This window comes from Silene latifolia, chromosome Y, assembly GCF_048544455.1.
Source record: "Silene latifolia isolate original U9 population chromosome Y, ASM4854445v1, whole genome shotgun sequence".
Lineage (NCBI taxonomy): Eukaryota > Viridiplantae > Streptophyta > Magnoliopsida > Caryophyllales > Caryophyllaceae > Silene > Silene latifolia.
Window position 1 is genome coordinate 178,918,411 of NC_133538.1, and position 72,089 is coordinate 178,990,499.

Here is a 72,089-nt window from a genome sequence, read left to right on the forward strand (position 1 = left end):
ATATATATATAAATATATATGAATGTTGTATTTGATTTACATGTTTGACGAGTATAGAGTTTTTTTTAATTGCCTTGTTGTTGTTTAAGTCGTTTGGAAGGAAAATTGAGTGGTTATGTTGTCCGATTATAGATGAGTCCTCTTTAAACTATTATAACTAGAGATTTATAGATGATATTGATGTGAATCCACTTGTAGGTGATATCTTGTTCTCTTAGGATTCTAACGATAGGTCACACGCCCAAAACGAGCAAGAAACAAGTGAGATATGACTGTTTTACAAAAATTGCTATCTTTCTTATCTATCATCACCCTCCTATACAAGATCAACCTCTTTAGAATTGCTATCTTTCTTATCTATCATCACCCTCCTATACAAGATCAACCTCTTTAGAATTGCTATCTTTCTTATCTATCATCACCCTTAACCACTAGTGACAACACCATAATTCCACCACTGTTCGTACAGCAAATATCTTCCACTCACCTCTAAATATAACAGTTCACTTCCTATCTTCGGCTAGCATTCCAAATAACGACATCAATTCCACCAACAAAATTTACCTCAACCTTCTTCCCAATACTATCCTTAATTGTATCGTCACCCAACCCACCACCAAGATCTCCTATCGTGCAAATTATTCACCAAGCTTTTTACTTTCCTTAATTCCTCGAAACTCATGATTAACATGTCGTCCTGGAACCCCTACATAACCGTTACCTCAAATCCTCATGATAATATCAGACATCTCGACGATTCATTACTTCTATATCACATAACTCCGGTCAACATTTTTCTCAGCTTACTTTTTATCCTTCTTTTCTCTTTACACTCAAAAATACCAATTAATAGTTCAACTCCTTATTACTTCTATCTAATTCTTTAGTGCTCCGGTTACCTTCTCATTGCTCCAAAACTCGAATCCCATTATTTCATATCAGTATCATCTCACTCTTTCTTACCAAGGATCTTCTCTTATCATGGTATCACTTACACTTATCACCAATTTTTTTTTTCTAGAATCCCAAAACTCATTTCATACCGTTAATTGCCCAGGGAAATCACACACTAGTTTTACCTCTTGATAATACAAATTCCCAAACTCACTCACTATCTGCAAATCCACGTCGCGGCATGTCTCCACTAAGTTCAATATATACCACTCTTCTCCATCCCTGTACAATGATCTTTCATTACGTATATTCTTAACCATAACAATCTAACCATCTCCCTCCATAATTCTGTACACATCTCAAGTTGCTACTACCCACATCCTTCCTTTCAACCTTTTCATTCTCACGTTCCTTACACTAACAGCACACTTTACTCATATACACTTACCTTTACATCACTCAAATTCGTAATTATATCACTCACCACGTCTCACAAAACTTGCACCATGCCTCAACCAGCCCAGCAATGTTCCTTTTCTTTTTCCACTATCCATCATATCTACATATAACTCATGTCCTCCCCACTGAACGCATACCCACCATAGGTGCCACTCCTTACATCATAAGATTCAGTAACATACGCATTAGGACCAACACATAGGTAAAACAATGCATAAAGAAGCCAAAGAACACCTTTGAATTAAACATAATATCAACGAAATCAAAAGATAAGCATATGACCCAAAATAAGGGTCACTAGATCGAGTACAGGCCACTCGATCGAGTAAGTGACGTACTCGATCGAGTAGGTGAAGGTCAGAAGCACGTATAACAAATTACCATGGCTACTCAATCGAGTAACAAGGGGTGCACTCGATCGAGTGGCCCTCACTCGGGCCACTCGATCGAGTACCCTACGCATTTCTCAACACTGTCCAATTTTCATAAAACAGTCATATCTCACTCGTTTCTTGGTCATTTTGGGCATGTGACCTATCATTAGAATCGTAAAAAGATAAGCTATCACCTCCAATTAGAGTCACATCAAAATCATATATACATCTCAAGTTAATAGTTTAAAGATAACCTTTCTATAATTGAACAACATAACTATTTGATTTTTACTTCCGAACAACTTAAACAACAACCAAGCAAACCAAACCAATCCAAAACTCATAAAACTGTTGGGAAATGTGTCCTCAACAATAGTGCGATCACATGATTTAAATATCATTATTAAATCTCATTTTAAGAATACATATGGGATGTAATATTTTACAGTCAACTGGTCCACACATATCGGTAATGGTTGGCTGACTAGAGTTTGACATTACTGTCGTGCGACGGTGGTGATCAGTTGATCCCCTTAGGTCATACCTATAGGGAAATACTCTTAATTGATTATTTAATTAATCGTATACCGATACGAGTTAATTAAATTGCTTAAAATTGACGAGTGATTTTGTGAGTATAATTTACGTATCTTATTATAAATATGATTAAATGAGACACGGTCTAAGTAATCGAATTATTTTATTACTTAGATGAAATTATTGTTTAAAGAAACAATTGAAATGGAATGAATAAATTATTGTAAATACAGAATGTTGTAGTTTATAATTTGGAAACATTTTTGGTACAAGTAATTACGAATTACTAGTCGATTTTGTAAATGACATATTTTATGAGTATGTTGATTTTTAATATGTTAAAAATACATTACATTGTGACATGTCATGTAACATGTTACATGTGACAAATTTGACAAATTACAAAATAAAATGGATTCTCCATTTTATGCTTAAAAACCGAAAATGAGGAGGTAGTGTAAGATATGTATTGTGTTTTTATCTTGAGTGGAAAACACAATCATGATATCTAAGTACTAGCCTTGCAAGCCTAAGCTTTTGAGAAGAGCAAAAACAAAAGGCATTGGGCATACTACCCAATGCTCTCTTTTTCGGCCTCCCACAAGAAAGAGAGGAGAGCTCTTCTCTTTATCATCATTATTCATTCTTCCCATCTTTTTCTAGTGTAAGAAAATCCTCCAAAAACTCTCTACAATTTATGATAATTCTAGAGAAATAAAATCTCACAAAACATTACCTCTTGACCGAAATTTTCAAGAGCCAAAATACAATTTATTTTTGGTCATTTTTATGGTAAAACTAATATTATTACTAGATCTAAATAGTATTGGTTTATTAAGATGTATTCCTTGGGTATATGCTTTTGGGAGGGATTCTACCTTTGAGTCCTTGTTCTTCCATTTGGAGAGCTCAAGAACAAGTGAGTAGGTGAACTCACTTGTGCCCATAAATCCGATTTTTATGGTGAGAAAATTATTTTTCTTCCTTATATTGTTTATTTGTTTGCATGCATAAAATCCGTATTTAATTTTATGACAAATTAATTTAAACATATATGAGTATGTTAGTATGTATAAAGATCTACATTTCCTTCAATCGGTATCAAGAGCCAAGGTTGTTTGCATGCAAATCGGTTAAAAGTTTTTCCGAGTTATAAGAATAACAAATAAAACTTGTAAAATTTGTGTTATTATGATATATCACGAAATTAATTCATGCATGTTAATATTTCTGGTCCTAAAATGTTTTAGGATATTTTGGTTAATTTTACGGATTTTTATTGTTCATATTTTACAATAATGGCATTTAAATATGATTTTATGAGTAAGAATGTCATTTTTGGTCTAAAATTAGCTATACTTCGAATTTTCAGTTGGTTTTTGGATATGTTGTTACATATATTATTTTGAGATAACCTGTAAATTTTCATAATTTTTGGACTTGTTATGCTCGAAAAATTAATTTTTCATTATTAAATTCGGATTTAGGTGAAAAATAGGTTAATATGAGTTAAATTTTGAATCTGGTCATAGAAAATTAATATGTTGTCACATGCAATTTTACAAGATGTGTGTAAAATAATTGGCTATAAAGAAGTCTTTTTGCATGATTTATGGATTTTTGAAGAAAAATAGCATAAATAGTGACATTATTAGTGGAAAATTAATAAAACATAATCTATGACTTAGGAAAAACGTCTAATGTTGCATTTTATTATCTTTTTCAGATATAAAATTGAAAAGTTAGTGAAAGTAATTTTTCCATGTTTTTATGATTATTTTATTAAAAATCGATAAACCGCAACATTGTTTTTCCGGTAAATTTTCGAAATTTTTTAACCTAAGATTTTGAACATTATGAGTGTCATGGAAATTTTCCAGAATGTTCATGAGTTTAAATTTCAAATTTTGAATTTATTTGAAATTTTGTGATTTATTTGAAGTTTAATAGCTTATTTTTGTAATTTTTGGTCCATTTATGAACAATTTTATAAAATATTGGTTAATTATGGTCAAATTATTATTGAAGACTAAATTTTGAGTCCTAAGAGGTTAGGGTAATTAATTTATGCATAAATATGAGTTTATGTATTTTTGTGATTATAAAATGTTGAAATCACGCAAATCCGTAAAAACCAAGTAATGTACGATATTGGCTAATTAAAGGCGATTTAGCATAAAATTGAGCATGTTCATACATATTATAATGCTGCATTTTCTTTATGATTGTCATAATTTTAATTTATGTAATTTTGAATTATGTAATTTTACTTAGTATGACCTTAGTTTTTAATTGGTATTTCCCGAAATGTATGGGAATATCGATTCGGTTGTAATTTTTATTGTGATCTCGTATCACCGTTTTGTAATTTAATAGATTTATTTTATTTTAAGTTACAAATGTATAATAGGAAATTATGTAATTTATTATGTAATTTTATTCATTCCGGAGTTCCCAAAGACGGATTTCTTCAAGAATGGCGATACATAAAGACGGTGTTACCTCGAGATGCGTGCCACAACCGAAGTTCAAGGGACCAATGGAGTTGGTTTCCGAATATGTAATAGATAAATAGTTTTTCTATTTTAGGAAAGGCCATACTAGGATTTATTTATCTTTATGCTTGCATTTTATTTTATGTCACATGCATCGCTAAATCGCCATAACTAAAACATGCATCCTTATTTTATCGAGTTTATCGACCGTGTCAATTAAAATTATCGTAGTTCACCGCTTTAGTTCATTTAAAACGTGATAGATAATAAATTGACATGACCTCTCGCTAAAACAATCAATTGAGACATAGCCTTACCAAATAGTAGAAACCATGAAAACCTATTTTGCGAGGGAGTGCGCTCGGCTACCCCGGGGTACAAACCTTGTTACGTAGGGGAAGTGGGTGATAAATGTCTATCCACCGAATTCATGTTGATAAGGGATGTATCGGCCACCCCGTGCCCAAGTTAATGTGGGTTTGGATAATGGACACATTTATTCGAAATTTGGATTGAACTCAACAAAAGTTTTTTGATAAGGGATGTATCGGCTACCCCGTGCCCTTGTCGGATGTGTTTTGGGCTAAAGATAAATGTTAATGTAATTTTATCGACCGAGAGTTCTAAAAGTAGAATCGATTAAAGAGTTAATCCACCGAGTTATATTGATAAGGGTTGCATCGGCTACCCCGTGCCCAAGTTGATATGAATTTGGATCTCGGAATCATTTTTATAGTTGGGTAGAGGTCACTATATAAATGCTCATATCTTGTTAATTTATTTACAAGTATGATTTAAAACGATAAATGTTAAGTCTTTCCACTATTCCGTTATTATATTGTTCTATTTCTTTACCACAATTCATATACGATATCATTTCGATTTTTCAAAATCTCCATTAAAACATCGTAACTAGAGACAAATTTGAATTTTGCTTCTAAAAACCTCAAATGAACCATTGCTAAGGATCTCTTGTAAAGAGTATAGATTAAAGTTATTCATTATCAAACAGGTTTTTGATTCTTGACTAACACATCTACTTAGAATGGATTGTTATTCATATACTTAATTGAATTAAGTACCTTCAAGCGATAAATTATTTTGGTAATTAGTTTTGTCAAGAATTCGTAATTGACCAAAATAACGCAACCACCTCAATGAAAGTTTTTAAGACTAAAACGAACAAATGAAGAGTGTTCTTCATGAATTCAATTTTGCTACTCAAAGCAAAGACTCATTGAAATGAGTGGGAGCATTCTCTTAAACCGTTAAGATGAGGACGAGGTTCAAGAAGTAAAGATTATAATGGAATTGATACAAGGTAATGTTAAAAGTAAAGTTGTTGAGAATGACGATACTAAACCTATCAATCCCGACCGATAAAGTTTCCATTGTCTCAAATGTTGGACACGAGAAAGGAAACTACCCCAAATTATTGAAGAATCAACAAGTTAGTTGTAGGACATCTAATGGGACCTTCTTCTTTAAATGTTTATTTGATTAAACATAAATTTTGCTAGTACCACTTCGTCAATATTAGAAACCAATGAAGATTTTCATCATTGTACTTGATACATAGGATGATTAGAATATGACGACTAGCAACAATCATATTGAGAGATAGAGTCATTGTGTAATCAATTTAGTTTTGGGTTTATAGTTGTACTTAATTGTGACTATTAAGTGCATAAACTCTAAATAAGAATATAAACTTGTTAAGTTACAAAAGAGGTTTCACTTTTGTGACCCTATACACCACGATTTGATATATGGCTAGCCCATTATCAAGGTGATTATATTCTAAACCAAACTAGAATGATAAATCATGAAGATGATGCAAGACTCAAAATTGGTAACCCAAGATTAAACCTTAAGTTTTGGAATAATGAACGCAAAGAGTTATCGAGTACTCTTGAAACCATTAGATTGTTAATGGTATATGCGTATCTTGTATTCAAAGCAAGATGTCTCGTGCCTTTTGGTTGAAAAGGAGATCGAGGTTGTAAATCATTGATCCAAAATAGGTTGATCATTTTCTTTTACCAACGATTTAAGTTGATGAGGTAAATAGAAAAATCTTTTGAAGAAATTCAAAGAGTTCAAGGAATCACGATTTAGTCGTGATGGGATTATCAAAGTGAAGACTTTGATATAAGCCAAAGGAAATGTGATATAGTATCACAAGTTAATCTCTCTTAGCACGCATTATGGAGTAATGTGTGGTTGGATAAGAAATCAAACGCTATTCGATATGGTTTGGACTTCAATCAAGTTACTTTGAGTTACTTGATACTTTTGGGGATTTTATCATTTTTGTCTAAATTATTTTTTCCACTAAATAGAATCATATGAGATATGAAATGGTAAGGGTACCATGTTTGTAAGTTTTCACAAGAAACAAATGCTCATTTTTCTTATTATAATCACGAGTACACCGGGTTTGTGGCTCGTGAAGCTGTCTTTCTGAAATACAAGTTTATTTCTAGAAGACAGAGTGAGAGAAAATTATACAAGAGCCACAAAGAATGTTATGTCGCAAGAAACTGGTCTTTCTTGGCTACATGAGACGTTTTGTGTAAGACGTTGTTTCTTTAAAACCTAGGAGGTTAAATTCGTCACTTGTTAAAGATGATGAATTCATGCTACTTTTAAGAAAGTAAAGAGCTTATAACTTACAAAAGAAATTGGTTGATTCAAGTTGATTACTTCTAGAAAGTAATGAACATATGACTTACATAAGAGTGTTTAAGTCACAACTCAATACAAGGCTTAGAGCCATGAAAATCCGAAACAAAAGGGCTTGATTAGTGACAAAGGGTTTTGCACTAATAAAGAGATATTTCAAAGCAAGATTGGTTGCAAAGGGTTTTGCACTAATTGAAATGATTAAGTCTATTTGGATCTTCTTAGGGATTGTGTTTCATCATGAGGTTATGAAATACATAGCGAGTGAATCTAAAACCCACTTCTTCAATAGAAGGAATGTATTCAATACATGTCTTGAGTTTAGTAGATTCTTGCAATCCTAAGATAATGTAAAACTTAAGAGAGGGTCTTAAGTAGGACATCAATGAGTTAGAATCAACATTTTGATCATGTGGTAAAACATTTCTCGATAAGTCGAGAAGTTGTGTTTACACATGGAGTTTAGTGGGAGTTACGGAAGTTTTAATTAGTCTTATATGTGGATGACATATTGATCATTGCGAATGATTTAAGACTTTTGGAGTATTATAATACATCTTTAATATACGGATTTATGAAGATAAATCCACGTGATATTAGCGTCAATAAGAAGTCTTATGTTGATAAGATTCATGACCAGTTCAATTAAATTGAACATATTTGATTGGTTTCATTTGCTTCCGCTGCCGAATCAATTAAAAGGAAATGATGTATAACACTTCATATGCTTTGAGCATGATGAGTTGTTTTCAAAAATCGAATTTAAGTAATCTTTACCAAGTAAGCTATAAAGATTACCCTTAAGTGCTTGCAGAAGCATTAAGGAAGTAAAGCAAAGTGTTTATGATGCAATTTTGTGTAAAGGGTGTTACACAAGTGACAATTGACAATTGAGATTGCGCATGGTTTCCGACAAAACCATAATCAAAACACATTAGGATGGTTAAGATACCATTGTGGCTATGATAATTAAGAAGTAGATTTTCTAGAATCGTTCTAGGCAATAAAGAACAATGAGAGATATTTATAACGGAAATTGAGTACACTTGCAATCATGAGATGTGCAAGAATGATGAGTCCCGCACACTTTGTGAAAACAAAGTGGGGAGCTATTCTAAGGCTAGAGGGCCTATGTCTTGATTAGATCTCGACACGTACTCCGAAAGTTTTGTAATGCAAATGTATACATTACAAAGGAAAACGAGTATGTAGTAAGGTTGAGTAAGGTACAAGAAGTTGATAAAACCTACTAACCAAAGCCTTCTCAAAGGCTAAACATGATGAGTCATGTCATTTCAATTGAGTTGAAATGAACAAACTACGTACAAGATCAAATTAGATTATAGAATATGAAATAGTAATCAGGCATTGACTATTCATATGTGATAATCGCATTTGTCGTTCGAGTTTTACTTTAAAACTCTTATATTATACTTTGTTACATCCAAACGGGTTGTAAAGACAATTGAACCCCGTTAAAGTGAACGCGGATTAGCATTGTATTCGCCCATAGTCACTTGTATGAGGTGACGTCTCGAAGTGACTAGAGTGTGATGCGATTGATGGCAAGTTCAAGTGACATACAACATGTGAGATGACTAGTCGATCACATAGGCAGATTGTTAGGAACACTTTGTCGGGCCTTATGACCGCTTATAGAGTTCTGGCAAATTTATATAGCCTGGTCGTGGCGAGAGCTGCTATAGTATTCAAATGAGTCGATTCTTTTGACTAAAGACTATTCACCTAAGATGGCTCGATTTCGATTAACTTTGATTTGTGTTACTACGACCTTCGTAAATGGGGTCAAATGGGCATATTTTGGGTTATGATGGTTATGGCTAGTCGAAGGGAATGAGTGCGATAAGAATTGTCCATCCCCTTGTCAGGGTTAAAACAATATCTCGGGGCCACTCGAGGAGTAATGAATCGAAATGCGTGGCCACGCTCGGAAGGTATCCAGAGTGGATAAATCCGGTCAATCAGTTATTCTCCAGATCGAGGAAACCACTCTCGATATGATCACTTGCAAGTACGACCTGAAAGACACCTTGCATTGAGTGGGAGATAGTAATAGGACAAGAGAATTGGTGACGCACACTTGTCGAGGACAAGTGGGAGATTGTTGGGAAATGTGTCCTCAACAATAGTGCGATCACATGATTTAAATATCATTATTAAATCTCATTTTAAGAATACATATGGGATGTGATATTTTACAGTCAACTGGTCCACACATATCGGTAATGGTTGGCTGACTAGAGTTTGACATTACTGTCGTGCGACGGTGGTGATAATTTGATCCCCTTAGGTCATACCTATAGGGAAATACTCTTAATTAATTATTTAATTAATCGTATACCGATACGAGTTAATTAAATTGCTTAAAATTGACGAGTGATTTTGTGAGTATAATTTACGTATCTTATTGTAAATATGATTAAATGAGACACGGTCTAAGTAATCGAATTATTTTATTACTTAGATGAAATTATTGTTTAAAGAAACAATTGAAATGGAATGAATAAATTATTATAAATACAGAATGTTGTAGTTTATAATTTGGAAACATTTTTGGTACAAGTAATTACGAATTACTAGTCGATTTTGTAAATGACATATTTTATGAGTATGTTGATTTTTAATATGTTAAAAATACATTACATTGTGACATGTCATGTAACATGTTACATGTGACAAATTTGACAAATTACAAAATAAAATGGATTCTCCATTTTATGCTTAAAAACCGAAAATGAGGAGGTAGTGTAAGATATGTATTGTGTTTTTATCTTGAGTGGAAAACACAATCATGATATCTAAGTACTAGCCTTGCAAGCCTAAGCTTTTGAGAAGAGCAAAAACAAAAGGCATTGGGCATACTACCCAATGCTCTCTTTTTCGGCCTCCCACAAGAAAGAGAGGAGAGCTCTTCTCTTTATCATCATTATTCATTCTTCCCATCTTTTTCTAGTGTAAGAAAATCCTCCAAAAACTCTCTACAATTTATGATAATTCTAGAGAAATAAAATCTCACAAAACATCACCTCTTGACCGAAATTTTCAAGAGCCAAAATACAATTTATTTTGTGTCATTTTTATGGTAAAACTAATATTATTACTAGATCTAAATAGTATTGGTTTATTAAGATGTATTCCTTGGGTATATGCTTTTGGGAGGGATTCTACCTTTGAGTCCTTGTTCTTCCATTTGGAGAGCTCAAGAACAAGTGAGTAGGTGAACTCACTTGTGCCCATAAATCGGATTTTTATGGTGAGAAAATTATTTTTCTTCCTTATATTGTTTATTTGTTTGCATGCATAAAATCCGTATTTAATTTTATGACAAATTAATTTAAACATATATGAGTATGTTAGTATGTATAAAGATCTACATTTCCTTCAAAAACCAGTACCCGAAACCACATCTTATTATCTACAAAATCCAAACAACAACATCCTTATACACATATATTATTCAAATTATCAATCATGTACTACCCACATACTCTTATTCTATAACTTTATGCAAAAAAAAATAGTATAACATACAACATCAAATTCCCCATTCATATGTTACTAACATAGCATCATTATAAAATCCACTACCCACATAAACATGTTCCACACATGAATTTCATATTCCTATACAATTACTTACTTAATCTTTTCCAACCAATTCATCCATTACTACGGCACATTTCATACAACATATACATATGAACAATAGTGGACAAGTACATAAACTTATTATACAACTTTACGCAAACAAAAATATACGTATACGACACAACACTCCTGTTCACATGTTACTATTATGCCACATTATAAATCATCCATCCTGCAACATCATTATTTATCACATATTCTCATATATGAACTACTCCCCTTTTTGCACCACATCATTCTCATATACCTTTCCAACAATTCCAAGCAACATTGTAAACCAACTATCATGCAACATGCGTATTCACAACACTTTATCATATAACCACTTCATCATTTTCCAACATTTCTATACAACACATCATCCAACATACGCAACAAAACATTAGTAAACACATAGAGATCCCATGACATCCCCTAGTGACCGGTTCGAAGTTTTAGGGCGAGTTCGCGACTTTAGGACGTCTCCCAAGCCTTTGCATTAGCTCCTACAAATTCTACCCCGGGTTCATTTTAGTTTGACTCTCTATGTTCATTAGGTTCATTGGTTACAGGTTTCAGGATCTTCGCTCTGATACCACTTTGTGACACCCCCATACTTCGAGTGCCTTACCAGGACCACTTAAGGTATGTGAACGTCACCATCTTGGTTATCCGAGGCAATGATACTCAAATAGACAATAACGAAACGTATTTAAATGATAAAAAAGTTTAAGTGATACAAGCCAAACTCCAAAAAGTGCTAAAAGGGAATACAAGGTTCTCAAAACTGTCAACTACTAAACAACTACAAAATGTTCGACACAGCGGAAGATTTCTAAAACTGCAATGTGATGACTCATCCTAGTTATCCCATGGGCATCGTCTCATACCTGCTCAATAACTGCTCACCATCCCCAAATGGATCATCACAGTTTTTAAAATAATTAACGGGGTCAGTACTGATTACATAAAACAAACACCATAAAGGAACAATATCATAAACAACTCAAACAAATCCCCAGTCTCCATTCTCAATCGCCACATATCTGACTACACACTAAAGTGTGTAGTCCTACCAGAGTACCCAACGCAACAAGTACTCCACACTGCCAGTGGGCAACCGCAGCCGTACCCACCAAATCCCCGCTCATCTCCATCGAGCGATAAACCCAAGTTTCCTTAATGTGCACATCCCCTCATGTGGCGGGTTCCACAGAGGGCGAACCAAGGGCGTAAAGCCACTCCCGCAAGTGACTCCACTCAGCCAGGGACGCTCCCCGAAGATCACAGACAGATACAACCAATCAACAATTATGAAATCAACAACCGTCAAGATCAACCAACAATATACTCAACCAATAACTACAACAACAATCACCACACAATATGTAACTAATACTGAGTAGGGAAACCCTACCTGGAACAACAATCACCAAGATCGTCACAATCAGCTAATCAATATCGCCCTTCACAGAAATTACTTCCTACCAAACATACAATCATACAATCACAATCTAACATCAACAATACTCCCTAAAACCCCCATATTACCCAATTAGTGTTTAACCAACATTAACAAAACAATATGAAAATGATATGTAGAGCTTACCCACGACGCAAGGATCACAAAGATGTAAAGAATAATAACATCCGACACTTCTAGCTCCGGGATTTGCTAATAATGCGGCGAGGATGATTCAACGTAACTCATAATCTTCTCTTAAAGGTTTTAGGTAATGAAAAGTGTTTTAATAAAAGTGACAAAAGCCTTATATACCATTCCCGTATTATTAACAAAACCCGTCAAATATCACCCGTTAATCGACTTACTCGATCGAGTAAGTCACTTACTCGATCGAGTGACCCTTACTCGATCGAGTGCCAAGCTTACTCGATCGAGTACCCATCAGACAGACTACTGTTTTGCGTAAAACCATACTTACTTGACAGAGTAAGCCCCACTCGATAGAGTACCCCAAGACACATAAAACCGTAGTATTACACAATACCTTCATTGACCATAAAATGACACTTTTCCCAATTCAAGACAAAGCTAACATCTTCACACTTTTGTAATACAAGAGAAAGGTTATGCAAACAAGAATCAAAATCTTCTCCCTAAACGCTAATTTCATCCATAAAAACTTCTATTATGGTTTCTAGATAATCAGAGTAGACACTCATCATGCATCGTTGGAAAGTAGCGGGGGCATTACATAGCCCGAAAGGCATTCTCCTATATGCAAAAGTACCGTAGGGACAAGTGAAAGTGGTCTTGTGTTGGTCATCCGGGTGTATCGGGATTTGGAAGAATCCCGAGTGCCCGTCAAGGTAGCAAAAGAATTTGTTAGGGGCTAACCTCTAAAGGATTTGGTCAATGAATGGTAGGGGAAATGATCCTTTCTTGTTGTGGAATTCAATTTATGATAATCGATACACCTACGCCAACCGGTGATATTCCTTGTGGGTATTAACTCCTTCTTATCATTTGTTACCACCGTGGTACCTCCTTTATTAGGTACCACTTGAACGGGGCTAACCCATAAAGAATCTGATATAGGATAAATGATTCCCGCATCAAGTAATTTCATAACCTCCGTTTTTACAACTTCTTGCATGTGGGGGTTTAGTCTCCTTTGGCCTTGGATGGTAGGCCTATGGTCTTCTTGTAGATGAATTCTATGCATGCAAAAATTGGGGCTTATCCCCTTAAGATCATCTAGACTATAACCTGTAGCCTTTTGATGTTGTTTTAACACATCAATCAAACTTTCCAATTGATTCTCATCAAGTTTTTCATTAACAATCACGGGTTTGGTTTTAGACTCATCAAGGTAAGCATACTTCAAATTTGGGGGAAGGGGTATTAGAGTTGGAGTTTGTACCTCACTTTCTACCGTTAAAGGTTCATTAGGGACATCTTCCACCTCCATTACACATTCCAACCTCATGACATATTCAACTTGTTCTTCGAACTCCTCATACCCAATGTAGTCAAATTCCTCGACATATTCATCTAGCTCTTTGACTTTCATGGTATGATCTTTAGATGCTTGTTCTTCTTTAGTGGATTGTGATGCTTCCTTTATAATGTTATTTATCAATATGGATTGCTCATAAGTGAGCTCTTTGTAAGCTAGAGCGGCTTCAAGGAGGTCTACTTCTAATGCTCAATGCTTATTTTTGGCCACACTTGTTTCTAAGGCTTCTAATGCTTGCAAAGGGTCTTTGATGAGAGTAGTGCTCACATGGTCCTCTACACAACAATCTATAATATCCATCTTGCGAAATAAACTAAGACAAAATGGTGAGAAGTACTTTGAGGAAGTGCTCTCCCTCAAGGTAAAGAAAGACACAACTAAAAACAATTAACGAAAATCAAATCAATTGAACACCGTCCCCGGCAACGGCGCCATTTTTTGTCCGGTTAAAAGTCATCGTCAAAAGCTACCAACCAAAAAAATATTTATAACTTCACAAACTACTCTTAGTAAAGAGGTACGTAAAGGTTGGCTCCCAAGGGACGGGTATTGATGTAGGATTTTTAATTGCAAGTAGCTATGTCTTAGGGTGTCACAAATTGGGTTGAGATGAGATGTAATCTAAACTAATCAACAAGATTAATGAAAACAAAGTAAAGCAAATAAAGGGGTTGTAAACAATTGATTAAAAGTACCAGGGTGTCATGGGTTCATAGGGGCTTCATATAAATAGATCATACAAACATGTTCTCAATTTGAAGCAAGCACTTATTGTTGTGATGGGATCGAGTTAGTGTATATCTTACAATCCCTAGGAAGATTTAGGTCCCGGAGCCGAGTCGTCTAGACTGTACAACACCTACAAGTTGACTTAGTCTCCTCCTATTCAACTCTATGCATAGTCTAATGAGGATTGAGTTGGTTTATGTCTTACAAGCCTCATTGAAAAGATAAGAGATGGGTAAAAAAATGCAAGGATTCATAGGCTCGCATTTCATCAAACATAACATGTGCATAGGTTGAAATCACAAAAAGCAAGCAATTTAATTATGAAAACATATTAGATTAAGCATAGATCAATTCCCATGTTTATTTCCCCTAATTCCCCATTAACCCTAGCTAAAGGACTACTCACTCATGATCAAGTTTAGCAAGCTAATAAGGTTGTCAATCATACTAACAATGAAAAACATGATGAATAAATGATGTGATCAATAACTAAACAAAGGTAAAAAGAGATTATACCTATTTGAGATGATCCAAATAATAAAGCAAACAATAATAGAAGTAATCTTGATGGTTGATGGAAGGTTGTCAATCCTCCAATAAACCCCAATAATCTTATAATTACCCAACTAAACTAAGAACAATTGTGAAATTAAGGAAAGATTAAGATGTAATTAATATTGAGAAGTGTATTACAACTAAATTAAGACTAAATTAAGATGATATTAAGATCAAGTTGATTAAGGGTTGATTAAGAATTGATGAAAATCTAGGTAGTACAATGGGGTATTTATACTAAAATTAAGTACAAGGATTAGGGTTACTAAGGGCTTAAATGACTATTAAGACCCTAAGAGAAGCTTGAGGATTTGCAACTCCCGAGGGACATGCGCGGATCGTCCTTGCAACTCCCACCAGGATCCGCTCGTCCTCACTTGAAGCACGACTGGTCCTGTAAGAAGATCAGCTCGGGCTGGCAGCCGGGACGCTCGGATCGTTGTCTGGTCCGCTCGGATCATTGCTCTGATCTGCTCAACCTGAGCTCAGGATGCGCGGATCGTTGGACAGAGTTCTTCTCTTGTTTGGCTCCTTAACAATCGCCGGGGATTGTGTTGGGGATGCAAGGATCTTTTCATAATTTCAAATTTCACTTCATTTATTTGCTTAGGCCTCTAGTGTCGGTCTCCTCTTCGATGCTTGGTCATTAGATGCAATCCATTTAGCTTTATTTTGCTCCAGAAATGCAAGGTTAGCAATCCTCTCCTACCAAGGACACAAAACCTCAAAGAATATGCAAAATGGGAAACTAAAGATAAGAAATGACCCTAATATATGCTAGAAAGCATGGGAACGAGGTCAATTCTGAGACTAAATGTGCTCAAATATGAGTCACATCACCGTACCTTGATCTAAATGCGGTCTTTTGGATTGTCCTCATCCTTAATCTTCAATTGGTGATATCCCGTTCTTAGGTGAATCTTTGAAATTATTCCGGCTCAACTAATTTGTCAAACAATTCATCAATTCTTGGTAGAGAGTACTTGTTCTTGATGGTGACATTATTCAACTCCCTATAATCGATGAATAGCCTTAACGTCCCGTCCTTCTTCTTTACCAAGAGAACCGGTGCTCCCCATAGTGAAACACTCGGTCTAATGTAGCCTTTATCCGCCAACTCCCAAAGTTGCTTCTTTAACTCTTCTAATTCCTTTGGACCCATTCGATACGGGGCCTTAGAGATTGGTCCCGTACCCGGTTTCAAGTCCACCCCAAATTCCACTTCTCTAGGTGGAGGTAACCCGGGTAACTCCTCTGGAAACACATCTTCAAAATCCCTCACCACCTGTATATCTTGTGCTTCCGGTCCTTCCATACTAGTATCCCATACATGACACAAGATCATAGGACAACCCTTCTTCAAACATGTCTTCAAGGTCATCACCGAAACTAGCTTTACTTTTGGTTTGACTAAGTAACCTTTGTATGACACCTTAGTACCCTTGGGTCCTCTCAAGGCGATCTTATTTTGGTAACAATATATATTGGCTTTGTTTTTACTTAACCAATCCATCCCCAGGATCACTTCAAACCTCTTTAGAGGAAAGTCAAAGAGGTTTGCCGGAAAGTTGGTCTCACGCACTATGACCGACACTTCTTTATATACTTTTAAACATAAAATCGACTCTCCCGAAGGTAAGGACATGTCGTCATTGGCTAGTTCTCCCTCCCCCAATCCTAGGGTCGACACATGACTCTTAGACACGAAAGAATGAGTAGCCCCCGAGTCAAATAAAACGAAACAAGGATGAGAATTAATAAGGAGTGTACCGGAGACAACGTGGGCATCCTCCTAGGCACTCTTCTTATCCATGGCAAAGAGCTTGCCACTAGACTTGGGTTCGCCTTGCACCATGCTTGCCGATTGGGTTAGCCTACTTCCCGAAGCATTGCCTCCCGCGAAGTTTGTCGCTCTAGATGGAGCTCCCCAGTTGAAATTTCCCCGGTTGTTGCCGCCTTTGAAGTTGGAGTTAGCATTCCTCGGGTTGCTCCATGCCCCCGAACTCCGGTTGTTGGTCCCACTTTGAGAAGGAGTGAAGTAGGAGTTTCCTTGCCCGAACCACTGGTTGGGCCCTCTTGGGGTGCTCGTGTACTCCACTTTCTTGTGGCCAAGGCCACCACAATTATAGCATCGAGGTCCTCTTCCTTCACTCACGGCCCTTCCGCTGTAGCCGCCTGACTTCCCGTAGCCACTCCTACCGATTAGGATCTAGCTTTATTGAAATTAGTCCTCTTGTGTTGGTACCCTCCATTCTCACTTTCGACTTTCCTCTTCTCCCCCGACCTTTCCTTAGCCTCTTTGGCCATGCCGAGTAGCCTCTCCGTGTTTTCGGCCCTCGCATAGACCTCTTTCACGCTTAACACATCTTCGAGTTGGAGCTTCTCTAGGATCTTGACGGTTAATCCTCCTTCAAACTTGAGAGCCAAGTGGGATTGGCTAAGATGAAGGTCTTCCACGTATGTAGCTAGTTCTTTGAAATGGATATAATAATCTTGAACGGTCATAGCATCGGTCATGACAAAGCGATCGAACTCCGCCCGGAGTTTGCATCTCACGTGCTCGGGAATGAATTCATTTCTCATCTCTACCTTGAAATCGTTCCATGGTATTGTGACCTCACCTCTTTCCTCATAAAATTCTCTCATAGCGTCCCTCTCTTTATACCACCATCCCCCCGCGAGACCTCCTAAGTAGAAGGCGGCTTGCTCCACCTTGAGCTCTTCGAGGCACCTTACTACCTCGAACACATTCTCCATTTCCCTCACCCAGTCGCTAAAGAGACAAGGCTCCCCAACCACAAGGTACTTTATGGGCCGATGGTGCGAGATGGCGGTGCTCACGACGGAGGCATCCATTTCCGCATCTCTCTATCTAGTGAAATTCCTAAGGGCCTCGGTGAGGGCTTCATTTTGAGCTATGAGTCGCACCATCTCCTCTGATGGCTGTGAAGGGGTCCTTACACAGGTTCTTGGCATTATGTCTCTTCAATAAGCGTAACTAACGTCAATACATGTCCAAATTAGGAGGTAAAAGGCATTGACGACAACACAGATCCACTCGATCGAGTGTGGGATATCACTCGGTCGAGTGGTGAGGCCACTCGACCGAGTGGTGTCCCACTCAGTCTAGTGACTCGGCTTACGGAAAGTTTCCAGAAATCCCCCCATGTCTACTCGGTCGAGTGGTCCTTGTACACGGCCGAGTGACACACACTCGGTCGAGTGCCAAAGCTTACAGGAGGTCCTAAGGGTCTGTAAATGTGTCTACTCAATCGAGTGGCAGGGGCACTCGGTCGAGTGCCTTCTAGCCAGCCGAGTCCCTTTTTCCACTTGACCAAGTATGCATTTTAAAGGCTAATTTATCTATCCCAACTCATCCAAGTCCACATGTAACCCTATTTACATGTTCCTAAACGCATTTACGGAAAACAAATAGAGGCATTAATACAACATACAAATCAAATATGACGAAAATTAGTATATACTCACATTAACACATCCAACACATCCTTTATATTTGTATCATCATCAACATATTATCATATAGGATATTATCAAGCATGTAACAAATCCACAACACTAAACAAGGAATATACAACCACCATATGCACCACACACGGCCATTGCCTCCGTATAGTGACCGACTTAAGTTAAGAGGATAATGCCACAACCTTGGAACGTCTCCCGAACTTGTTCCAAGCTCTCTATGACTCAAACCGGGTTCATTTTAGATTGCATCACCCTAGTTCATTGGTTTATTGGTTTAGGCTCCAAAACCGTTGCACTGATACCACTTTGTAACACCCCCATAAGTCGGGATCCTTTCTCTTAGGCATTCCCAACGCATGGAGACATTACAAGACTTGGTTTCCCAAGTTTGTAGTGCGAACAATCAAGTAGAGAAGTTCTCAACTCAATATAAAAATAGATAAGTTGTAGTTAGTTAAGTGCTTATAAGTTGGGGGATGCAAATACCATCCCAAATTATACAACCAAATTGAAATAGGAGTTTGAATGTCAAAAACTAAGACAAGTGTAAGTAGAGACAACAAGGAAGACCGCTCCCAAGCCCGCGACTCAATATGCACACCTGTCACACTGGTTGACCACAGACAATTCAAAACCCAAGTGCTAGCTTAACGATATATAAATGTTCAATGCATGCAATACTAAACTTACCTAATCATATGATAATGCAAGATGAAACCAACAAGGTATGATGAAAGATAAAAATCACCCTCCAATATACATCTCCATAAATCAGTGACCGGGACACGCCCACGACGCCACCATCACACAAGGTACTCGGAACACGTCCGTGGTACCGGGCATGAGTGTGACTCGAGTCCCTGCCAGACGTCATGCCTCACCACACAAGTCCCTCCATAACCCAATTACTAAATGTGCACATTCCCCTTGGAGTGGGAAGCTCCAAGGGTGACTTGAGCGGAAGACGGTTTTCCAATCGCTTTCCGTCTCCAAAATCGTAACCAAGAATCCTCCAACATCCTCTATTTTCAACCCAATCACCAACAAGCCAAACACATCCAAACAAGGCACATATACAACCACATCAACACAACAACTAAAATCATGCTCTATTTTTTATTAATCAATTTCTTTTCATTTAATTGCTTTTAACATGTTATAATGCAAGATAATAAACATTGTTACCATTCACCATACTTACTCTTCCATAATCATCATGAAGTATTATTATGTGATAAACCCTAATTGTTCAAAATATGTTACAATGCAACTAACATGAAATAAATGCAATTAATGGTAATAAATGCACAATTAAACACTCATATCATTATAGCTAAGTAGGAAAAACCCTACCTTTAGCTTGTCTTGCCAAATTCTCACGCTAGCCACTAGAAGTGCTCCTCAATGAAGCTTCCTACATAATTAATTACTACATTCATTACTACAATCTATTATAATAACCATACTAATTAAACCCCTTAACATTCCCTTTAATTTCTACAACCTAATAATTAAATAAGGAGTAGTCTACTAAAGTAATTAAGATTATTAAGACGAGATTAGAGGAAAAAGGAGTATATATTTACTTACAAACAAAGTAGTGAACAAAGGAGGCGAGAATCCTTCTCTTGAGAATTAGGGTTTTTGAGATTATATGAAGATGGGGGTTTTTAGAGAGATATTTGGGATTATAGAGAGTGGTGAATAGTGTTTAGGAATGGGTTTTGGGTGGGGAAATCTGACGGGATAAGACATGAAAGCGACATTACACCATCTCAACTTCACATGTAAGCTACACTCTACCGACACTCGGTCGAGTGGTCGGTCCACTCAATCGAGTGGAGCTCCACTCGGTCGAGTGGATGTTCACTCGATCGAGTGACCAATCTTACAGGCTTCCAGCCTACTGCCAGATGGCACTCGGTCCTTCACTCGGTCGAGTGAGGCTTCACTCGGCCGAGTGAATCGTCTACTCGGTCTCTACTCGGTCAAGTCTCAGTCTTTATAAATACGAGGTATTACGATGTCTGACCTTGACTGGTGAGTTGGGTTGTGAGCGGATGAGGGATGTTTATGTTTTATAGGGTAGGTTTGAATTTCGGGGACGAAGTTCGTTTTAAGGAGGGAAGACTGTAATACATCGATATTTTTTCTTAAAGTACTCGATCGAATAGGGGGTACTCGATCGAGTAGGTTGTATTTTGATTCTGGAGTACATTATATTTTGTGGGTACTCGATCGAGTAAGAGGTACTCGATCGAGTACGTCCGTTACTCGATCGAGTGTCGGTTTTTTACGGATTTCAATTACGGTTTGATCGTAAAAGATGGGAGAGATATTTAAAGTTAAAACATCAGTTTCATTTCATTTTACTTTATTTCTCAAAAAGGTTCTCATAAACTTCAACGATGTTCACCACCTCTCCATCTTTTACCATCAAATCAAGGCTAAGGTTTGTATCTTTTGGGGATTTTTACATCGTTGTGATCGTCAGTAATTGGGTAAGATCTTTATGTTGTTGTTTTGTTGATTTGATAAGTTTTTTTTTTTGTAAAAAATTATCATTTCATTTCTTTGAAAAAGAAAGGAAATTACAATTGCAAAACTATCCAATAAAGAGCACATCAAACAACCGAAAGAAAACTAAAACACTTTAAACATGATTCAAGCTAGCTAGGAAAGACCCATGATGTCTCATGAGCATTCAGATAGATATTTGAAACTTGATGCTGCTAACCAAGGCTGAAAAAAATGCTGAGTTTGGGATAAGATTCTGTTGTTTCTCTGAGTCCAAATAAATTGCACAACTGCAGCAACATAAACTTTGAACCAATGCTTCCTCCATCTATCCATCTGAGTAGCAGCCAGAGAAGAGAGCTCTTGCTGCAGAATAGAACCATGTCTATCAATGTGCATCCATTTTAAAATAGAGGACCATACTTGATGATAGAAAGTACAGGAAAAAAACAGATGCTCACGTGTCTCTTCATGACTCTCACATAGACTACATCTGTTAGCTAGAGAGAACCCTCTCTTCTGAAGATTATCCAATGTTGCAAGCTGCCCCTGAACTTCCATAGAGGAAATAATCATATGATTAGGCAAGATACCTGATACCGTCGATTTAGTATCAAAAATAAATACCTAAGTACTACTAACAGAAGTCAGCGGTAAGTAGGGACGATCTCCACAGGGAGGCAAAATGAGATTTATCTGTCTAATTTTAGTCTATGAGTAACGGGGGTTTAAAATGTTTTGACTGAACTACGTGTAACACCCCCATACTCCAAGTGCCTTACCAGGTCCACTCAGGTATAAGGATACTACCATCTCGGTTGCCCGAGGTACTGAATATCATAAGACAATAAAGAAACGTACTTTTAAAGTAATTATAGATTAAGTGATTACATGTTCGAACCAAAACTAATAAAAGGAATTACAAGGTTCTCATACGGTCTACAGCTAAAACTATCAAAGCTACTAGACTTCGTCGACACAATGAAGACTTCTAACCGCCACGTGATGACTCATCCCAGGCTATCCCATACGCGTCATATCACACCTGCTCAATAATCGCTCACCACCCCGAATGGATCACCACAGTTTTTAAAACATTTAAACGGGTCAAGATTAAATCACACAATTCAATACATATATCAACAATAAGATAAACAGACGGCTTAACTCACACACACACAAACCAACCAATTCCAATCATCTCAATCATTGACGTATCCCACCTTTGACCACCGCCGATGGGGACCGCACTGTTCCCACCTAAGCCCCGCTCATCATACCGAGCGATAAACCTGTCCCATTAATGTGCACATCCCCTTCCGTGGCGGGTTCCACGAAGGGCGAAACTAGGGCGTGAAGCCACTCCATAAGTGACTCCACTCAACCGAGAACGCATCTCGAGAACCATAGACAACCAATCACAATCACAATCACAGTAGTCACAATATAATTACTATATCAAACAATCAATCTCAACACATCAACAATCATCCCATTATGGGACTAATACGAGTAGGAAATCCTACTGAAAGCACAACATCGAGACGGTATCAACAACTGTATCAAAAGTCTCTTCTACGAACCCTCCTCCTATCATATAACACATAGAGGCTACACATCACAAACTACACACAAAACCCCAATCTCTAAATTAGGGTTTAACCAAACTTAACAAAACATTATAAAAATTATATTAAAAACTTACCCTCGACGCAGGGGAACTCAACGATACGAATAACGACAAGAACGACCGTCGAACTCCGGGAATTGCTAAGGATGCGATTAGGAAGATGAACTGGTTGCTTTCTCTCTTAAACGGGGTTTTAGGTTTTGTAAAAGTGATTTAAAACAATGACGACTATGTTTAAATACCTTAATCGCATAATTAACAAAACCCGAGAAAACTCCCCGTAAAATCGGACACTCGATCGAGTACCCAAGGTACTCGATCGCGTCTTCTTACTCGATCGAGTACCCCACTACTCGATCGAGTACCCAACAGTCGAAACTATTTTATCTCGCAACTTACCCTTACTCGACAGAGTAAGGGCTACTCGATAGAGTACCCCAAGACTTATAAATACGGAGTATTACGGTCTTCCCTCCTTAAAAGGAACCGTCCCCGAAGTTCAACCCATACATAAAAACAACCATACGGACTCGACCAAGACACAACAACTTAGCTAAGGACTCAAGAACTCGACCGAACATAGAACATGAACTCTTAACACCCACTCCACCAACTATGTTTACTTCCACAACATGACTCACTATATCGTATCTACCACATATATATCTCTCACGACACCAACTCCATACATAACCAACTACCATCCTCTAATGCTGCTAGCTCCATAATAACATCAACTATCAAATCCAATACCAAGACACTCATAGACATCAAACGGGATGTTACATTCTACCACCCTTAAAAGGAACTTCGTCCTCGAAGTTTACTCACACTCGTAACCTCATCATCCAACTCACAATACTAGCGAAATATTCTCACACTCCTAAACATCACGCTACTACAAGCACGGTCATGACCTTTAATAAAATCACCCACAACACGAATCGATCTTTTATTCTACATCAAGACTCAACTTCCGAATATATTACCATATGTACAACCATCAAAATCTGTTTTATCGCATCCTACTCCTCTTAAGACAAATGTTACGTCCTCGTAACTCACTAATACCAAACCATATCTATATCTCATTACCCTCTGTACCACCACATGTCAAAGATAACCGTCTATAAACCAAACACTCACCATTCTTATATCCAAGGCTCCCATACATAAACATTTCCCATTCCTCAACTCATTCGTCGACACCTAACCTATACCATAAACTCGTAGCAAATCACCAGACCCACTCTTCATTATTACTGCCAACCAACATACCTCTCTACGTAAGGCACTTATCTCCCAGAAGCATAACTCACGATCCGCACTCGTTACGTACACGCACACTAGATCCTCACGTTCTTTCTTTCATTACCGCAAAATTCATACACAACTTAACATGGCACTAATTTCCCCAACACCCTACACTCACTGTCTCAACAAAAGATTATGAACTACCTGCCGCTTTCAGCTCATTACAACACATGTTCCACGAATCATTTTCCATTACCACAATCTCTACCGATGTCTCATCTGAAAACAAGATCAAAATTACCGTAACAACCTCTCACAACCGTGTCCCATCAACAGATTATCACTATCCCATGACAACAACGAAACATATACAACTCTATTTCACATCATGCTCTACCTCATTCCCAACTTAACCTGGTAAAGAAAACATGAATAAGCAAGACAACTGTCTATCAGCACAAACTGACACTCGCAGAGAGCAACATCAAACAAAACAACAATCTATGTATAACTGGTATGTACTTTCGAAACCCGAATCATAATCATCCCGCCTACTCCACCACAACCGGTGACGGCATCACAACACCGCCACCAACAGCCACACCGTAGTGCGAAAATACCCGCATCACAGCACTATGTACCGTGCCCGGATCACCACCCGAGGCACCACAACCACACCGATAGACATCACAACTGCATACAATTCCCATAAATACTGACTTAGCATAACTTCTCAGACAAGAAAAACTTACTTAAATCCACCTTATTAAATCATCACGCAACATATTATATGGATAAACAGATAAGCATCTCATGAACATCATCTCTACCATTTCCTGGAATACACATGTGTTATCAATATACATAAAATTATAACTAGCTATGTCAAATCAATCAAATTATTACCTTTTTGGATATCATTAAATTAAATTACCGTGTCCAACATATATATTACAGAACATTCATAAAACAACTTTATAATTATCACACCATACCACTTCTTGTGAGGCCAGAACCTCACACAAACATTTACACAAATCACAGACCCGTAATCACAACCAACTAGTCAATCCTGACCACGTAAGTCACCTACTCGAAAAGGTTACCTGCCGCCCGAGTTTAACTCATATGCCCCTCATAACATATTCCCCCATTCGCACAACCATCACTTTCTGCCAAATATAATCACACCTTCACTATTCAACTAATAGCGTCCGCCTCATCTAACCACATCTTATACCCTCTCACAATCATACACAACAATCAGGTCCCTACCAAATCAACCTCTTTAGAATTGCTACCTTTCTAATATTCCATCACTCTTAGCCATTAGTGATAACACCACAATGCCACCGCTACTCGTATATCAAATCTCTTACACTCATATCAAAATAACATGGTTTTTCTACCATTTTTGGTTAACATTGCAAATAACGAACATCAAACCCATCCACAAAATCACCTCAACATTATTCCCAATGCTATCTTATTTGTATTGTCATCCAACTCTCCACCAAATATCTCGTATCGTGCCAATACTCCACCAACTTCTTACTCCCTTAATTCCTCGAAACTCATTACCAATCATGTTGCCCTAAAACTCCTATATAACCTTTAGCTAACATCCTCGTGATACCATCACATATTTCGATGATTTCTTATCTTTGTATCACATAGCTCCGGTGAACATTTTCCTCGACTTACTTTTGTCCTTCTTTTCTCTTTACACTCAATAATACCAATTAATAGTTCAACTCCTTATTCCTTCTAGCTAACTCTTTAGAAATCAAGGTTACCCCTTCGTTTGCTCCAAAACTTAATTCCATTATTTTCCACCGACATCATCTCACTCTTTCTTACCATGGATCTTCTCTTATTATGCTATCACTCATACTTGCCACTAATCTATCCATAGAACCAACGTTTAATGTTCAAACAATTGCATCCCCTTTTTACATCTCTAGAAATCAGAATTCATTTAATACCGTTAATTACCCAAGGAAATCACACAGTAGTTTCATCTTTTAATAAACCAAACCTCCCAAACTCACTCACTGTCTACAAATACACCTCGCGACATGTCTCCACAAATTTCACTATATATTACTCTTCTCAACCCCTTTAAATGAACTTTCACTACATAAATCCATAACCCACACGACTCCTAACCATTTCCTCCATAACTCTTTACACATCTCAACCCGCCACTATCCACATTCTTACTTTCAATCTTTTCATTCTCACGTTCATTATACTCACATCATCCCTTGTCTATATTCACTTATTTTTACATTACTCAACACACAATCATATCACTCATCCCGTCTCGCAAAACGTGCGCCATGGCTCAATAAACTATACCAATCTTCCTTTTCTTTTTCCACCATCTATCATAATCACATATAACTCATGTCCTCCCCACCGAACTCATACTCATCATAGTGCCACTCTTTACATCATAAGATTGGGTAACTTACGCTTCAGGACCAACACATACGTAAAACAATGCATAAAGAAATAATACAACACCTTTGAATTAAACATAATATGCAACGAATGTCAAAAGACAAACATATGACCCGAAATACGCATATGACTGCCGCACGACCCCACTCGATCGAGTACCAGAACCTACTCGATCGAGTTGAGGCTACTCGATCGAGGGCCCAACATGCTCGATCGAGTGCCCCGACTCGAACTCAAACAGACCTTCGATCTCGACTTACTCGGCCGAGTAGCCCGGCTACTCGATCGAGTGACCCCATACTCGATCGAGTGCCCGAGGTACTCGATCGAGTGCCCAAAACACGATTCTGGTCAAAATAACGACAAGTACCCACTCGATCGAATCAAACCCACTCGATCGAGTCATGCGGACTCGTGAATACTACCCGAATGTTATCTCACATACCCTAACGTACTATGCATTCATTATTATTTCAACATTATGATTACAACTACGCATTCAAATCTGTGCGACTCCTCATACAATTAACAAAATAATCTACTTCGTGTTATCAAGTGCCACGTTATAAACAACCATCATGCTTTTCATCCAATTCGTTATACAAAACACATATCATTGAACCTCTATTCTTCATGTTACTACTTACCAAAGCCAAACATTACCATCTATCATGCTCATATAACATTCAACTTTCAATCATGTATTACCCGCATGTTTTAAATTTTCATAACTTTTCATAACACAAACCACACCCATACACTACAAATCCTATTTCCATGTTGCTAATACAACAACATTACAAATCCACTTCATCACACATCATCGTATACGAACTACTTTCTTTTTCTACCATATCATTCATCATTCTCATATACTTTTCCAACGATTCCAACCAACATGTCAACCAACTATCATGCAACATGCTTTCAACAAACCATATACAGCACAATTAACATACACGTCGCACATATACACACGGACTCCACGTTCCCATACCATGTGGTAGCTTAAGTATCATGGGGCCAAGATTTTGAAGTGAGGCGCCTACTCACCCAAAACTTAGCATCACCGGGGCTCCCATTACACATACACCAGGTTCATTTTATTAGACTCCCTATGTTCATTATGTTCATTTGTTACTGAGTTCCAAAATCGTCGCTCACGATACCATTTGTAACACCCCCATACTCCAAGTGCCTTACCAGGTCCACTCGGTATAAGGATACTACCATCTCGGTTGCCCGAGTCTTGAATATCATAAGACAATAAAGAAACGTACTTTTAAAGTAATTATAGATTAAGTGATTACATGTTCGAACCAAAACTAATAAAAGGAATTACAAGGTTCTCATACGGTCTCAGACTAAAACTATCAAAGCTACTAGACTTCGTCGACACGTGGAAGACTTCTAACCGCCACGTGATGACTCATCCCAGCTATCCCATACGCGTCATATCACACCCGCTCAATAACGCTCACCACCCCGAATGGATCACCACGAGTTTTAAAACATTTAAACGGGGTCGATCTAATCACACAATTCAATACATATATCAACAATAAGATAAACAGACGGGCTTAAGCATCACACACACACAACCAACCAATTCCAATCATCTCAATCATTGATACATCCCCTTTGGACCCATTACCGCCCGATGGGGGACCGCAGCCGTTCCCACCTAAGCCCCGCTCATCATACCGAGCGATAACCTGTCCCATTAATGTGCACATCCCCTTCCGTGGCGGGTTCCACGAAGGGCGAAACTAGGGCGTGAAGCCACTCCCGCAAGTGACTCCACTCGGTAGAGAACGCATCTCGAGAACCATAGACAATCAATCACAATCACAATCACAATCACAGCAGTCACAATACAATTACTATATCAAACAATCAATCTCAACACATCAACAATCATCCCATTATGGGACTAATACGAGTAGGAAATCCTGCAGGAAAGCACAACAATCGAGGCGGTATCAACAATTTGTATCAAAAGTCTCTTCTACGAACCCTCCTCCTATCATATAACACATAGAGGCTACACATCACAAACTACACACAAAACCCCCAATCTCTAAATTAGGGTTTAACCAAACTTAACAAAACATTATAAAAATTATATTAAAAACTTACCCTCGACGCAGGGAACTCAACGATACGAATAACGACAAGAACGGCCGTCGAACTCCGGAATTGCTAAGGATGCGATTAGGAAGATGAACTGGTTGCTTTCTCTCTTAAACAGGGTTTTAGGTTTTGTAAAAGTGATTTAAAACAATGACGACTATGTTTAAATACCTTAATCGCATAATTAACAAAACCCGAGAAAACTCCCCGTAAAGCCGGACACTCGATCGAGTACCCAAGGTACTCAATCGAGTACCCCCTTACTCGATCGAGTACCCCAGCTACTCGATCGAGTACCCAACAGGTCAGAAACTATTTTATCTCGCAACTTACCCTTACTCGACAGAGTAAGAGCTACTCGATAGAGTACCCCAAGACTTATAAATACGGAGTATTACACTACGAGATTAAGGCAAGAGAGAAAGGATTAAGGTAAATTAACAGAGAAAAGGGAAACTAGGATTTCGGGTCATCAATGAACGTCAGTTAATTGCAAGTAAGGTCACAGATCAGTCGGTGTGTCGGTCTAAGGGGCAATGAATATCTCCTTTCGGTCTCAATTTGCCCTAAAATACTATTAGCTTAACTTTTGCCCTCACTAAAGCATCCTATTGTTCACTGCGGGTCTCGCATATTCCAACCTTTCGGTCCAGGTCAAGGTTTACCAATATTAAAAGGCTAGTTGCTTCGAATCAACTAGCAAGATACAGTTAAGGGCAGCGATTAACAACAAAGACTAAACAACAAGGACGAATCTAATAACCTAATCAGCAATTAACATCCATTCATTAAATTCCCTAATCCTAGCAGAGGTATTTAGCTAGACATAATTAAATAAAGAACATAAATAAAGAGAGAAAGAGGAACAAACATTAAATTAAAGAGGAAAAGGGAGAGAAAGGTTACTTAAATAGATCCGGAAAATAAGAGGCAGAACAGAAAACAGTAGTAAAACATCGTCTGATAGTGTGTGAGTACTTTAAAAAAGACGTCCTACTCTCCTATTTATAAGAAAATAGGAAGTTATTAACCTAATAGCGAAATAAACCTTAAAAGCCAAGCCCGTAAGAGAATCCACTCGATCGAGTGATTTAAAACCACTCGATCGAGTAAACTAAAGCTTAAACCACTCGATCGAGTAGAAAATCTACTCGATCGAGTAAATCCTCAAATGCAACTACTCGATCGAGTAGAAAAAGGACTCGATCGAGCATAATTGTACTCGATCGAGTACTTTCCAGCAACAATTTCCTGCTTTGCGCACTGAACTTCAAACGGCTGCCATTTCTTCGTTACTTGGGCAAACAGGGCGATTCCGGTGGCGTTGGAAAGCTAAGAGAACAAGATTTCATCTCTAATTGGAATCACCTGAATAGATGTTGTAGAACGCGAGATATGGCTCTTCAAAGTAGGCATTAGCAATTTAAAGTTCTTCCTTTGCTCGCCTAGCTAGCTATCTTTCTTCTTTGCGCATCTCAAGATAGCTACATTTTCGCTCCAAATTCACTCTTCCTCCAAATGCATGCTAAACGGACGGTAAAGGCTTGATTTCACTACTTTCTGGTTCATTCCTGCAAATAAGACAAAACAAACCAAAGTAGCATATTCGTGGCATTTCGTAGCATAAACTACGATAAAAGCATGGAAATACATGCATGAAAAGGCCTAAAAAGACTATATAAAATGCACGTATCAAATCTCCCCAAACCAAACCTTTACTCGTCCTCGAGTAAACTAAATGCAAACTAATGGAATGGAAAAGATAACTCAGAACTAGCTACAAATGCCCACTTAAACTAATTTAATGCAAGCAAACTAACACTCATAGCAAACAGTCAAATGCAAACGAGTTGTAAGATGTTCATAATAAAGCTGAACCGTCGACCTTGCAAGACCTTTAAAATTGGACTCTCACGGGTCACTCTTCTCTCATGAAGCAAAGGGTGAACATATATATGTAAGAGAGAAAGAAAAATAGTCGCTCACCTAAACTACGACCCACATAAACATGCATGCAACTAATATGATAGACAATTCTAACTACTGTACACACATTCCAACCAAACAAGGTCCTGTCACAGCCGAGAGCTTACAAAAATATGGTAAAGTGAGGCAATGGGTAAGAAAAGGCAATACATGTTATGGGAATGTGGAGGTATAGGCGGCCAAGCTAGTACCTAAACAAAACCATATGACAACATCCATTTCCAACTCAATTACGAATTAAGCACATGCGCCCTTCATTTGGCACAAAATCTCACCAAACCAAACTGAAAATACTCCTCAATAAATACAGATAGAGCATAGGAGCGAAACCGTCTCATCAAACAACATCTCTTTTTCTTTTTCTTTTTTTTCGAATTCTTTTTTTTTTCTTCGAAATCTTTTTTTTTTTTGTTCACGTTTTTTTTCTTTTCTTTCTTTTTCACGTTTTTTCCATCATCCTCCTTCTTTCTTTCTACCAACTCCAAATTAATATGATATGAACCAAATTTGGCACAATAAAATATATACCGCAAAACAATCTAAACTAGCTTGACAAGGCAGGCTAAATTTGGAATGTAGCTAAGGGTCAACAGGCAAATTTGGCTAATGTGGAGTTTATGGGTAAAAATGAAAGAAAGGAAAGTTGTAAGCACCTCCCTGCATGTGACACCAACCACTAACCCGAATGTATGCAGGCAAAAAGCAATTGAATTTCATATTTGTGTAAATTGATGAACATGCTATGCAAGGAGTAACTACTCACAATCCTACATGAAACTGGTCACAAATGACACCAGTTTATAAGGCTCTAATCCTTAGAATTTATAAGTAGGTTGCCAAAATTTCAGGTCAAGTCTATATGTTCAGCTTAATTTTAACATAAACTCGTAGATATGCAACAAGACAATGCTAATAAGAATAATAGTTCAATGCAGGACTTAAGCAAAAAGACAATTTATAGTGCAATTTCATCATTGAAATCTACCGTTCCGACTCAACCTATATGCAAAAATAAACGTGATTTTTTTTGAATTTTTGAAATTTTTCAATTTTTATGAGATTTTTGATTTTTATGAAAATAAACAACAATGTATACTGAAATTAAACGTGATAACATAAATGCAATAAAAACAAGATGCAGACACAGATATGGATGCATAACCTCCCCAAACCAAACCGTACAATGCCCTCATTGTACCAAAACATGGAAAGGAAATGCAAACTAAAAGAGAAAGAGAGTAAATACGGAAAGCTCACAAGATTGCGCGAATAAGGGACCTCCCCAAACCAGCCAGCAACGTGGGAGGTTACTAATAGCTCTGAAACATCGCCACAAGAAGCTAATCCAAGCAATGGGCGTCCAAAACAGCTCAATCGAGAGGAATAGTGATCGATCGAGTAACTTTTTTTTTTTTTTTTTGCAGGTACTCGATCGAGTAGAATAAGTACTCGATCGAGTGATTTCAGCAGCAAAAGCTCTCGATCGAGTACAAAAAGTACTCGATCGAGTGATCCTTAGTATATTCCTGGAAAAGACGCAATAAAAACAGCCCGCAAAACTAACAAAGCAAGCATACTGATATAGTCTATGGTACGAAGACCAATTATTACACACAACTGAAATAAAATGCAATGTTTGAAAAACAACTAAAAATAAATCTCCGGGTTGCCTCCCGGGTAGCGCTAGTTTCAGACAGGTCCCAACTCGACCTCTTTTTCAGCCAACTACTTTAATTGAACCCAATCAAAGCAGCTCAAAGCTCGCAGCAACCTATCAAACTTCTGGACATGTGCTACACAAAACTGTAAGTAGCACCATAATATAGTAATAGCATAGGAATTTGAAATATAATAACATTTAAGCCTAACAAATTTCCTATGAGAGCTCCTAAAATCATTCAGAAAATAATTCTGCCCTCCAGCTAAGGGCGGAATATAAAAGCTCAAATTAACCGCAGGTGGTTAATGAAGGAGCTCAACAACATTCAACTTAAAAATAACGCGAGTAGAATTTAAATGCTTAGACGGGTAAGAACTGTGAGGTGAAGGAGTCTGGTCAGCTAAAGGTGAAGGTGGATAATCATCCCAGATGCAAGGGGTTGTAAAGTCAATTGGGTCAATCGGGTCCTCTATAATAGGCTCATCATCTACATCATCATAAGTATCCCATTTGACCTCAAGACTGTCTAAATCTACCTCCTCACTCTCCTTATCGCTAGACTCGTCAGTAGGGAAGTTCTCAAAGAGACCCTCCCAGTCGTCCTCACTGTCTGTGAAAGAATCATAAAGGGGTTCTAGATTTTCCCTATAGAAAGGATCGTCAACCATGCTAGAAGTCTCCTCTATGTCTCCGTAAAAAATTATAGCATCCTCTAGATTGGTCTCTAAAGTCTCACCCATCCCCACGTCTGAGTCAACATGAAGAGAGAAATTGAGTTTAACAGTTTCAGCAGCAAACCAATCAAAAAATTCTAATACCTCTTTTATGGGGAGTCCATCAAAATCCCCCTTACCTTTAGCCTCGAGGTATGCTCGCGTAGGGACATTCATTCCCTTGATGATAGACTGGCATATTTGGAGTCCCGAAAGAATTCCTCGTCTTGGTTCGAGAAACTCCTCCAACCTGTCTATATAAGCACCAAAGCTTTCGTTCTCATCCTGCGGAAATCTGAGAACGGAAGACATAAGAACGGTCTCAAGGAACTGAAGTTCCCTAAGACAAGAAATAAACTAAAAAAAACAGATAAAATCATGCTGCCTCCCGAACGGCGCCAAATTTGATACCGTCGTTTTAGTATCAAAAATAAATACCTAAGTACTACTAACAGAAGTCAGCGGTAAGTAGGGTCGATCTCCACAGGGAGGCAAAATGAGATTTATCTGTCTAATTTTAGTCTATGAGTAACGGGGGTTTAAAATGTTTTGACTGAACTACGAGATTAAGGCAAGAGAGAAAGAATTAAGGGAAATTAACAGAGAAAAGGGAAACTAGGATTTCGGGTCATCAATGACCGTCAGTTAATTGCAAGTAAGGTCATAGATCAGTCGGTGTGTCGGTCTAAGGGGCAATGAATATCTCCTTTCGGTCTCAATTTGCCCTAAAATACTATTAGCTTAACTTTCGCCCCCACTAAAGCATCCTATTGTTCATGCGGGTCTCTACTTTATTCCAACCTTTCGGTCCAGTCAAGGTTTACCAATATTAAAAGGCTAATTGCTTCGAATCAACTAGCAAGATACAGTTAAGGGCAGCGATTAACAACAAAGACTAAACAACAATGACGAATCTAATAACCTAATCAGCAATTAACATCCATTCATTAAATTTCCTAATCCTAGCAGAGGTATTTAGCTAGACATAATTAAATAAAGAACATAAATAAAGAGAGAAAGAGGAACAAACATTAAATTAAAGAGGAAAAGGGAGAGAAAGGTTACTGAAATAGATCCGGAAAATAAGAGGCAGAACAGAAAACAGTAGTAAAACATCGTCTGATAGTGTGTGGGTACTTTACAAAAGACGTCCTACTCTCCTATTTATAAGAAAATAGGAAGTTATTAACCTAATAGTGAAATAAAGCTTAAAAGCCCAGCCCGTAAGAGAATCCAGTCGATCGAGTGATTTAAAACCACTCGATCGAGTAAATCCTAAAATGCAACTACTCGATCGAGTAGAAAAAGGACTCGATCGAGCATAATTGTACTCGATCGAGTACTTTCCAGCAACAATTTCCTACTTTGCGCACTGAACTTCAAACGGCTGCCATTTCTTCGTTACTTGGGCAAACATGGTGATTCTGGTGGCGTTGGAAAGCTAAGAGAACAAGATTTCATCTCCCATTAGAATAACCTGAATATCAGTTTTAGAACGCGAGATATAGCTCTTAAAATTAGGCACTAGCAATTTGAAGTTCTTCCTTTGCTCGCCTAGCTATCTTTCTTCTTTGCGCATCTCAAGATAGCTACATTCCCGCTCCAAATTCACTCTTCCTCCAAATGCATGCTAAAAGGACGGTAAAAGGCTTGATTTCACTACTTTCTGGTTTATTCCTGCAAATAAGACAAAACAAACCAAAGTAGCATATTCGGGGCATTTCGTAGCATAAACTACGATAAAAGCATTGAATTACGTGCATGAAAAGGCCTAAAAAGACTATATAAAATGCACGTATCAATACCAGAGTAAGCTAGACAAGTAACCCAATCCCCAACAGGAGTAGGCTGCCTGAAGAACAAATAGAGGAGCTGAACAGAAATATTACGCCTTTCACACCATGTTTGTAAATGGTTCTGAGATTGCTGAATAGATCCTGAAAGAGAGACAAACATGTCCCTAACTTTGAGGATATTTTTGATACTAGAAGGGAAATAGTCCTTAGATATAACAGACAAGATGCCCTCCTGCTTTAGAACATAAAGCTTGATCCAGGTGGCCCATAAACCAGAAGCAGGGACAGAGAGCTTCCAGGCCCATTTCATAAGTAAGGCCTAGTTCCAAGAGAGGACATCCTTAATACTGAAACCTCCATATTTCCAAGGAGCACAAATTTTAGTCCAGCTCTTGAAGACTAGTCTCCTATCACCAGCATGTATATTCCAAAAGAAATCCTTACATAATTTCTTAATGTGATGAATGACCTCCATAGGGAGAAGAGTAATAGAGCACCGGAAATTATCTAATCCAAAAATCACAGAATTAATAAGCTGTGCTCTGCCAGCATAAGAAAGTGTTTATGATGACCAGTGGTGAATGCTTCTTTGAATCTTAGTGATTAATGAGTCAAACATGGAAACTTTGAGTTTAGAAGTAGTAAGAGGGATCCCTAAGCATCTAAAAGGGAACTGACCCATAGAAAAGCCATTAGCAGCAAGGATCCCTTGAATAATAGTAGAAGAGAGCCCTCCAAAGTAGACATTAGTTTTATCAATGTTTGCATGTAATCCAGAGATAAGAGCAAACTCAGAAAGAGCAGTCTTTAAAGTAGTGACAGAAGGCACATCTCCCCTTACAAAGATCATCTAGTCATCAGCAAATATTAAGTGGGTGAGGTTAAGCCTACTACACTTAGGATGATAAGAAACCTGTGGCTTGGAGAAGATTCTCCAGAGGGATCTAGATAAGATTTCCATGCTAAGGACAAAAAGGTAAGGAGAGAGGGGATCTCCTTGCCTAATTCCACTTTTCCCTGGGAAAAAACATGAGATGGCTCTATTGATCTTAAAAGAAAACCAGGTATTAGTGATGTAACCCATAATCCACTTTGATAATAAGGGAGGGAACCCCAAAAACTGAAGCATTTGAGAGACAAAATTCTATTGGATGGATTCAAAAGCTTTCCTAATCTCTACTTTAACTAGATATCTAGGAGAAATGTTACATCTGCTATAACCTTTAACAAGAGCTTGGGAGAGCATAATATTTTCAAAGATACACCTCCCTTTCATAAAGGCATCCTGTTCATTACCAACAATGGAAGGGAGAACATGTTGGATTCCATTAGCCAGAATTTTGCTAATAGTTTTGTAGAAGATAGTACAACAAGAGATAGGCATGTAATCTAAGAAAGAGTCAGCAATCTGCTTCTTAAGAATAAGATATATAAGAGTAGTATTGGCTTGCTTAGCCATGTGCCCTGTTCGAAAGAAACTAAGCACTGCAGCACAAAAATCTTTTTCAATAATGGACCAAGCAGACTTAAAGAACCCAGAGGAAACCCCTAAATACTAGGAATGCTATTACAGTCAATACTGAACACAGCCTCCTTGATTTCCAACAGGGTGATATTCTTGGTGAGATTGTGGTGGTCAGCAGGTAAAAGACAACCATCTTTTCTTAACAAATCAACATCAAGAGCTGAGATAGCTTTTTGAGAGCCAAGCAGATCAGAATAATAGTCCTGAAAAGCATTAGTAACTCCATCCTTGCCAGAGTGAAGGACCCAGGCTTATCCTTAATTGAACCAATAAACTGGAGATGCCTCCTCTCAGCAATCTTAGCAAAGAAATACTTAGATGAGGAATCTTGGCCCTTTGTTGTAAGATGGAAAGCTCTATAGTTTTGAGTTTAGAGAACTCTTCAATAGCCTGTTTCTCCTCTTGAATAAGAATGGCAGAGAAAGGATCATTAAGCAAATTAGCTTGGCTCTCCTTTAGCATTAATCTAGCAGCTTTAACTCTGTCAGAGATCTTACTAAAATGGGAAAGATGCAAATGTTTTAGAGCAGATTTAACACTCTTAAGCATTTCAAAGAGACAAAAAATGGGACTGTCAGATTTAGAAGTCTTCAAAGCTTGCTTTACTGTCTCCTCATTGTCAAGATGCCCATCCAGCTGTTAAGGAAGCTGAATTTTTTGTGTGTTTTTTCATTATTGAACACAGTCACCACCACAGGAGAGTGATCAGAGAGGCCAGATTCATGGAAATGAGAACTAAAGGAAGGAAAAGAAGCAGTCCAACTGTGATTCACAAGGACTATATCAAGCTTTGACCAAACCCTAGTCAGATGGTCTTGCTTGTTAGTCTAGGTAAAATCAGTGATAGTACTAGACATATCATCAAGAGAACAAGAAGCCAAACAAGAGTTAAAGGACATCATATCATGCAAAACTGGAGGATTGGGACTTAATTTATCATCAGGACTTCTAATAATATTAAAATCCCCAAGGACAATCCAAGGCAAAGAAGTACTAACAGATATGAGACCATTCCAAAATAGGGCAATTATCCTAGTAAAGGAGAGCATAGACTTCTTAGTAGTAGCTGAATCAGCAAAGAGTGGTTTTCCTATCCTACTGGCCATCTTGCTGAGAACCATATCAGACCAGAGAGGGATCCAAACCATAAAAAAGTATCCAGATTGGGACACTGGCCACCCTGTCCATTTCTAAGGAAAAGGAAGGAGACCATTGTTTAAGGATAAGAGAATTTGACCCCACTTTCCATGTTCCTTGCCTCAGAACATTGGCCATCTCCTCCCCAGAGGTGAATCTAAAGGAAAACCAACTACCCCTAAAGTATTGGACTATGCGAGAGCCAATATTTCCCCAATGAATAGTAACAAAGTCCTAAATGGTATTAAGAGTAGGCTTTAAGCCTAGGACATGACCCATTAAAGTTTTTTCCCAAAGCTTGAGTACAGTAGCAAAATCAGATTCCTCAAGATCAACTTCAATAAAGTTAGCACTATTTTCACAATAAAAGAGGTTCATACCATATTTTTGAGGCTTTTGTAGAACAACACTCCATTTTTCCCCAATTTTGGGTTGAGACGAAAAATTAGGTAAAGGATTCACATTAGGTATACCGGTATCAGACGTTTTAGTAGTATCTTTTACAGTATTATCAACATGAACATTAACATCAAAACAATCTACTAAAGACGTATCATTATGATTGATTTGATAAGTTTGTGTAAACCCCAATTGGGCGATTTGGGCGTTTTTGGGAGTATTTGTTGTACGATGGATTGTAATTGTACGATGTGTGTATAGATGATGAGTTCCTAGAGAAGCCTTTCTGATTTGTTGCTGTGATTGATTTGGATTGCGAATAAGGTAGGGTGTCCCTACTCAGTTGGCTGTTTAAATAATTGATTGTTTGTGATTGGTTGTTGGCATGTGATCGTTGGTTGGAGTTGATGGAGGTTGGTTGGTTTGTGATGTTGGTGGACAAGGCTACGGTCCCCGACTGGCGGTGTGGGTTACCTGTTGTGATGGGTAACCTGAAAGGGCTATACACTTTAGTGTGTAGTCAATAATTGATGATTGTTGGAGTTGTAGATCGCGATTGTGTTGTTATATTTGTTTCCGCTTCGTATATTGATTTGGTTATACAGTTGACTGACCCCGTTTTATGTTTTCAAAACTGTGCTGATCCATTGGGGGATGGTGAGCAGTTTACTAGCAGATGATGGATGCTATGATAACTAGTGGGATATGGACGGTGGAGTCATCACTGTTATGTCAATGTGTTGTAGCTGAGTTTAGCTTTATGACTTTTGGATTTGGTTGTTTTGTTTGGGAGTTTAAAGACTTGTAACCTTTTCTTTACAGTTGTTTTAATTAAGTTGTTTCATTATGGTTTCTATGATGCATACTACCTCGGGTAACCGAGATGGTAGAACCCTTATATGCTAAGGTGGTCCTTGGTAAGACACTTTGGTATATGGAGATGCTACAAAGTGGTATCAGAGCGACGATCTCCGAACGTCAAACCAATGAACAAAATGAACATAGAGCGTCTAATAAAATTAATCTGGATAGAAATTGTTTGGAGATACCGCAAAGGTCTGGGAGACGTCCTAAGACCTCACTATGGCCCGTACAAGTTCGAACCGGTCACTACGAGGTGTGTCAAGGGATCGTTACATGTGTGCGTGACTCTAAGTAAATGTTGGATGAAGTATATGGTTGGATTGGATGGAATTGGCTGGAGTATATGTTATGTGATTTGGGGTATGTCTACATGATCATGATGATGTTAATGTTTGGTTTGTTGGTAGTAGCATGTGATTAAGGTCATGCGTATATATATATATATATATATATATATATATATATATATATATATATATATATATATATATATATATATATATATATATATATATATATATATATATATATATATATATATATATATATATATAGAATCGGGATCTCGTGCGAATTATTTTACGGTGCGAACTATACGAACTGAATAAGAACCATTGGATGACGTCAAATTAAAGGTCCGGATTGTATCTCACATTTACCCATAAATGACTTTATCTTCACATCAACCCCAATTATTCGTACACTTTTAAGCCTTCACACCTCTCCAGGACCCCAACCACCACACCCAACTATCATCACCGATCAACGCCGCTTAACAACTACGCCGACGACTTCTTTCCATACCCAATGCTTTTTCTCCCCTCTCTTTTCTCTCTCCTCGTCTTTAACTCATGCGCACTCGTCGATGCCGACATCGACTTAACACCGTTGTAAAGACCAGATACGCATCTCTGGGTGGTGGGGTGAGTGGTGGTGGTAAGGGCAGCGTTGATGTCGTGGTTGTCGGAGTGTTGATTGGTAGTTAATAGAATAATAGGTGAAGTGATGCCATCGTAGTGCGAGTGGCGTTAGTGGTCGCTGCAGTGAGTGCGGTGGTGCTCGTTGTGCCGTCACCTTATTGCCGGTAAGAGTGACGACGTTCGTGCCACATCAACTTATCGACGACATTAAAGATGGTGGAGCCTGGAGGCGAGGTGTCTATGATGGTGGTGGTGTCCGGCATCTAATAGTGGTTGTGGTAGTGCCAGGTTGTAGGTTGTAGTCGATAGCTAGGACTTGTATCTACAGTAGTATGTTTTTTTGTATTCCTGACAAACACTAACTTGTCATACAAATAAATAAATAAATATATATATATTAAAAAAATACCAACATTATGAAAAATTGTATCATCAATCTTATAAAATGTAACTAAAATTTCATATGTGGCCTCTTTACATCCATATGGGGGGAGGGGGGCTCTTTAAACCACTCGTATTGTATGTAATGTATATTACCCATGCATCATTTTCTATGAAATTAAAGAGGTAATTGTGTCAACTGATTGTCGTAGTAGCACTAGTACTTAGTTGTCATTCTATAGCTTTCATTATGGCCAAACTATCAAATTATTGGCAACAAAACTTCCGCATAAAGTTGGGTTCGGATCGGAGCCTATTGTGTACAAAAACTACTAATCTCATTAAGTTGCTAGATATAAACTTTTATCATGTTAGATATATGTCTTTAAGTCATTAGATACTCTCTTTTAAGGTTGCTAGATATCTAGATACTCTCGTTTAAGTTGCTAGATACATACCTTTAGATAGGTAAATACATACCATTAGATAAGTATATACGCTCGTTTAAGTTGCTAGATACATACCTTTATTTAGCTAGATACATTCCTTTAAGACTCTAGATACGTTACCTTTATCTAGCTAGATACACTCCTTTAAGACACTAGATATGTACCTTTAGCTAGCTAGACACACTAGTTTAAATTGTTAGTTACATATATACCTCTAGCTAAATAGATATACTCCTTTAAGTTGCAAGATACATACCATTTGATAGCTACATACACACTTTTAAGTTGTTAGATACATGTCTTTTTCTAGCTAGATACACTTCTTTAAGTTGCTAAATACATATCTTTTGCTAGTTAGATACACTTGTTTAAGTTGCTAGATACATACTTCTAGCTAGCTAGATACATAACTCTAGCTAGCTAGATACACTTATTTTTTGTTAAATACATACCTTTTGCTAGCTAGATACACTTATTTAAGTTGCTAGATACATACATACCTCTAGCTAGCTAGATACACTCATTTAAGTTGCTAGATACATACATCTGCCTAGCTAAATACACCCCTTTTTTCCTAGATACATATCTCTAATAAAGATACCCGTCTCCCTCGTTTGATCTTATTTTACCTAAAAAATGAGTGTATCTACCTTGTCAAAGATGTGTATCTAACAACATAAAAAAATGTGTAATACAAAGTAATATTTAAAGGAGCGTATTTAACCTCAAAACAATCTAGGAGCTATTGAAATTTTGTTGCTCAAAACCATGCCAAAATGGGAAGTGCATATGTTTGCTTTTCGAGAAGTTATTATGCAGACTGTATCTAACACCTTCTTCTTGCCCACTTGGTAATAACATTATGCAGACTGCATCTGTTTCCGCTACTACATATACTTCCTCATTCAACTCCACTTTACATGTATTCCATTTCCGTCCATTCAACTCCACTTTACAGGTTTCCTTATTTGGCTAAAAAAATGACAATTTTATCCTTATTGAAAATCTTTATTTACAAAAAATGCCACCCAAACCCCACACTAACCCACCATAAAACCCCACCTTTATGTTTTATTAATATTTTTAACCTCTTCTTTCTCTTTCCCCATGTACTTTTAATACTTTTTTAATCCGCTCCTTAATATCCGTGTAAAAACCAAAATTGCAAAGTGGAGGGAGTATTACGGAGTATATCCTATTTTTCTAACATTATAATGACTTGTGAGACTATATTTACATTTGGATCATGATGCTGCTACCACTATCAAAGCTAGTGAGTGTTAATGGGGTTGTATACTTTAAAGCGTCGCTGAAGTTTCGAAAATATGGGTCATTTTTTCGAATCTAATTACTACAGTATAACTCCTTGCTTCTAGTTGTCTATTTAGAGATTATTTTTCTAGAAGTTACGTCCTATTAGCACTAATATAAAGCTGAATGCTTTTACTTCTTGTGATTATTTCATTATTATGCCGCTTGTTTAACACCGCTTTACGATTATAGCGAATTTGGACTACATCAAGAAAAAATGGACAAAATACAGCTCAATTAACGACAAAATATCTGTTCCAACGCACAAAACATCATAAGCGATATTTTAATAAGCAACAAATAACTTGCTAATCTATAATCGATTTTTCGAACCATTACAAATGGTAGAAAAGTGATTTTATCAAAATTTCAACAAGTTCCAACTTCCAAGTGTAAAACTCATCAACAACCAATAATTTATAAAATTGATTTGTGTATGTGTACAACTAATACGTGTATGTGGAATAACTATTGGTGTGTCCACCAGCTTAACTACCACAGCCCACCACCACCTGCCACAACCAACACCGACTAACACCAAACTACCGCCACCACACATTTTTGATTAGCACCAGAACCACCACATTAAGACTTGTTACCGCATCAGCCCCCACACACTACAACTGCCCCATCCAACCATACAGCACTAAAAACATTAGCAACAATGTCAGATGACCATCTCACCTCCTACCTACCACCAACCACGCCCCAAATAACATCAAACCCACCAACCAGCGATGAACAACTACCAACTACATTTTTCAAATTTCTTCCAAGTGCTAGATCTACAAAAAGGGAAGTAAAATTTGGTAAAACTAACTATACAGTGGATGTAATCGGGAAATTTAGAGCCAAAAAGTGGTCTTCATCACCGTTGTCGGCAATTCAATACAAGGTCGGTGGCGAAGGGAGCGACGAAGAGGAGGGCGGCTCATTGGCGAGATCTACGTCGCCGACATAGGAGAGAGCCGACTCCGGCGGTCCTTTATGATACTGCGATCGGTGGTGGTGATGGTGCTTGTGGTAGATTAGGGAAAAGGAAGGTAGTGTGTGATTTATGACAAAGGACGTTTGAAAGACAAGATAGGGGTTTGACTTTGGGCTTTTTTTATTTGGAAAAGGTTGGGCTTTTGAAATTGTATCTTTTGAGTTGGTTCGCAAATGCGGTTACTCAACTCTAGTTCGTACGGGATCTCGACCCTATATATATATATATATATATATATATATATATATATATATATATATATATATATAGAGAGAGAGAGAGAGAGAGAGAGAGAGAGAGAGAGAGAGGTTCAAATGAGTCCCTCATATATATTGAGGCCTTATGTCCTTCTATATGCCATTGGATTAGGAGAATCAATGGTTGAGATGAAGGGGAAAAAGTGGATTTTTATTGGAAAAAAAAAAGGAAAAGTGTGATTGTAGGAGAGAAGCAAGCAACTTATATATTACTCTTCCCCAAATAGAAAACCTGGTACACCTACGTTCAATTGTCGATGGATAAAACAATAGTCCAGGGTATTATTTTCTTCTGCATGGCTCCCTCATTTTCTCTCATTTCAAAGCATTAGAAAATCACATCAAATTCATCATGAAAAACCAAAAAAACTTCTTAAAAATCAGAGAAGTCGTATTTCATTACACATAACGAACCACTTTAATCTTTAACTTCCTCAAGTTGATAAGAATGACGGATATGCAGATAGTTAAAGTCGTCAATGGTATGTTTTTCGTAGGTTTTTTATGTAACTGATTTGAGTTTTATAAAATCAGATTATTTGTTTCATCAACATGTTATTTTTTGTATTTATTGAGTTGTTTTGCAAATTAAGGTCGTACAATGTTTAATTGGATTAATCAATATTTTTATTTATTTTGATATTGAGTTTTGACTATGGATTTGAAGACGAAGTTGCTTAAAATTGAGTTTTGTTTGTGGTTTTTGAAGAAAGGTAGACGTTATTATTAGATGAATGTTGTGCTAATCTAATGCTGTACATTGTCATGGTTGAAGTTACACATAAGATAATTGAAGTTACCCAGAAAGTGTAATGAAGTTACACAGTTTTAGTAAAAGTCTGAGATACGCATTGAAAAACCTAGTTGCAGTAACAGGTTTCGCATAACTGAGTGCAACACCAGGCAAGATTTCACTGAATTTGAAGAATAGAGTGTTAGAGTTACAGACCTCTGTAATTGAAGTTACACAAATAAAGAAATTTGACTGTAACTTCGATTCACAGTTACTGTAACTTTATAGAAATTATAAGTACATCAAATCACATAATTTTAGAAAATGTTGTAGAACTGAATATACAGTAAATGAAGTTACAGACTCTGTAAACAGAAGTTACATTAATGTTCAACTTACATTATTGTACAACTTTTAGCTGACATTATTGTACAACTTTTAGCTTATTCTTGTTTTTCACAGATTCCTCTAGTGGTGAAAGAACACAATCTGACAAGGAGAATGAATTCTGTAGGCAAGTGGAAAACAAATTCACACCATACGTCGGTCAAGAGTTTATTGAGATCGAGGAGGCCGTGACCTTTTATAAAATATACGCACTTGCTTGTGGGTTTGATGTGAGGAGGTACACAACAAAGAGGTGGCGCGATGGTGCAATAAGGTCTAAGCTAGTAGTTTGTAACCGAGAGGGATTCACACATGGACTGAAGGAGGGTTTAGAGGAACATAGCAAGGAAAAGCAGCGAGTGTGTTACGGTTACAACAAACAGAAATAAAAAAATTAGGAGGGTCGGGTGCAAGGCGCGAATTAGGCTATTTATGAAGAATGGTATATTATTAATAGACCGATTTCACGAGGGGCACAATCACGAGCTAATCTCGGTTAATGATAGAGAGTTTCAGAAGTTGTCGCGAAACATATCAGATTACCACAAGCACTTGATCCTATATAACTCAAGGGTTAGTATTCAATTTATTTTGCATAGTTTACATATATGGAGATAGCTTAACTTGACAGATATGCAGTACAGTTACAATATTAAGTAATAGTATTGTTTTTTTAAAGTTGAAGCTGGGAGCAACTAGGACGTACAATATGTGTAAGGAACACTTAAATTGTTTTGAGAATATTGGTGCAACTCTAACTGATTTCAAGAACTTTCACCGAGATATTAAATGCTTCATACATGAAAGGGACGGACAATTGTTCATAGACCGATTCAAAGAGATGGCAGAAATTAGGGCGCGTTTCTACTTTGATTATGATCTCGATGTTGACGGTAGCCTTCGCAGAGTTATTTGGGCTGACGGAGAAGCTAGAAGGAACTATGCCATGTTTGGTGATGCAGTATCGTACGACCCTACTTACTCCACGAACAAGTATGATATGATTTTCACACCTTTCACGGGTGTAGATCACCATAAACGGTCGGCTACATTTTGTGGGGCGCTTATTGCGCATGAAGACCATGAGTCATTTGAGTGGGGTTTCAAGCATTTCCTAATTGCTATGGCGGGGAAGGAAACCGAGTACATTATCACCGATCAAGATGCGGGCATTATTAAGGTTGTCCCCATTGTTTTCAAGATAACGCGCCATCGGTTTTGTATGTGGCATATCATGAACAAGGTGCCGTCTATGTTCGGGGTGACCAGGGAAGATTATAAGGATTTTATAAAGAAATTGAATGACATCATATGGGACGATGATTTAGAAGCCACAGAGTTTGATATTGGTTGGTCATCATTAATGGAAACACATGGGCTTGTCAACGATGATTGGTTTACGGAAACGTTTAGTAAAAGGAGCCAGTGGGTAATGGCGTATTGCAGGGACTTGAACATGGGGGCTGTCATGAGGACGACACAGCGATCAGAGAGCACAAATAGTTATTTTAAGAGGTTTGAACAGAAGTCAGGTACGATCGTTGAGTTCTGGATGCGTTTTGAGAGCGCTATGGACCAACAACGACATACACAAAAGAAACTTGACAATGATAACCGACACTCGTCTCCAAAAATTGCTACCCATCTGCCTTTAGAGCGTCACGGGGCAGAAGTGTACACCCATGCGACTTTTAAAGAAATTCAAGAAGAGGTGAAGTACTCTCTCGACACATGTAAGACCGAGGGTTACACCGAGAAGGATGGGCTAGAGGTGACCATCGTTAAAGATGCGTGCAAGAGAAGGAGCTATCAGGTTCAGTACAACCCAGGTAATAATAAAGTTGCAGTAATCGTTTAATAGAAAAGATAAGTTTCAGAGGATCTTGAGTAATGAAGTTACACACTAGAGACTATGAAATTACACATATTGCCTTAGAAGTTACACATAATATTTATGTGACAATTGTTTGCACTCCACATAAACTTTCGTAGCATACTGCACCTGCAGAAACTTTGAAAGAAAAGGAATATTATGTCAACATATAATATGGATTTATTCATCCAACGGGTTGCAGACAATACCACAGGATTATGTTGCTAAAAGATGGACGAGTGATGCACTTCGCTTCAACATGTTAGACTATAGTGGTAAACTCATCGATGATATTGATATCATTGATGCAAAGCAAATTGAGATGACGAAGTTGTGGTCAGAAATACATGAAACAGTTGGTTTACTTCGTGGACTGGGCAAAGCTGAAGTTGAGAGTATGTGCAGCTTAATTCGGGAATTTAGGGAAAAGTTATTACCATGCAAGGAAACATTTAATAAGCAACAGGAAATGGTTAAATTACTTGGTTGTCCGGCCAGTGACGAGATAACAATATTTCCACCTAAAAAATCCAAAAACAAGGGGAGCGGCAGAAGGATGTTGTCAAGTAAGACGAAAGCAATTACAAAAGCAAGTAATCCGAAACGAATGTGTAATAACTGCAAGTTAATGGCTCACCACGACAAAAGAAATTGCCCAAACCCGTTCGCAGAGCGCCCCCCATCATCACCATCTGAGGATACATCTAATGAAGAAGAAGGGGAAGAAGAAGAAGAAGAAGAAGAAGAAGAAGAAGAAGAAGACGAAGAAGAAGAAGAAGAAGAAGAAGAAGAAGAAGAAGAAGAAGAAGAAGAAGAAGAAGAAGAAGAGGGGCAGTCCGTAGTGTAGTGAATGAAGTAATACCTCCGTCTCAACAAATTTTTTGCACTTTTTATCCTTAGTGTTGAAGAGTATTTTAATAAAAGGTAAACAATATGGTGAGACGGAAGGAGAATGAACAATGGGGAAAGATATTTTGTTTGTAATCCAGCTATAGCAGTATTGAACTTTAATCAACATTCAGTGGCTAAATGCTAAAACAATTAGTTGGAGTTACATTGAACGAGTTGGTGTTATATTTGACAAGCTTGATTTTTGTTCTATTTTATCATGTACACTGCCCTACCATATTTCACTAATTTTATACAAACTGTGAGGTGAAGTTACATAATATGCGACAAAAGTTATACATTTGTGAGGTAAAGTTATACCAAAAGCCCCGAATGAAAGTTAGTAGATTTTAGGTCACAGATGACGAGGTTTTGTTTCAAAAATTTGTTACAGGTTACAGACCAAAGTAAGCCATTTTATACTTGAAGTTATACCAAAAAAACACAAAGAAAAGATAAACATATTTCAGTTAAAACTTTTGAAGGTTCAAACTACAACTTCAGTTGGGAGTTACACTGGATCAGCTTGGAGTTACAGAGGTTAAGAGTTGAAGTTTCATAATTGTTCACTAAAACTTCCTGACAAAAAGTTACACAGCCTGTGAATCAAAGTCACACAAAATGAACAAAATACAAACACAGGCTAAATGTTCTTGAACCTCATCAAAGCTTGATTTATTCAGTTATTCACAATAACCCCATCTTCAGGTAGTTCTATTTCCTGGTCAAACACTTCTGAATTCGACGGGAGAGGTGTAAATCATTCCATATATCTTCCTTGTCGGTAATAAAAACATTCACCTTCGTAATGATTCCCTCTCTGAGGTCGTTGATATCCGCTAGTATGAGGGATACAGCGAACTGGATTACCAAATAGCGACGGTTGATTTTCTTCTCAAGGTCAGCATGATCAAAAGTCTCACCCTCATACATTAGCATATACGTCATTGCGAATAGCCCAGACTCAGTCGTGTTTATCGGCTTCTCTTGCCAAGAAAATTTGGTCTGGCGGTATTCAAAATTAGCAATATCAATTCCTCTAGCAACACCTCTAGAATCCATATAGTCACTGATGTGGGCAGCCTGCAACAAAGAACCTTAATATAAGCAAATTATTTTATCAAAATAGACTTAAATATTAAAAAGTTGTAAACTGAAAGTCAACTTAAAATTAGTTTACAAGCTTTGCAGACGTCAGACTTCGTCCAATCAGGGTAAAATTTATGGTCAAGCAAATCAACTATTTGTGATTTGTAGTTGATGCATACACAGGCGAAATGACCTTGAACCTTTAGAGGTAGGAACAGTAAATTCGCGTTGAAACTGAATACGTTTCCACAATCTTGAATGAAGATGTCCCACACCTCGTACAGCCTATCAGCCACTGTATTGATCTGTGTGTCAGAATCACATGCTTCCAACTGTTCGTTGATAATGTCCTGTAGATGTATTTTAAATAGAATTAGAGCTGATTATTTATCAAGTTACACGGAAAATTGATAAATGCGATCATAACAATATTGGTGATATAGAGTTGAAGTTACACAAAACGAATATAACGTAGCTGCATTATTTTAGTGCTATGAAGTGACGAGCATATATGAACTTACAACTCATGTATATGAAAATGGAAAACTAATGTCGTACCATATGACGTAGGCCGAAGAAAGACATCCTTTGAAACTCATTGTCCTCTGCCTCCAACCGGTTCAGCAACATGGCCCAGCACTCGATAACCGCATCTGACATTGGTGTCTAAGATAGCATAGACAAGATGTCGGCCCGGTTAAGCTGAGTAAGATCCGTATAGCACACTAGTGGTTCACTGTGTGTAACACATAATATAATCAATTAACATCCATTATTATATATCAGATATAGCAACCATTAGTGTACTTTGCCTTTTTTTATTAATTTAAACATAGTTAAGAGAACTTACTTATGTTCCAGTTTGTAGTCGTCTAAGAAGCAGTAGTCTGCCACATGCTTACGCAACTCTGTCAGATCCTTGATTAATGCCTGGTTAGCGCGTAGAAACTTGGAGACAACAACGACTGTAACTTCCGACTCCCCACACCACATGGAGCAGCCGAGCCCATCACCCTTACCACGAGAACGACTCCTAACAACAGATGACGCCCCAGCTATGACAGGGGATTGGCTTACAGAGACCATGATTTCAAGGGTATTCACAGAGGTCTGTCCTGTACAGTGTCGTTTAGCAGTCCTAGTCGATATGTCGGAATCAACTATTCTCTTGTTGGCAGACGTATCACCATGCTCCCCTTTAATTCCATCATTGTTATCCACTACGACTCCCTCCTTCACCACAACAGTTCCAGTCTCATTTACTCCACAAAGCGCCTCATTCAGTTCAGATTCACTCATAAAAGTCATTGGGATTTAAGATACAGGCCATTCTGGCACGGTGACAGTCGCATCGACATTTTCAGCAGTCACGCCATTGACACGGCTATCGCAACCCTATCAAAAATAAAACCTAACGGTCTCAACTAAAATGTAGCAGAGGTAGTCGAGTATCGAATCCACAGGGAGGTAACGCAAATATAGCTGTCTATTTCTAATCCTATGGTAACAATTGGGGGTTTGTTTGAAAAAGGTTCTAAACTACGAAGTCTGAAGGAACGAGAAATAAAGTAAAAAGTAAATAAAGCAATAAAATATGATTAAACTATCAAGAAGAGAGGGACATGTCGGGATTTCGGTTCACTACGGTAGTCCAATAACTCAGCAAAGAAATGACTCGGGCGAACTAATGTGAGACGGATGTTAAAAGGTCCTTTCGGTCCACTTTCTATCCTAAAATACCACTAACTTAACTTTCGTCCTCATTAGGGTAGTCTACTAATTATAGCAGGCCTATTTAGTCCAATCTTTCGATCCAGGATTAATTTTAGCCAGTTTAATGGGTGACATAGAAGCGTGCACTCAACTAGGTCCTGGAATTACGTTAAATTGCTATAGTGACAGAGTCTCTTAATCAGTTCATCTAATTCATTCACTACATCATCATTTTCCTACCGCAGATTCCCTAATCCCAACATGAAGGGGTTTAGCTACTCATGCTCGTAATTAAACTAACAGCAGACAAATTCCCAGCAGAAAACATAATGAATAAACAATAAAATGCAATAAAGGAAATTAGGGCAAAGGAGAATGATAACATAAACAAGAAATTAAAGCAACAAACGATTATTATTAATAAAGAGAAAGGAAGGATTACAATCTGAGCGAATCCGGCGTAAAGAACACTGAATCCGAGCAATAATAATCCGAAAATAAAAGTAACAGTGGAGAAGGCCAAATAACGTAGCAAGGTGCGGTGAAAGTTTGATAGTATGAAAGATAGTCAAAAGAGATGCCAATAACCTAGTAAATCCCAGGTTAAATAGCAAAACAAACAATGTTTAGCGAAATAATTAAACACACGGACTGAATTAAAGCCCATTAGGACGAAACCACTCGATCAAGTGCATTAATACACTCGATCGACCAACTTCTCAGCAAAAATTACTCGATCGACCATCAGGTTACTCGATCGAGGACTTGATCTGGTGCAGCTTACTCGATCGACTGGGAAACCTCTCGATCGAGCATCAGGGGGTGTGGAACCACTCGATCGACTGGTAAACTCCTCGATCGAGTGGTTATGTCTTCAGCTCACGTCTTCACCCAAGTGCCTCGTACTGCGTGCCACGACGCTTCCAAGTGCAGTATCTTACTCTAGGACAATCCCGTCTCCTCTAAATGCATGCAAAAAGGACAAAAAGGGGTATAGTTCCACTACTTTCGCGATCATTCCTACAAAAAGGACAAAATACACCAAAGTAGCCAATTCGAGGCAAAATACCATAAAAACAGTATAGAAATGCATAGAAATACGTGCTGAAATAGGCCAAAAAGACTATACATTAGGCACGTATCAAATCTCCCCAAACCAAACCTTTACTCGCCCTCGAGTAAACTCAAAACTAAACTAATGGAACGGAAATGATAACTCGAGTGGCTTAACTTGTCTACTTGAACCAATTTAATGCAACAAAGATCAACGATTAAAGCCAAGCAACAAGATGCAAAACGAATTATGGGTCATTCGAAATAAAGTGACCTATCGACCTTGCAAGACCAACAAAATCGGACTCTCACGTGGTCACTCTTCTCTCATGAAGCAAAGGGCAAATGTTATATGTAAAAGAGAGACGAAAAGACAGTCACTCACCTATCTGCGACCTACATAGCATGCATGCAACAAAAATGAAAGACAATTCAAGTACTAATGCACAAATTCCAACCGATAATGTCCGTCACAGTAGGGGTTTGCAAATGATATGGGAATAGTGAGGTTCAGGTGAGAAAAGGCAAAACAAGTTATGGAAATGTGGAGGTAAAAGCGTCAAGCTAGTTCCTAACAGGACCATAGTGAAACCATCTGGATCTCAACTGACTGAAAAACTAAGTGCTGGTGCCCTTCACTTGGCACAAAACTAACTAGACTCAAAGCACAATCTCCTCAAAAAAATGTGGGATAGAACGGAGGAGTCAGACGGTCACAAACTTCCCTTTTAAAGACATCGTCAAAACAACTAATCGGAACAAACAACCTCGTCGATTGTACATCTTCGAACATCTTCTCAACTCTGACAAGAGGGTACAATTATTTTCACAATTTTTCTTTCTTTCTTTTTCGTTTCAGCTCTTTTTTTTTTCCTTTTCTGTTTTCTTTTTCATATTTTTTTCTTTTCTTTCTTTCACGTTTTCTTTCTTTTTTCTTTTTCAATACTTTTTTTTCTTTCCTCCTTCCTTAATACAGACACCAACTCCAAACAAGATTACGGACCAAACTGCACTGGAAAACATACCACAAAAGAACACACTAACTAGCTTGACTAGGCAGGCTTAGTTTGGAATGTAGCTGATGGGTCAAAAAGGCAAGTTTTGGCTAATGTGGAGCTAAATGGGTGAAAGATATAAAGAAAGGGGAAATTGCAAGACCCTCCCTGCATGTGACACCAACCACAAACCCGAATATACCGTTCCGACTCAAGTAAAATGACAAGTTATAGTGCAATTTCATCACGGGAATCTACCGTTCCGACTCAACCTATATGCAAAAGTAAACGTGAAATGTTTTTGAATTTTTGAAATTTTCCTAATTTTTTGGATTTTTTTGATTTTTTTTTTATTGAAAATAAACAACAATGCAAGCGAGAAGTTAAACGTGAATGCAAAACAAATGCAGATGCAGACTCAAAAGGATGCAATACCCTCCCCAAACCAAAACGGACAACGCCCTCGTTGTCCTCCAGCATACACCAGCAGAAAAATGGGGGATGGGAGTATACAACCAGCAAAATGAAGATAAAGGAGACAAAATAAAAAGGAGAAGAGGTACATACAAAGAACGCGAACTTCCCCAAACCAGCCAGAAAACTGGGGAAGTGAGTAGACCAGTAGCTACTCGTCGTCGGCAACGCCGTCTCCCAGGTACTCCGACTCAACAAATTGGTCTCCCCAAACCAGCAACAAACAAGGGGGACCTCTAATCGTCATCTCCAGCCACCTCCTCCGCAGTCGGCGTAAACGGAGGGTCACTCGCCTCCTCTCTGCGCGGCTCGGCTTGTCTTGCCCTGCTCGGCCGTAACCGCACCTCTCGTGCTACCGGTGTCTCCTCCGCCTCGTCCTCTGAGTCAGAAGGGAGTGGAGGGTACCCACCCTCTGGGTATCGGTAAAAGGAGGGATGCGGCCACCCTGCTGGAACCGGTCGCCGTGCTCGGATATGGAACTCGTAGAGCGGGAATACAGCCAAGGCCATATCCCGTCTCATCTCAGTAATGTACCTGCATATATCCAGTAGCAAGGCATCACGACGCCCTTGGTCCATGACCTCGGGCACCCCTAAAACAGGTGGGCAAACAAAATTGGCCGAAAAGGCCGAACCAGAAGGAGGAGGGGTGAGTGAAGGTGTAGGTGTGGGAGTCTGTGTAGGTCCAGTCTGAGTCTGAGCCGGACTCTGAACCTGAGGGGTAGATGACTCTCCGGCCTCCCGCTTCCTCTTCCTAGAAGAAGAAGAAGGGGTGAAGGTAAGGTGGTAAGTGGGTGGAGGTGGCCTCGCTCCCTCAGCAGCAGTCGGGAGCGGTAAAAGTGGAGGAAGGGTAGGGCACGGCAAGGTGACAGACGTGGAACCACAAATCTTCCACGTCCTCGCGCCCTTCTTCGGGAACCAGGCGAAGTCAGCCATGGCAGCCAAGTCAAGGTAAGCCTGCCTATCGGGCGCAGTAAGTCTAGGCTTAGTGGGGTAAAGATGGCGGGCAATCCTAGTCACTAGCCCGCCGCAGACAACAGCGGTCTTGACCCGAGTCCCAATTCCGTTCCAATGCTGAGCTACCAAGTAAGCAATGTTTAGAACAAACGGGGTACCGTAGTCAATGTTGAGGTACCCCGCGAGAATCGCTAGCTCAGTGTTGGTCACGTTATTGGGCTCAGGTCGCCCAAAGATGGTCTCTCCTATCAGTCTCAAAAAGTAACGGGGGGCAGGTAAGTGAACGTGAGCTCCCCTCCGTGCGGGGAAGAGAGTGTGAGAAAAGTGCGGCCAGTGTGGTGAAGGAGATCCCGAGGTGGGTCTACGGGGCCGTCACTAACTAGGCCTAAAACCTCCCCAAACCTGGCCAAAGTCCAGTGGTGAGACTCATTGCGGAGTCGGAAGTGAATGCAAGGACTAGAGGGGTTGGCATCGTAAGAGTCGGTGTCAAAAGAGTAGGAGCTGAAAAACTCGTAAGTGGGGATACGAATAGCAGCTTCCTGCATGGTAATCGGGCCCGACATACCCATCCCGTTCAACAAACTACAGACCTCCTCATAAATTCCTAAGGTCTCTAGATCAGTCCGTGCAAGGAAACGGGTGGAGGAGAGAGGGCAACGAAGTAAAGCGGCTAACCGAGTCCGGTGAGCCGTGGAAACAAAACATACCGTGGGCATCCCTGGTAAAGGGGTAAGAGCACCCTCTCCCGTAACAACAGCCCCAGAAGGGCTGGGAGTAGTAGCCAGCTGACAAGCCTGCTGATGCGGCCTGGGTGGCACCATACCAAGCGCCGGGAAACGAGGGATGAATCCTCTTTCCAAAGATAGTGAGGGCCCTGGCAGGGGTAGAAGTAACAAATCGAAGCCGCGGTGGTGACTAAGGCGAGCTAGTGGCAACGAGGGGCCACCGACTCGCTCACGGGCGGATCGGAAATGGTATTAGTGGAAGGTAGAGAGCCACTATCCATCCCGCAAAATGTTAAAGGGCATGATAAGAAAAGATCGCTAGCAACCGTGGTTAAAACAACACGTTAACCAACATGTGACAAAGAAAAGATGGCCCTATCGGTGAAAAATTCGACTTGCAAAAGAAACAAAACCCAACAATTCCTCGGAACCTCGAGATACGATATGTGAGTCTTGATAAAGTGACATTGTGATGATCACATCGGAGACTAAAGCTAGCAAGAGAACTGCATATGGCAACATATAAGACTCCTAGCAGGCGAAAAAACTCGACTCACAGAACATGAATTCCCAATAGTTCATAGCAAGTGATGGCGAAAGGGGACGGAAAAACAGTTAACGGCAGCAACAAGTAGGCAAGAACTGCAGTTAAACAAAGCATGGCAGCATATAGACCTTCTAACAGTCGAAAAAATTCGACTGAGAAGCCCTAGTTGCGGAATCTCGCGTAAATTTTGAATTAAACAAGCAATAACAGCGAGGAATTGCGATAAGATCATCAAGTAAGCTAGTTAAGGGCATATAAGAACAATTAAGTCGAAAAGATTCGACTCGACATGGATTTTCGAACCCTAAAATCGAAATCACCTCATGAAATTCGAAATAATCAAAGAGGGAATGCATAAAGGTGGATGAAACACTTACTTGATGATGATGAACCTACAAAAGTAATTAATCCCCAAGTAAACAAGCAACAAAGGCGGATTTTAATCGAAAAACCGCAAACCCTAAATCCCTTTAAACAGCGAGAAAACGAGCACAAATAAAGGGGAAATCAAGGGGCTTTTGAAGATTAATATGCAAGGAAAGGATTGTAGGTGGCGGATTGGTGATTTGGGCAAGAAAAATGGTGATTTGGGGAGTTAAAATCGCAATTAGGGGGAAGGGTTAGACGAAAATTAGGGTGAAATGAAAATAGAAATAAGGAATAAAGAGTTTTAAGAAAGAAAACTCCCGTGTCCACTGTTCATTTCACTCGATCGAGTGATTTTAAGTCACTCGATCGAGGACTTTTGGTGTCCCAAGTGCTCGATCGATGAACATTGCTCTCGATCGACCAGTTCTCCTTTGGCTTTACTCGATCGAATAACCAGACAGCTCGATCGACCCAATTTTCAGTCGATCGAGTACCAAAAGTACTCGATCGAGGACTTCCTCTTGTAGACTCTTGGATTTCCGTCTTTACTTCCTTGAAATGCGTGAAACTTCCCCAAACCTGCATAAAACACGTCCAAGCACATCCCAAAATACCAAATACGCAGAAAACACAGTCTATAGTCTTAGTCTATGCTAAAAATTGTCTAAACTAATTGTCCTAGTTAAAACGTAATAAAGCAAAGTTAAAAGAAATTCAAAAATTGTCTATTACAAGGTGTTACACGGGCATTTCCCGTTTAGTTCTCATCAAATTTCGTAGCCCCTTCGTGGGCTTCGATGGAGGACGTCACCTCGGCAATTGACCGACCTCTTCAGTTTCCATGAGCTTGAATCACTATTTGCAACAGTAGGAGGAATGTAGTTCCAATCCACGTAGGTTCGAACTTTCTTCGTTCTCGCTCCTCTGTCGTCTTCTTTGGCATCCTTGGCTCCAGTTTGATTGACAACGATTGCACAACGTCCGTTGATGACTCCTTCTTTGCTTTCATCTGTACCTGCAGCAAGGAAAACAGACGAACTTTCCTCCTTCTTGCTCTCAATTTGAGGCGGAGGGTTAACAATAACAGCAATATTCTCCAAATTTTCATTTGGAGCGTCAATAATAGGAACAATAGAAGAGATAGCATTGCAAGGCTGGGCTTGCATGGGAGCTCTCCGAACTTGGACCGATGAAAAATCGCTCCTCATCCCCTACCCGAAAGGTCAAAGTCTTCCCACGACGTCTATTACCGCACGGCGGTGGATAGAAATGGTCTCCCTAAAATAATAGGGGTGTGTGCATCTTTGGGGATATCTAAGACAACAAAATCGACGGAATAAAGAACTTCCCTATCCGAACAGTACGTCTTCTACAATACCTAATGGCCGTGATAGACTACGGTCGGCCATCTGGACAGTCATGTTGGTGCAACTCAGCTTTGTCAAACCAAGTCTCTTAGCCAGAGACAAAGGTAAGACACTTACGCTAGCGCCTAAATCGCATAGCGCATTGGCAATCAATTGCATACCGATGTGACAAGGAATCGAAAAACTACCCGGGTCTGATTGCTTAGGGGGTAACTTATTTTGAAATAGGGCTGACCCCACCTCAGTTAAAGCTACGGTCTCACTGTCATTAATAGTCCTCTTACGTGCTAAAATTTCTTTCATAAATTTTAAATAAGAGGGTACCTTAGTCACTATTCATGAACGGCGGAGACTTCCAAGTTCTTCAAAAGTTCAACAAATTTGCCAAACTGTTGATTAACTTTGGTATTCTGCAGCCGCCTCGGGAAGGGAACCGTGGTTGGTATCTCAAGCCCCTTGTTTCTCGCTTCCAAAGTGTCTTCTGGTGCAAGTTCGGTATCCTTTGGACGCCTCTTACCTCTAGAACGAGGTCTTTCCGGTGATTTCTCGCTTAAACGAGCACTAGCAGGCTCTCGTATAAGCTTCCCGTCATCGATATCACTCGATCGAACAATATGCTCCCTCGGTCGAGCAGTTTCCTCATCAAAATCAGTCGATCGAGTAACATCGTCACTCGATCGATCAACCTCATCTTCCTGTTCACTCGATCGAGCAGGGATACTACTCGATCGAGGGCTTTTTTCACCTTTTCCACTCGATCGAACACAAGTCTTCAGTCGATCGAGTAATTCCTTTGTCGTGAGCCCTTTTTTCTTGGCAGAGCACTGTTCATCATCAGTTTCCCTAGGGTCTGATTTCTTCACTTCTGGTCCCTCATAAGAAAGACCGCTTCTCAATTCTATCAGATTTACCGTCTCGTGGGGATTCTTCTCATTTTGAGTCGGTAATTGACCCGGCTTCCTCGAGGATTGATTTGCAGCAAGTTGGGCAACTTGAGTCTCAAGTGCCTTATGTGACGCGATTTGCTGTTGACTTTGTTGATCATTCAGCTGCAATTGCTTCGATATGGCTTGCATCATAGTCTTTAACTCGCTCAATTTACTCACCCGGCTAGATGACGAAGTACCATGGTTAGGAGGATTGAAAGATGGAGGCTTCTGATAGCCTTGTTGATTCTTATGTGGTGGAATATACGGTTCTTCTTCTTTGGTTCGGAGGAGCCGTGGGATTGAGCACGTTACGATTGCTCCACCTCAAATTGGGGTGGACATTCGGCTCGTAGTAATTTGTTCACTGTAATGTTGAAAGGCGGGCGCATTGCTCAAAAGGACCGGGACAATGATCGAGACATGTCCCTCTCCTCTCGCATCTTCTACGGACGAAAGGACCGTCTGTCATCCTTTGCATTAACCTGGTACATGTCCCCCTTGGAAATTCCTCCTAGCTCATACTTGTCAAACCTTGCGGTGAGGGCTTCAAGTGCGGCCGACGAGAAGAAGACTCGGCAGCTCTTCTTTGATTTCCTCTCGAGTTCCCATATTCAACCTTATGGATGGCCAAATCATCTATGATCTTCCACCCCTTGGTTGCTCCCAAGTTTTCAAAGAAAAACCGGCCATTGGTCATGACATCCAAAATGGCTCTCTGATCGTCATACAATCCATTATAGAAATGATTGCATAGACTCTACTTTTCGAAACCATGGTGCGGTATGGTTCGCACTAGCTTCTTAAATCGAGTCCATGCCTCGTGAAAGTTCTCGTCGAGGCCCTTGTTTGAAGCTCGTTATCCCGAGCTCTAATGGCAATAGTCCTTGATGCGAAAAAGTACTTCTTATAGAACGCTAAAGCCAATGAATTCCAATCAGTTATGGCGTGAGCAGTTCGGTCCAAATCCCTATACCACTCCCTCGTAGCATCGCGGAGTGAGAAGATGAACAAGGTTTCTTTTATCTGATCAGCTGTCACGCCAGCAGGTAGGGGTATGGAGCAGCGATAATCAATAAAAGTCTCCATGTGCTTTGCTTTGCATCCTCGTTTGCACCCCCACCGAACCGTTCTTCTCAACCATATTAAGGTAAGAAGGTTTCGGCTCGAATTTCCGAGCTTCCCCCGGTAGCTCGAACCCCTTATAAAGATCCTCACCGTGGGTTCAGAATGACTGGCAATGGTCGCTTCTTCGGCCATTTCGGAAAGTCTGGAAAAATAATGGTTTCAAGCGATGAATTAGAAACTAGAGAAGACGGTGGGTTGTCCTCGAGCGATTCGTTCTCGTAAAAATTGGAACGAGAACTAGACTCTTCCTCTAACTGTTGATCTTGAAACAATCTCCTCTTTACGTGCAAAGATCTTTCAATCTCTGGATCGAATGGTAGTAGTGGACCACCTTGCGACCTGCGCATAAGAAGAAACTACAACAGAAAATAAGAATAGTTCAAGGAACGGGTGTCCCTTAGACTGAAAGGGACTAAAAATAAAGCAACTAATAATTTGAACAATTTCCTCCCCGGCAACGGCGCCAAAATTTGACACGGCTATCGCAACCCTATCAAAGATAAAACCTAACGGTTTCAACTAAAATGTAGCAGAGGCAGTCGAGTATCGAATCCACAGGGAGGTAACGCAAATATAGCTGTCTATTTCTAATCCTATGGTAACAATTGGGGGTTTGTTTGAAAAAGGTTCTAAACTACGAAGTCTGAAGGAAAGAGAAATAAAGTAAAAAGTAAATAAAGCAATAAAATATGATTAAACTATCAAGAAGAGAGGGACATGTCGGGATTTCGGTTCACTACGGTAGTCCAATAACTCGTGATAAATGACTCGGACGAACTAATGTGAGACGGATGTTAAAAGGTCCTTTCGGTCCACTTTCTATCCTAAAATACCACTAACTTAACTTTCGTCCTCATTAGGGTAGTCTCATTTTTATAGCAGCCTATTTAGTCCAATCTTTCGATCCAAGATTAATTTTAGCTAGTTTAATGGGTGACATAGAAGCGTGCACTCAACTAGGTCGGGAATTACAGTTAAATTGCTATAGTGACAGGGTCTCTTAATCAGTTCATCTAATTCATTCACTACATCGTCATTTTCCTACCGCAGATTCCCTAATCCCAACATGAAGGGGTTTAGCTACTCATGCTCGTAATTAAACTAACAGCAGACAAATTCCCGTGAAAAACATAATGAATAAACAATAAAATGCAATAAAGGAAATTAGGGCAAAGGAGAATGATAACATAAACAAGAAATTAAAGCAACAAACGATTATTATTAATAAAGAGAAAGGAAGGATTACAATGAGGCGAATCCGGCGTAAAGAACACGAATCCGAGCAATAATAATCCGAAAATAAAAGTAACAGTGGAGAAGGCCAAATAACGTAGCAAGGTACAGTAGAAAGTTTGATAGTATGAAAGATAGTCAAAAGAGATGCCAATAACCTAGTAAGTCCCAGGTTAAATAGCAAAACAAACAATGTTTAGCGAAATAATTAAACACACGGACTGAATTAAAGCCCATTAGGACGAAACCACTCGATCGAGTGCATTAATACACTCGATCGACCAACTTCTCAAAGAAACATTACTCGATCGACCATCGGGTTACTCGATCGAGGACTTGATCTGTGCGGCTTACTCGATCGATGTGAAACCTCTCGATCGAGCATCGAAAGGTGTAGGAACCACTCGATCGACTGGTAAACTCCTCGATCGAGTGGTTATGTCTTCATTTCAGCTCACGTCTTCACCCAAGTGCCTCGTAGTGCGTGCCACGACGCTTCCAAGTGCAGTATCTTACTCTGGGATAATCCCGTCTCCTCTAAATGCATGCAAAAAGGACAAAAGGGGTATGGTTCCACTACTTTCGCGATCATTCCTACAAAAAGGACAAAATACACCAAAGTAGCCAATTCGGAGCAAAATACCATAAAAACAGTATAGAAATGCATAGAAATACGTGCTGAAATAGGCCAAAAAGACTATACATTAGGCACGTATCAGCCATCAAGTTCCTTATCTGTAACTACATTAGGCACGTAGATGGAATTGGTTCTTCGTGCAGTTCTGTCGCCCTCGCACCATTTAAAACATCTACAATTTCTGCTGTGGAGTATAAGGCATCCTCCATTTCTTCTAAAGAAAATTGCGACGAATTCATAGCCGCATCTTCTGCCTCTCCAGCAACTTTAGACTCCGTTGCCAAGACATCATCAGGGGTAGGGCCAATATTAGGAGGTTGATCGTCTTGCACATGTCTAATTGCAGCTCCATCAGCCATACGGAAAGCCTCGTCCAATTCCGCCGCAGTGTACTGCGACTCCTCCAACAGCTGGCGATCATTTCAGGCCATAAACTCAGTTCCTGATTGCTCCAAATCTATGCTAAACGGATTTGGATTGATCTAAACCAGCAGAATCTTCAACCTTTTCAGCAGTGTTATCACGTACCACTCCCACCATCAACTCTCCAGCAACATTAACATCAGTTTCATTATTTTCAATGGCACAAGCCTAATCAGCAGATACAACTACATCTCTCGAACCTCCTTCATTAGCGAGATCACGAAGTACTTCACTTACTTGCCGCGTAGAAACATCAAATTCGTCAGGCTTCTTTTGGGTTTCTGACCGATGCTCATCAAATACAGGTGCATTAGCAACACTTTTTTTCATTCGTTGAGCAATTTCTTCTACTTCATCGATGTACAAGTGAATATTTTCACCGCAAAAGAATTCTTGAGTTGAATTTGATGGAACTGGGCCAATGGGTTCGGTTGTTGCGCTTTTGATCGTTGAGATTGCATTTGCAAACCATGAATAGAACACCATAGAGTTCCTTTACAACTTTAAATAAACCTCGTGTATATCCTACATTTGAAAAGTTTGCATGTGTTAGATGCTAATATAATGATTCTTTTAAGGCAGTAAGAAATGGTAATAGTAGGGGGCAGAAGTGAAGTTATACTGTCACTGATTAAAGTTACACAATATGTGAACTAAAGTTACAAATAGCATAAAAAAAAAACTTACGTCCACAGCCCGAACTTTCAATTGTTGATCATCCTCAACTCCTGGGGGGACTTGTATCTGAATGAAGTTATTTTCAAGTGATGAGTAGGATGACGAACCCAACTGAAGTTGGGGTGCAACAATGGACAGGTTAAGACACCGAGGATACTTCACCTCAGATAAGGTCTGACTCCCCAAACCACCAGTAGCCAATCCACCATTTAACCTATCCAGAATCCTTTTCTCATCCCAGTGCTTGATGAGTGGGAGATAATGCTTGGAAATATCGCCCCGGAAATCGAAACGCTGGAAGTATGTGATCATTAGGAATGCGATACACCAAAGCAATTTGGTACGCTCCTTTTTAGAATCTTCCCCGGCTTTCACCATGTTCTGTAACACGTACGAACACCAATCATACTGCTGGAAAGCGCTAACGTCTTTAGTGGCCCTCAGAAGCTTTAGATCAATACCATTGTTTGAGGTCGGGGCAAGGAATGAGGACATACTGAACAGAACAAATAGTCTACAGAAATTGTCGTCGGCGTCTGTCATAGCCATAAGCTGAGCGAATACCTTGCCTAAAGGAATTGAACTCGAAGCTTTCTTGACATTGTAAGCTTCTCGCCAGCGAGCTTTCAACGCCTTATTTTCAGGGGACTTTGACCCCTTCTATGAACCAGTAGGCACTAAGGACAGAGGATTGGGTCCGGACGACAGCAAAAAACAATCATGAACATCATGCTTCGACAACATAAACTCTTTGGTATCGGAGGCCCTAAACACATATGAGCCATCGTTGAAGGCATCAATAAATTCCAGAACTCCTGCTAGTGGGAAATTCTTGAACTTAAGCTCGAGCAAACCACAAAACCCAATTCTCTTCACCGCACCTATCTGAGCTGCATTCAGCTTTCCAATTATTTTAGCAAGCCTCGAGGGGCGGCAGGCGACCGTGATGATTTGTTCTTGCTCGTCCTCACTTTCACCATCGTGTTCTTCCTCATCACTAGACATCTGCAGAAAAGAGTGACTAAAATCAGCGAAAGTATGTCCTTAAATTGCAAAACAAAGCATTTATTAATATATAAAGCATGTGAATGAAGAAGTTGTACAAAATCCTTCTGAAGTTACAGTCACAAAGCATTGAAGTTAGAGATTGTCAATTAAGTTGTGCAGTTACACATTACACAGTTTAAATTACAAATATTGTTCAGTAAAGTTACACTGTGTGATTGCCAGTTAAAAAATAGAGCATGTGAATATAGAAGTTGCACAAAATCCTGCTGAAGTTACAGTCACAAAGCATTGAAGTTACAGATTGTCAATTAACTTGTGCAGTTACACATTACACAATTACAATTACAAAAATTGTTCATTACTATAATGAATTGAAATTATGGACAATATAAGTGAAGTTACACAGATCATTTATTTAAAATGAAACAATGTGGAGTTCAAAGTTGCACTAAATACAGCTGGAGTTACAGAAACTAAGCAGGAGAGTTACAATTGTAAATGAACATTTGAAGTTAGTAATCACAGTGTAATGAACATTTGAAGTTACATAAAACAAGTAGTAGAGTTACAGATAGTAAATAGAGGATGTTCTAATTGAAGTTACACAAATACCAGCTGAAGTTACAGTAAAAAAGTAGTAGAGTTACAAATTACAAATGAATAAAATCACATATTAGTACTGAATAAAACAATGAAAGTGAGACTGAATGACAATTTCCCCTTGTACTTAGACAAACAAAGAGTTAAAATCAAACTATTCCAAAATATCAATAAACCAAATATAAAACAAAATTAATGAATAGACCCAAAAAAAAGGATCAATCATAAAACATTAATCAATGTTGCACTAAATACAGCTAGAGTTACAGAAACTAAGCACGAAAGTTACAATTGTAAATGAACATTTGAAGTTACACAAATACCAGCTGAAGTTACAGTAACAAAGTAGCAGAGTTACAAATTACAAATGAATAAAATCACATATTAGTACTGAATAAAACAATGAAAAGTGAGACTGAATGACAATTTCCCCTTGTAATTAGACAAACAAAAAGATAAAATCAAACTATTCCAAAATATCAATAAACCAAATATAAAACAAAATTAATAAATAGCAAAAAAAAAAAAAAAGTATCAATCATAAAACATTAATCTTGTAAATTACACTATTCAAAAATATCGTATAAACAAAATATAAAACAAAATTAATATATTGCAAAAAACAAATATCAATCATTAAACATTAATCTTGATAATTTGGGTAAATCAAGCAATGACATATTGCATGTTAAAAAGTTGAAATCAAATTTTAAGCATAAATGAACATGAATTTAAATAAAATAAAAGCAACAAATTAGCTAATAAATCGAGTAAAGCTGAATAAAAAATTGCAGAAATAAATGAAGATTAACGAGTAACTGACTAAAAAATACCTTATAAACGTGGATGTTGCAGGAAGAAAAATCAAAGCACGGATGAATAAAAGTCGAGTAGAAGATAATGGCGAGATGAATAAGCAGTGAAGATTAATGAGATGAAAATAAAATAGAGAGGAAATAGGGAGGTTTTAGAGAGAAGATGGATTTTGAATTATTGTGGGAAAAGAGAAGTTTCAGCTGTTTGATGTCTGATGTTTGATTGCATGTTAGCGGTGTTGCAGTAACAGTAGCGTGGGAGAGTGGGTTTTAGGAGAGAGGTAATTACTATGAATTATTACTAGTGTACTATTTTCTACTTTTTGGATGATATCTCAGCCATTCATCAAGCATATCCAACGGTGCATATTAGGACTTAGAGACTCAAACAATCTAAGAGGACTCTAGTGATCCTTACACTATATATATATATATATATATATATATATATATATATATATATATATATATATATATATATATATATATATATATATATATATATGTGTATGAATTTTGTATTTGACTTACATGTTTGACGAGTATCGAGTTGTTTTTAATTGCCTTATTGCTGTTAAAGTCGGTTGGATGAAAAATTGAGTGGTTATGTTGTTCGATTATAGATGAGTCATCTTTAAACTGTTATAACTATATATGCATACATGATATTGATGTGATTCAACTTGGAGGTGATAGCTTGTTTTCTTACGATTATAACGATAGGTCACACGCCCAAAAGGACCAAGAAACAAGTGAGATATCAATGTTTTACGAAACTTGGACGGTGATGAGAACTGCGTAGGGTACTCGATCGAGTACACCTCTATGTACTCGATTGAGTACCCCGTACTCAATCGAGTAACCCTACTAATTGATTATGCGTGCTTCTGATCTTCACCTACTCGGTCGAGTAAGCTGTACTCGACCTAGTAACCCTTGTTTTGGCCTTATCCTTATCTTTTGACCTCTCTACATATCATATTTATTTCAAAGACATTCTTTTGCTTCCTTATGCATCTTCTTACATATGTGTTGGTCCGGATGCGTAAGTTACCGGATCTTATGACATGGGGAGTACCACCTAATGATGCATATGATTGTGGGAAGACCATGTGGTTATGTATGGTGGCGATAGGTAATAGGAAGGGGAAGTGAATTTGATGAGTTTAAGGAGGCGATGAGCAAGTTTATGAGGTATGGTGAGTAATATAGTTGTGGGCCTAAGTAATGTAGTGATATCCGTATATGGTCAGAGGGGTAATATAAGTTTGAGAAATATGAGAATGAAAAGATTGAAACGAGGGATGTAAATTGTGGTAATTTGGGATGTGTAAGGATTTATAGAGGGACATGGTTATTACTATGTTGATTAAGAATATATGTAATAGAAATTCGTTATGGAAAAGAATGGTGTTTAGTGAGCATAGATCGAGTTATGCCGCAATGTGGATTTGTCTTTGGTGGTTGTGTTTGGGGATTTGGATTACTACGAGATGAATTATGGTTTCTAGAGATATTAAGGAAAGGTGTAATTGTTTAAAAAGGAATACTTGATTTGGGTGGACTTATTAGTGGCAAGGGTAAGGGAGTGACATGTTGAGGGAGATTATAGATCAGAAAGAATGAGAAGTTATTGATACGAATTAATTGAATTTGACTTTTGGAGGAAATGCGAAGATAACTGAATTACTAAAGAGTTAGGTAGTAGGAGTAATGAGTTGAATTGTTAATTGGCATTGTCGAGTGTACTGGGAAAATAAGGGTGGAAGTAAGTTGAGTGAAGGTTGACTGGAGTTATGGGAGTTGAAAGTAGAGAATCAAGGTGGTATAGAGTATTATAATGAGGATGTGAGTTATATATATATATATATATATATATATATATATATATATATATATATATATATATATATATATATATATATATATATATATATATATATATATATATATATATATATATATATAGGATCATATGAGTTGGGTTTTTTTGGTGAGTTAGCCCTCTGAATCAGAACCACTAATCTAATCTAAGATGTATGGCTGAGATGAAATCTTTCAACTTGTATATAAACCTTCTATTCTATGTTTCACTTCTTTTATTTTTCATTTCTCCAGTTTCTTTCTCTCTCTCTTCACGACTTCTCTGTTTTCATTACTTTCTCCCCTTCGCCAATTCGACTTCATCTTCATCTTCATCTTCAATTTTGTGTAATCAGGTAATGATTTTTTTCTTTTTTCTACTATCTTTTTCGTTGAATGTCTTCAATTAGCATTTCATCTTTTTGTTCTTTGTTCGGATTTAATGTTTTTTTGTGTATGTAATCTTCAATTATTAAGTTATCTTCCTTATGTTGTTCAATTTCTTGTGTTTGTGTTGTTAAATGACATTTACACGGAACAATTTATGACAGTCCATAAGTTTATCATTACATGATATCTCAAACACTTGTGTCTACCCCTTGGTCGTCATCTACGTGCCGATACGGTCGTTTTGACAGTAATTAGAGTTCATTTGGAGTCCGGGTCAAAAACGCTTCATTTTCTACGAAACCGTTTAAAATTCTGAGTCGGAATGTTCTAGAATGTTCTAGATATTTATTCCTAAATTAAATATTATATCTTTTGGTAAAATATATCCCATATATCATATTTTACGGAATAAGGAATTAGAGATCTACCGCAATATCATAATAGAAACACGAAAATATTTCTTCCGCAGGAGGAAACCTTTGGGGAAATGACGCAGCAGGTGATGCGCCTCTTGGAAGGACCGCATCAGCTGCTGCGCCTCTTCTCCAGCCTGTTTTTACTGTTTAATGAATATTTCCGTGATTTCGTTCCAAAGTTTGTGTCATTCCAAAACTCTTCACATTTTTTTTTGTATAAATAGAGACCTTCGGTCTCCATAATTTTCACGTGAGTGTCCGCCCTTCTCTTCTCCCTTTGCATTCTAGACCTTGCTCTAAGCTTTCGATACCTACGTGCTGATCAATCGACCACGTAAGCTCAGATCATTCTGAGTACCTGTCACGTTGCATGACCGACCAATTAGACCACTACACATCAATCAATTAATCTAAAATCCTCCAACGAGGGCACTTTCTACATACATTCGAGTCGAGCAATCACTAACGTTAACTTAGTTAAATATCGTTTCGTCAAACATGTAAGTCTGAGGGTTTAAATCCCACTTTTAATTTATTGCATTTTATTTTTGTACTCATTAATTTAAGGTTTACGTCCAAAGTATATTTAAAACCGACTTAGAAAAACCCTTTTATAAAACTGTTTTTATGCAACATCGGATACCAGACGTCGAGAAGAAATGCAGCAGCAGCTGCGCCACTTCAAAGGGTCGCAGCATCTGCTGCGCCACTTCCAGAGGCCGTCACTGCTCCTGCTCTTCTTCTTCTTCCTCGGGTTTCTGTGGTTTCGTTACTTTTTGTCTTATTTTCTTACTTTCTTTCTTTCTACAGTACATAAACCATGTTTTTAATAATTCCTTTTAATTATAATGTTTTATCTCGACTTAAATCCCTTATAACTCGATATTTGCGAGTTTTCGTCATTAAATCAATCCCGGATTTTAGAAACTCGAGTCGTTCATATCAAATTTCTGGGATTCATTCCTTGGTACATAGTTTCCTTTATTTAATTTCAGTTGATCAAGTTTTATTCGATTTTCCAGTTTGTTCCTTTTATAATTCCGACATCGTAAATAAATCTAACTCGTTCTAACTCGTTTTAATTCGTTTTTATCGTTTTTATGATGGTTCCAGCTGTAATTAATATGCTAAATCACTTCCACTTGAGTCTTAGTATCAATAATTAATCGTAATTATGCCAACGAATATTAACAGACCGCGGTTCTGACTTCACAGCCAGAGCTCAACTCAAGAACAGACGAAGGAATAGTTGCACCTTTTCCAAGGGACGCAGCAGATGCTGCGCTTGTTCTGAGATGATTTCTGTCCGTGAACTTCCGTTCTCGCTTTGACCTAGCCTTTAATTATGTATTTAATTAACTAATAATCATAATATCACCCTTAATCTGACCTATTTTATTACTTTAATTTTCAACCCTTTCATTTTCTCCTTTTTATCTTCAAAATTCCGTCTTAAGTGTACTCTTGACGTAAATAAATTAACCTTTGTAATTCATTTGTAATTTCAATTATCGTTATTTATTTATCGTTTTTATTTATGTATGTTTTATTTGCTCGTATTCACATGTAATCAATTCTAAATCCCAATTCGACATTATTAATTGCTAAATTATTTGCTCACCGACATAGTTTAATTCACATGCTAGGATTAATGTGTGGATGTTGCATTGCATGCATATAATCGACAACATATCAAATATGAATAATTCCCCTAATCATTAGTAGAGGCCGCTATCGAGGCGGGCGGGATTAGGTGTTCAGTAAAAGGACTTCCTAATATGTACCCTCACCCCTTACTCCAGATCTCTGTGAACATCCGTGTTCATTGGCATCCACGAGAGTCATTCTAGACATAGAATGCTAAGGGTAACAAGTTCTTAATGTTCATGTCACTACTTTGTGTCTTGACATGGCACGAGGTACTCGAACGGTTCCAATTTCCCATAAACATTGGTGGTGACTCCACAAATGCAGGCTTATTTAACCTTTCATCGGTTTCAATGCCTCACAAATCGGTAACGGCCCATGACGTGCTTTGGCTATCCAAGGTTCCGTGGGAGAAGTATCGCTGCCTTAAACATCACAACGCGCGGGTGGCCCATGTCCACAGTTTGGCGACTCCACTGGGGATGATACACTTACGTGTTACCCAGGGTGAAACTTGAACGAGGTTAGGGAATAGTTTATACGAGACAGTTGTCGGTTTTCATTACTCGACCTTCTTAGGTCGTTTTATTCGGCCTTCCTAGGCTTAACCCAACCCATTGGACCAATCGTCCCGTCTGGACGGTCCAAAGTCTTACCTGGGCCTAAAGATAGATAGCGATTGACGTTAACCATATCGTGGTACATACTCTTGTTTGTATCAAAGGCTTTTACTACTCGAGGAAATGGACTAGGAATCGACCTTACTCATGTTTGGCACGGACCTCTCCATAGACCAGGGTTTGATTGCTTGGTATGGCAACCCACCTTTTAAGCCAAAACCCTTTAAATTCACTCAGCATACCGTTATGATTTATGAATGAATGTTTGTATCATATACGTGATCACCATTTTGTAAACAAAACCATGACGAAATTTTGTAAAATAAAATCCTTTCCGAATGTCCAGTCAAAATTCGGGACTCAAAACCCATTTTAAAACGTCACTTCGAGTCAGCACTCCTACAACTACAGTTGCCTAGGATAAACATTTCAAAATTTGTCATTTCCAAACCGCACTTGACACAGTGGCACACACCCACTTCAGAAGTCGAGTCTTTTTTGAGTAAGTGTGCTAAAATGGTCGATCGTGTTTTGATTCGTCGTCGATCTTTTATCCCCATTTTCCAAGATGCCTGGAACTACTCACGCAAGCATTAATGGAAAACCCGGAAATGGTAATGATCTAATCCTAGCTGCGCTCGTCCGTCTCCAAAAAAGCCAAGACCAAGCTTATGCTCGCCTCAATGCTATTGAAGGCCGAATTGTTTCTGAAGAAACTAGACTTGCTCCTGGAGAGAATGATGTTCCAGACATGAGCGGGCATGATAACCTTCCACCCATTGTTGGACAACCAGAAGTCAACCCCTCCCCCTACTAGGTCCTACGGAAGCTGAAAAGCGACTCCAATACTTGGAGGAGCAACTAATGTACCTTAAGGGATATGACATCTACAGGGAGAATAATCGCAAGTATGAGGCGGTAAATGCTCAACTACCAACCAACTTCAACATGACTGACATCCCAAAGTTCAAGGGGCATGAAAACCCTTTGAATCACATTCATGCCTTTAAAGATTAAATGTCTATCAAAGGCATCAAACCCGAGATGTTCCTAAGGATCTTTCCTTCATCTCTCGACACTATTCTTAAGAAATGGTTTTACTCTTTGGAGCACAAGAAAATTGCCACATGGGATGATGCCGCAATTGAGTTCACTAAACAATACGTGGATAATGCTGAAATCCAAGTCAATATGCGCACTCTAGAGGTTCTTACCCAAAATGAGAAAGAAGGCTTCACCGACTTCCTAAGTAGGTGGAGAAAGACTAGCACACAACTTGTTGAACGCCCAGACGAAGCCACTCTTGTGGAAACGTTCGTGGATAATTTGAGACCTATTTATGCAAACCATTTGAGGTGCAAAAACATAAAGCCTTTCAAAGACTTCACGGTGTTAGGAACGAGAATTGAAGACGACATCTGTAAGGGGCTCTTGTCCAAAACGGTAGGTCGCGGATATCAGGGTTCAACGAGTCCTTTTTATGGCTCCACTAGCAAGACCGATGAGGTCAACCTCGTCGAATCATCTGCTAAGAAGAATAACCCACGGAGAAAATTTACCTATGTTGGTGAATCATATTCCAATGCTCTGTAAAGGCTCATGAAACAAGGTAAGCTCCAACCCATAGGACCTACACCTGACCCAGAAAAGAAGTCTAAATTCTGGGATGAGAATGCATACTGCGAATATCATAGGGCAAGGGACACGATACGGAGAAATGCTTCAAATTAAAACATGTCATTCAGGATATGATTAAAGATGGTCATCTACCCATACCTCCCGCAACCAATCCTAACAATACTCAGAATCCTCTTGGAGTTTTGATGATCACAGATGAAGAATCCACCTTGGATTGTTCACACCTCATTTCTCCAGTCGAGGATGAGATTTATGCACTAAAAGAGGAAGGGAGTTATTCCACCATTTCTCCTACCATTGCCGATTTTATTGCATGGGCAAAGAGTGTAAGTAGGCAAGTTTCAGATCTGGATGCTGTAGTAACGTCCTTACGTAATCCAGGCACCACACCTAAGGGAAACACGCCGCTGACCCCAATTCTATCTCAAGAGTCTACAATGCAAGAGGTAATCGCAGTAGTTGACAATCTACTCGAGCAAATAATCAGTCTAGAAGCTGAAATCATTAGGTTGAGAGAGCTCAGTTTCATTAACAGAATATGGGCAGACAACGATGAAGACGAATACCTCACAGAACACTATCTAGTCAAGGTCAGTGAGGATATAGTCAAAGCTATCAAAGATAAAGATATAGACCACCTTACTCGCTTAGGACGTCCATACCAAAATGTCTCTTAAAACGGTCCTACTATTAATGGTCCAGTTACCAACACCAATGTCATCACCCCAAATGATGGAGAAGATACATCTACTGACCATTTATTAAAATAACTACAGAAGACAAAGGCTGATCTTTCAGTCTGGCAATTAGCTGCGAGTTCATTTCCCCATCGTCAAGCTTTACTGCAAGCATTGGCTAAACTGAACGTAGTGCACAACTCTATGCCTGATGACGTAGTCAACCTAGTCTTCCAAGACTCATTTAAACTAAGTAACCCAGTTACTTTTTCAGATGAGGATTTAAATCCTTTCGGCGCCAATCATAACCCCGCTCTGTATATTACAGTCACATGCTTAAAGAAGAACGTACCAATGACTTTGGTGAATGATGGCTTCGCAGTCAATGTCATACCACTAAAGACAGCACATAAGTTGGGCATGAAAGAATCAGATTGGACTCCTACCAACCAAGGTGTTCGAGCATACGATGGAACACGGCGTAAAGTAGTAGGGATAATTAACCTTATTATAGCCAACGACCAATCGAGCGAAAGGTTAATTTTCAGATAGTGGACATCGAGGCATCCTTCAATATACTTCTGGGAAGGCCTTGGATTCACGCTTCCAAAGCGGTAACATCCACCTTGCACCAGAAGATCAAGATTCCTCTAGATGGCAAAGTAGTGACGATCACTTCATCACCTATCAAGGCTGTGATAGAGAAAATGTCAAGCAATCAAGTAGTCACAGACCCAGTATATAAGCTTACGGGATTTCAGAGCATAAATCTTGTAGAGAGCGAACTAGCGCCTCTATGCTTCAACCCATACTCCAATTTAGTGGTCAACCACATACTCAAGTCCCAGGGATACTTCCCAGGAATGCCATTAAACCCTGCCAAGTAGAACACCTTCACACCTTATAAGGTAGGAAATTCTCAAAGGATACCATTAGGTTTAGGATACAAGCCCACGAAAGCAGAAACCTTAGAAATGCTTACTCAGTTT

The 72,089-nt window shown here is 38.6% G+C and overlaps 1 protein-coding gene across 1 annotated transcript; it reads left to right on the top strand.

Annotated features, from left to right (window-relative positions):
• The first annotated feature begins 43,680 nt into the window (after positions 1 to 43,680).
• On the top strand, positions 43,681 to 47,665 carry LOC141629522 (protein FAR1-RELATED SEQUENCE 5-like). The gene is made up of 5 exons (XM_074442507.1): positions 43,681 to 43,714; positions 44,428 to 44,711; positions 45,032 to 46,198; positions 46,428 to 46,697; positions 47,618 to 47,665. The coding sequence occupies exons 1-5, from the start codon at positions 43,681 to 43,683 to the stop codon at positions 47,663 to 47,665; spliced, it is 1,803 nt and encodes a 600-aa protein (XP_074298608.1).
• The last annotated feature ends 24,424 nt before the right edge of the window (positions 47,666 to 72,089 follow it).

Coding starts and splice junctions, on each gene's coding strand:
- LOC141629522 (XM_074442507.1), top strand. CDS start 43,681: ATGACGGATATGCAGATAGTTAAAGTCGTCAATG. Junction 46,199..46,427: donor CAGGTAATAATAAAGTTGCA/GTAATCGTTTAA, acceptor AACGGGTTGCAG/ACAATACCACAGGATTATGT. Junction 46,698..47,617: donor TTAATAAGCAACAGGAAATG/GTTAAATTACTT, acceptor CTACAACTTCAG/TTGGGAGTTACACTGGATCA.